The sequence below is a fragment of the Helianthus annuus genome, chromosome 3, assembly GCF_002127325.2.
Source record: "Helianthus annuus cultivar XRQ/B chromosome 3, HanXRQr2.0-SUNRISE, whole genome shotgun sequence".
NCBI classification, from domain to species: domain Eukaryota; kingdom Viridiplantae; phylum Streptophyta; class Magnoliopsida; order Asterales; family Asteraceae; genus Helianthus; species Helianthus annuus.
Genome location: NC_035435.2, coordinates 147,413,933 through 147,486,021, shown reverse-complemented (window position 1 = coordinate 147,486,021; position 72,089 = coordinate 147,413,933). Strand labels below are relative to the sequence as shown.

Here is a 72,089-nt window from a genome sequence, read left to right as displayed (position 1 = left end):
CTTGCGAGTAAATAGAAAAGGAACGATCTCACCGAGGGGTTTTCCCAAGTTAGGGTTCGCCAATATTACTCACAGTTGTAACCTTCACTTAGGGTTACAGACTGTGAGGCAAAGAGGACAATATCTGCACCGTGGACAGCCGAACAATTCAGATCCGACGAACAGTCGATCCACCCAGATCCGATAAAGATCAGAAACCCTAATTCCAGAGCTGAGGGTAAACGACGACAGAGACAGGTTCGACAGTAATGAACAGCAGCGGAAATGACACCAAGAAATCGAAATTCACCCTTTGAGCTCTGATACCATAACAGAGAACTCAATATTATTGAACACAAACGAAGAAACCAAATTATATTATCAGAAATTCTTCACAAATACAAGGGATTCGGTCATCACAGATTGATTTACTGATGAGACTGTAATGACAAAACGGATAAACAAAGGACAGCAGAACTGTCAATGTTCTCGCGCAGAACTTGCGAGAAGGAGATAATGCTATGCTGTTTTAATGCGTGATAATGAAGAACGAGGACAGCAGCCTTTATATAACGATTCCAACGAACACAAAAGGAAAGGATCTTGACAGCTCTTGATATGCTTTCAATATGCCAACCATGAGACAACCAAGCAGGGGCAAAGGAAGCCGTAAACCCTAAGAGAGTCTTCTTAGACACACACCAAAGATAAGTGGACTGGACTTATGCAAGTAAAGAGGCAGCCCAGCTACAAGCGGCCCAACAGGGGAGACCAAAGTGATAGCAGTGACCCTTGCAACAAAAAAGAAAAGAAAAGGTTAAAGACATAACAAGATAACATGATATTAAAACTGAGACATGTTAATGTCTTTAACATAAGCCCTCACAGTTTAGTAAACTAAGATGTAATCCATCATAGCCTTTTTACTGTAACATTTATATGCTATTAATTAGTAATATGTCCAATGAATGTAACCACGACAAAGCTGCAATATATTGCCACTCCATATGAGGTGTGGGTTACCATAAAGCCATAATGACCAACGTTCAGCGCCACAAAAAAAACATGGCAGTAAAATGAAGCAATCCCACGAATAGAAACACAGTAAATACCCAAAGAAGGGACAATGCAACAAAGTCAAGTTACAACCCAATAAAGCACAAACAACCCAATATACAAACCAACCATGCCATCAAGATAGGAAACCGTTTGAAATCAAAGTCAAAACAATATATCAGCCTTAGCCAAAAAAAGACAGCAAAGCCATGTAACACAAGAAGAAAATAACAAGTTACAACCAAATAGGAACCAAACATGTTCGGGTTAACAATATATTCGACAATGCTTGCTCAAAAAATGGCAGCAAACCCACTTAAGTTAGGCAGCCAACAGATTGCTAAGCCTGAACCAAACAGTAGACAAACAAGACAACAATTCCCAAATTCAGTTGAAAGAACAAATGCAAAAACATGTTGCTAATCGATAGCATATAAAAAACCATATAGGTTAGCCAATACAAATGCATCTACTCACAATTTAAACCAAGGACAAATCAAGCTCAGCAACCGAGACCAAGGACAAACCAAGTTCAGCAGCCTCGGTTGGTTGCATCAAAAAGTGCCAACAATTTTTGAAAAAATGTAATTATGTAAGTACGATAACAATTTTTAATTTTAAATTCTGTGATACCGTTGAAAAATCTAATTATCTAAGTATGACAATATTTTTTTAATTTTAAATCTAAAAAGCTTCTTGAAATCGTGAATTATGTATTATAAGATTTAATATTGAATAATTGTTTCTCTTATGAAATTTAAAGGATTTCATTTCAAATTCAAAGTAAGATAAAATTTAATATTAAAGTAGGATAAAATTTAATATTAATTTATTATTTAATTCATATAAGATAATAATGAAATTAAGCCTAATAATTATTCCATATATTAATAAGCAACTACTATGTGCATCATTACTTGTACATTTGGCTTAGGGAGTGCTTCAAAAAAAAACTTGATTTTTTCACTTCTAACCTAAACAATTCATATTTTACATTTTAACCCCTTTTCACTTTTTTTTTACTTTTACCCCAACTTTTTCCATCTTTTCTAATTTAACACAACACTTTATTATCTACAACTTTTGTACCCCATACTTTTTATCTTTCGCGTCGTTCTAAATTTTGTGAGTTAACATGTCGTAGCGTGCATGTGAGTTTCAACGTTTTTGCTCTATTTTTTCATACTTGACTGACCCGTCGCAACGCGTCCATTTTCCCCTTTTGAAAAGTTCGCCGCAACGGACGGGTTGTAGATCGACTAAGTTATTATTTTCTACGTTTTACATTTCTGGTTAATTTCTTCGTATTAAGACACTGTAACGGGTGTTTGTGGTTCAACGATTTTAGTCTGCTTTTCGTTCCGTGTAATTTTTACCATTTATCTATTTTATTTTTACAATGTTGAGAGTCGATGTGGTTGTGGCATTTGTGCTACTTGGCACAGTTTTACGAACGTTTTTAACCTATTAAGTTTTTTACTAATTTTTTTGTTTCGGTTTACCCCTATACTTCCTTTACTTAAAAAACTATTTTTTACGTGCTTATTTTATGTACGCGTATGTGTAAATATGATTTCTTCTACATTCCGACGTAAACTTTTTTTATAGACGAGTCAGGTCAAATATAATACGTTTTCGTTTAAAGAAACCATTTTTACGTGCTTATTTCTATGTACGTTTTCATATAAATTTAAGTTCTACGTTTTGACGTAAACTTTTTTGGGAAATGATTCAGGTGAAATATAATATGTTTTCGTGTTTATTTTATGTATGTTTCGTAAAGTTTGTTTCGAACCGAGTGGAGTCAAATTATGTTTCTTTTTCTCCCCTTTTTTCGAAAGCTCTAATTAATCCCTTTCGATTAGATGTGCATATTTTCCTTCATACCCGTTACGTTTTCTTTGTATAAGTTGGGTCACATATAATACGTTATGATTGTTCGATATTAATTTCATTTATTTTACGTTTGATCCAATCACAACGCTTATACAGGTTACACTGAGTTCAACTGGATACGTCGAAATGTGTGTTTTCATATGGTTAATGCATCATATAACGTTTGAACTAATCCATTCAATGCTTACGATGTACCCGCGCCGCAACGCAGGCGGGTCTTAACCCTAGTTTAAATTAAATAATAATTATTTACAATTAAGTAATATTAGATGGTCTAGAATAATGACAAGTGTACTTTTATTGGTTTCTTTTATTATATATTATTATTATTATTATTATTATTATTATTATTATTATTATATAGTAGGGTAAATTACTTTTTGAGTCCCTGTGTTTTATGGGTTTTAACTAGTTGAGTCCAAAAGCAAAAAGTTTAACGACCTGAGTCCCTATAAGCATTTTCTTTAACCATTTGAGTCCAAATTTCTAACTCAGTTAGATAATCTCAGTTAACTTTTTTTTAAAATGACCAAAACACCCTTTTATATTAAGAAAACTTATTTACTCTTATTATTATAATTACATATACATACAAACACAGAACAATGTGCATCTCTCTTCCTTATCCCTCTCCCTCTTCCTGATCTCTCTCACAACCACCACCACCACCACCACCACCACCATCACCGTGGTTTCAATCGAGCTGAAAATACCAGCATTTTTTCAATCGAGCGTAGCACTACATATTGCAAAGCACCACCGGTCAACCATACACATCAAGAATACACAAAAATATTCAAACCCACAAGTTCCAAAACACCAAATAGTTTCCACTTTCTAGTTTAAGAATCAAATACCTGCTGAAAAGACAGAATATCCGAGCTGAACCGCATCCGTTCACCCTTATCACAATTAATCGATTTCGATACATTCTGAATCAATATCCCACCCGGGATCACAATATCTCTAACCTGTTCATCATCTATCCCAATCAACCTCGACTCGGATGACTTCCCTTTACAATATTTCAATCTCAAATCCTCCGTAAGATCATACCCCAACCCAATCGCCCCGATCGCTTCCTCTGCGACCGCCATCATCTAAAAGGTTGAGACCGGGGCAGCGAGTGAATGGTAAATATCGTATGTATTCCTTGAATTGGTGTATTATAGAAGTTAGGGTTTATAATTTGGGAATAGGGATGAATAAATAAAATTCGAAGCCAAGTTGATTTGGTGATCAGATTTGAATGATGGCGGGTGGGATGGTGAAGGGTGCGGCGGTGGTGATGAGATCTAGTGGATGATGGTGACGGTCTAAGGCAGTTTCAGGTTTAGTGATGGTGGCCAGTTGTTGGAATCTTCATCTGTGCATCTTGTGCTTCCAATCTACTGGTGGTTGTTCGGCCTCCGATGTAATGGTGATGCAGTGAAGTCGGATTGTTGTAGGTGGTGCGGCGGTGGTGATGGTAGTGCGACGGTGGTGCAGTGGAGGTGTGGTGGTGGAGGGTGCTAGGATGTGCAGATAAAGAGAGGTGTTGGTGTTGCGGTGTTGGTGGTAGTGATGCGGTGTTGATGCGACAATGTTGGTGTAGGTGGTTGTGCGGTGGTGGAGGAGGTAATGGTTGTACGGTGGTGGAGGTGGTGATGGTTGTGGTGTGGTGGTGGTTTTCTTGAGAGAGAAAGGTATGTTAGAGAGAGAAAGATCTTAGGTATAGAGAGAGAGAGAGGTGTGTGTGAAATGTGTGTGCAGGTGTTTATAATAATATATATAATATTAAAATATTTATGCATTAAACAGTTGTTCCTTATACTCTTGTGCATATAAGACTTGTACTTTGGATGTAAATGACCAAATTACCCTTGTAGTTAACAAACTTGGTGGATGGAGTTAGAAATTTGGACTCAAATGGTTAAAGAAAATGCTTATAGGGACTCAGGTCGTTAAACTTTTTGATTTAGGACTCAACTAGTTAAAACCCATAAAACACAGGGACTCAAAAAAAGTAATTTACCCTATATAGTAAGATTTTGATAATTTCTTGCATATGAAACCTCCTATTTTTGACTCTAATACAAATTACACAGATTTGAATGAATTTAAAACTCAAAATATGAGTTATCCTATCTGCAGCTTTCTCGCTCAATCCCCTATTTCAATAGCCAATTTGGTATTGACGGACTTAACCCAATCAATTAAACCATTAATTTTGTGGCCCCTTAAGATTAAGCTCAACATTTGTCACCTGATTTGAGACATTGTCTTATCCGCCCATCACCCACCATGGTGGAGTCAGAAAAAATCAGCTATAAGACACTGGTTTTGTTGTTTGACACCAATTTACAAAAAAAAAAAAAAAAAAAAAAAGGAATTTGAGAGAAACCCAGACCAAGAAACAAGATCTAAAGGTGAAATCTTCGTTTGAAATTTGGAAATCTTGAAAACTAATGAAAGGTGTTCACAGGATATCTTGGTGGTGATGGTGACGGTGATTGTAAAGGGTGGAGGGGTTGATGATGGTCTCACAAAGATGGTGGGAAAGGTTGATTGGGTTAGGGTGGAGTGGGGGGGGGGGGTTTCCACCTTATTAATTAAATGATTAATTATATTTATTAATTTTTTTTAATTGTAAGGGCATTTTAGTCATTTCACACCCACTTAACTGAACAAACTAACCCTCATCCACGCTAGGGATTATCCGGGAATGAAATTGCAAAAGTTGGGGACTATAACTATAATTTTAGAAAGTTAGGGACTAAAGATGAAAAATGTGCAAACCACAAGGACTATCCGGACATTTTTCTCAACTCAATAATATAAAACAAAAAGTGTAAACTTTTATGTAAATGATGTGGATATGTAACTATTGGTAAATATGTTTCTAAGGTTGGAGAGAAAATGGGTCTTTTTTGTGCATTTGTAAAAAATTGTTGTGATAGCTGATTGTACGCGTTTGTAAGTGCTTTTAGCTTCCTGCATTGGTGATGGTCTAGGTGTTTACAAGCTTAAAATGTGACATGTAATGTGTTTAAATTAATTTAGCGGTTTTTAAGCAAACATGTCTAAGTCGCGTTGAAAATCAGCGTAAAGAAATCCAAATATATTTCTAGGTGTTAAACATGACCTACATAATGCTATTAGTTGATTTTAGATGATTAGAGCTCCCCTCCTTCGGCTTCGGCGTCTTGTGGCAAGCAAGGGTAAGTTTTGCTTCCCTTGTGGAATGAATGAAGATGCTGGGGTGGTACCCTTTGTTTTCGGTAACCATTCAAAATTAGTTAGATTTATTTTTAATTTGTTATATAATAACTGGCTGTGGCATGAGAGAGATATGTTGTCTTATGATTTGGCATGTAGTGACAAGTAAGAGACAAGTAGCGGTAAAAATTGATATGACTTGACATGAAGGGTAAAGATGTTATGGCAAATGGCAAATGTGCATGGGAGGCAAATACTCTCTCCACCCTCGTAACTTGAGAACTAACTCTAAGAGCATCGCCATCACCACCGATGTGGCAATGTCGAAATACTAGACCAGACTTCAAATGCATCACCACCATTGGAGTGGTGAGTCCGGATTGACTGGGTCCATGGCAACGGACCTCAACAGACCAATATGGTAGGGATGAGCATTTGGTATCGGGTATATTCGGTACCGGTTTTTATTTTCTCCGTTTTTCGGTACTGGTACCACTTTTTTCCGTTTTCAGTAAGTATGATGTAGCATACTTAGATGGAGGTACGAAAACAAACTCGCCTCCTAGCATCGAAGATGCTCAAACCTAGCACTTAAGAACATGCCAAGTGGGATTATTGACCTTTTCTCTCTATATTTTTGATTTGTTTTTCTCTATTGAAATCCTACGAGAGATACACCCCCCTATAGTTGAGAAAATCGGTAGTGTTTTCTATAGAACAAGTCTGAGAATACTTGAGTGTAAATTTATTCATATTTCGATCTCGATACAAATAACATTCGTTATATATATTTCTTTCAAAATCTATTTGTCTCACACATATTTTAATTTTAGTTGCAAAATTATTAAATTTAACAAAATAAATATTATGAATCACAAGAAACTAACAATTAGCTTGATCTTTAAACATTTTATATATTTTTTTTCTAAAATTTAACAAAACTTCAAAAGTTTTGATCAGAAAAAAGGAATATGACCTCTACCTCAAGTGATAGGAGAACTTGAGTTTTTCTTTAAAGACTCAAGTTCAATTTCACATCCAAGGCATCATATTCTCAGTGTGGTGTTTTTAAAATAAAAAAAGTATAAAAAGTGGTTGTGAGTGTAGAAGAGAGAAAATGTTACTGTTCATCTGTATATTTGGGGGGACACTGTTCACCCACTATAATTTTTTAATATATATTGAAAGTGGTTGTGAGTGAAGGAGAGAGAAAAATGTAATGATAAAGGTATAAAAATATTATTTAATTGAAAATGAGAGAGAAAAAAGTATTTGTTTTTAGTGGAAATATATTAATATAGGAGTTGTTTTTTAGTGGAATGTATGTATAATTTTAAGTGGTTGGATGTGAATGCTCTTATTGATGCAAAAAAAGGAGTGATGCACTGGTGGGCAGTGATAGGAGACCCAGAGAAACCTGGGTTCGATCCTTGAGCCAAACGGGTTTTACTGGTAAATTACCGTCGTGCCTGCGGGCGGGTTACCAGGTTTTCGCCGGAATTGGTGGTGGACCACTCGGGTTACTTTTGGAGTACTCCGTTTGTCCAGTGTGTGCTCCGAGAGTGCTCGGGATTGATTTGTTAACCGTTAAAAAAAAAAAAAAAAAAAGAATGCCCACTCAACCGTCGATCTCAGGATGACTTCTGATTGGCCAATCTGTCGGCGGGCACTGACCCTTATCCTCAGTTACCATCTTTTAAACATTTTATATACTAGTTGCCACCATTGTGGGCAATGCATGCATCCATGATCCATATTTAATATTTAATATTTTAAAACATATATTATATAACTACTCATAGGTTTCTGTGTCCAAACATAACATCATATAACTATCCATTCTTTCTAAATCAGGAAAGTTGCTTCATTCATCCCCATCTCCCCCATGGAAGAAGTCACCAAAGATAACGAACGTCTTGATTTTGGGAAGATGGGTTACGGGTACTTAATTTGTTTTCTTATTTCATAGATTTCTTATTATGTATCATAGTATATTGTTATGACTGATGAACTTTTCCTTTTTTGGTGGATTTGTGTTAGATGCAAGCACTATAGAAGAAGGTGTATGATTCGAGCTCCTTGTTGTAACGAGATTTACGATTGTCGTCATTGTCACAACGAGGCTGCGGTACAATAATTTGTTTCAGGGCCGTTTCGTTCTTTTTGAAGGCCCATGAAGAAATGAAATTTTAGGGCCTTTTCTTCTTCTATGATTATTATAAACAACACTCCTTTATTTTTGCATGTTTGAAACCAAACAAAAATATAACACAAGTGTGACAAAGGGTGGTTTGCTTGTACAAGGAATCAAACAAATCGAAAACAATAAATTTGCACTAATATTAATAGTTAGCATACTAATTTTCTTTTAAGCGGGGTCCTATTTTTTTGGAGGTCCACCCAAACCTAAATTACTTATACTATAGGTCCGGCCTTGCTTCCTTTTCATGTGATTTTTGTTGTTCTGTTTGTTTAATGTTGCTGTTAAGTAGATCTTGTTATAATAAATTAGTTAGGATTTATTGTTATACAATTATCGTAGTAAAAAAGTTTAATTTGATCTAGTTTCCTTTGTATTTATTTATGTCGTATAGTTGATCAATAATACATAGGGTCGGATCCGGTATAATGATCTCGTATAGTTGATTAATAATACACAGGGTGGGATCCGGTATAATAGAATTAACCTACTAAACATACAAATAACTAGATTAATTTTCATTCGAACTCGAGTAATACATCAATCAATCGTACCCAGTAAATCCCACAAATAGCAAAGCTAGTGGTAATATAATTACTCTAGTTCAAATGAAAATTACTATGGTTATTCGTACGTTTTGTACGATAAAACCTATATGTATTTGATCTAACACATAACATATAAACAGTTTTCACTATTTATTTTTTAAAAAAAAGGTAACCGATCTGGATTTGAAATTAGTTTTGAATATATCCAGTGATTCCCAGTGTTTGCTGAATAACTGATACTGTGATCTTCTCTGTTATCTCCTCAGAGTATGTTGAAACGTGTGTACGATCGTCATGAGCTAAATCGGTTTGATGTGGAGCAAGTATGTCACAAACCCATAATTTATCTCAATTTTTATGTTATGAAGATGTTAATGGTTATAATTAAGTGGAGATTTATGTTTGTTGCAGGTGATTTGTTCAGTTTGTGACACAGAACAACCGGTATATATATACTTCATGATTCGATCTAGAACGATTTAATTGCTTATGTTTCTGAATTTTTTTTTATTTGGGATTCAGGTTCATCGTACATGCACAAACTGTGGAGTTAATATGGGGGAGTACTTATGTGAAATCTGCAAATTCTATGATGATGATGTATGAAATTAAAACGTGTATGTGGTATATCGAACGAGTATGTATTTGTTTCACTGATTTTGGTTATCGTATTGCAGATTGACAAGGGTCTGTTCCATTGCGACGATTGTGGCATCTGCAGGTTTGTACATGAAGATTATGTTTGCTATTTTTTTTTTCGTATTTTTTATTGTGTTATTTGGTATTTTGATTTACACCATTTTTATTGTGTTCAGAGTTGGTGGCCGTGAGAACTTCTTCCATTGCAATAAATGTGGTACGTATAGAAAGAATTGTATTGTATGTGTGTTAGTGCAGTGTCGGATTCAGATTTTTTTTATAGTCGTGTCATAGTTTTTCGAAAAAAAGATGTTAGGGGAATCTTGTTTTTTACACGAGCGAGAATGATTAAATACATTATAAGTAAATGTGTCTGGAATTGTCACACGCAGGATCTTGCTATTCTATCGGTTTACTTGATAACCATTCATGTGTCGAAAACTCTATGCACAATCATTGTCCGATATGTTATGAGGTTTGCTTCTTTCCTCATCTCTCCTATGCTTTATGTGAAAAGATTGTGAAACTTAATTGCTAGTTTGCTACTGCTATGCTTGTAGTATCTATTCGACTCGATGAAAGACACTGCTGTCATGAAATGTGGGCACACGATGCACCGTGAATGTTACATTGAGATGATAAAACGAGACAAGTAAGCGTTTCTGTGACTCCTGTTGCTATTTTTGCATCATTTTGTTAACTTTTTTTAGGCTTTTTAAATAGATTCTGCTGTCCACTATGCACGAAATCAATAATGGACATGTCCGCAGCATGGAAGATGATAGACGAAGAGGTGCGTATGGGTCTATCGAGTCGATTTTTGCTATCCAACATGTCTAATTCTCACGTTTTCCAATTTAGTCAACGCTCGATCCGAATTCTGCTCCTTCTGTATGGTCATCTTTAATGTTTGTATGTTTGTTTTGCAGATTGAAGCTACTATGATGCCTGATGAATACAGGCGAAAGAAGGTAACCAACACATATCCTTTAAAGTGAACAATTCTGTATGGTGATATTCTCTTTCGGGTGAACTTTCCGTTTTTACCCGTTTGATTGATTAGAGATATATTATATAACATAACATAACAACCCGCGTATGAGTAAGCAAGTCGGAATTTTAACCTTTGTACCGATATTGTAACATTTGCAGATTTGGATATTATGCAACGATTGCAACGACACAACAGAAGTTTACTTCCACATATTAGGACATAAATGCCGCCATTGCAGATCTTATAATACCCGGTCGATTGCCCCTCCCGTTCTACCACAAGAATGACCGAATGCTGGTCTTCATTTCGCATCTTCAATTGGGTTTGATTCATATATCTATTATATATTTGTTACACATATATTATGAACACTGGATTAGCATTTATATTTGCTGTAGACACACGGTTTTGGAGTGCCTCAGAAACATTTAGCTACCCAATTCTTCCTCAACTTGTGTGGATTGAATTGAAGTAGGCTTTACTAAATTACTAGATATCGTTGTAAAACTACTATAGATATCTTATGTTTGTATTTGTGTCGTCTTATATATTGTTATCTAAAAGTGTTTTGGGATTAAAATACAAATTTATTGTTATTATCATTAGCTGTCTAGCTTAGAAACTCGTGAGTTACACGAGTTGAATAAATAAAATATTAAATGGTTAGTAATAAAGATTTAATAATTATAAAATGATATCTTAAGATAAGAAATGAATTAAATTACATGTAGTAGTAAGTACTTTAAGTAATAAAGTTATTTTAATTAACCTTTTTCAAATTAAAAAATAAAACAAAAAGGGTTGAAATAAGAGAAACGAGAAAAGAACTCTTGAGCTTACAAAATTTGACACATCATATAACATATTACTTGTCTGTCGAGTACATGGACCTGTGCCATCACCACCCGTCATTGACACAAGTTTCAAGTATTCCTTGGGGTTGCCAACATATGACATCCCCTCTTACCATCAGTGGTGGACCCAAGAATTATTTGTTGGGGGTGCGGATGAGTAGTTCAAGGGATGTGGTCAGGTTTTCTCCAAGGGGTGCGTCCACCCACCCAGGCAGACACTAGATCCACCCCTACGTACCATATATCGCCACCTCTAAATCGAGAACATAGATTCTTCATTACCATCAACTATGGCTAAAAGTTATGCCGTACACGAATCATCACTCTGCATGTCAAATTTTCACTTTGTATAATCAACGTGCGTATGATCAATTGACAATTGCAATGACATACAATGTGGACGCGTGTAGTATGATTGTGTTTCTTCACATGTCTTGGGGAGGAAAAATTACACAATGCTTGCGTTTGCTATTTAGGGCATGGAGTTTAGACAACTATTACTAAATCAGTGGTTGTTCGTAAGATTAATCACATGAGTAGTCACACAACATTATCAACTTATCAAGCGGCAAGAGCGGCAAGAGCATGACTGATGACACATTGTAGCAACGTGCATTTATGGCGCATAGGATAAAAATGCAGGCCTTTGTCATTTTAGTGCTTATTTACAAAGGGTCGAGTATTCTTGCCCTTTCAATATGAAAAGAGCAGGGTGTGAGGTCTGATGGTCAAACGTTGTCCTTAAATTGCTTGACAACACACTTAACGCAAAAGTGTTGTTGGCGCGTGCTTGAAATGGTAGCTTGTCTACATGAATAATTAAAACAAAACTAGCTTATGAAAAAAACATCCTTCAGGCAAATCAATACACACAGATGCCTTATTTTGTTAAGATAAATTACATCATTTACCATTTTTGGACTTATATACCATTACCAACAATTATGCACACAATGCATTATATACATATATACGTACACATACACACAGACAAATAACCAACTGACCTCAGATAGAAAGAAACCTTTTCTAACCTGATGTTCCTGCAATCTGACTTTGGCATGACCAATGAGAACTAACGGGCTTAGGTGCTGAAATCTGAACGCGTATGACCTCATGAATTGCACCGCGATAAAGAACGTCAAGAACTTCCTGCTCTTTTGTCATTGCAAGATCTCTAAGGGAAGCCCTCCTTGAAATTGACTCGTCACGCAGTCTAAATCCGTACGACCACCGCCCGAGCTTCCACCACTGAACACATATTTTTCTATCGGAAATCTTGCTCCTATATAAGGCTTCCATCACACGCTCAGCCTGCAAAAAATGCCATAAATTTTATAATCCCAATGAACACGTAAATTCTTTAATTTAATAATTAGTTTTAAGCGCCAAGCCGAACCCGAGCTCGACCAGGCTCGAGCTCGAACTCAATTAACTTATTCGAGCTCAAGCTCGGCTCGGCTCGTTTATTATTCATTAGTTAATATATTAAATAAAAATAAAAATAATATAAATAATAATCTCGTTTAGGCTCGCAAGCTCGATAAGTGAAGCTCGGACTCGGGCTCAGGCTCGTTTATCAAACAAGCTTATTTTTAGGTTCGGGCTCGTCTCGTAAAGAAGTTCAAAAAAGCTCGGCTTCGCTCGTTTACTAAAAAAAATGATATATGGGGTAAATGTTATTAAATATTAATAAAACTAATATTACATTACATTAGGCTCAATAAGGCTCGAAGAGCCTGACGAGCTTCACATGCCAGGCTCGAGCTCAAAAAACAATCGAGCTTTGTTATAGGCTCAAGCTCGGCTCGTTTCGAGCTTTTTCTCGAGCTGATCTCGAGCAGCTTGCACCCCTAGTTACAGATCACATCATCACCATGAAGTTAATTGATAGACAAAATAGAAGATTAAACGGCTAAATGGATGGTTGTTGTATGCTTACCGGCACTCCAAGCCATGCTATACAGTAGTGCATACCAGCCAAATTAAGCAGCACATGAAGATTTTCTTTGAAAAAGAACAACACTACATCTCTAAATCCAAACTGCATTGAATGCATATTTTGCATTGCAACCAGATAATGATTAACCTCGATGGACTCTGACGATATGCATTGTTCCAAAAAAGCAATAACAGCATCTGCTTTACTAGCCATCTCATGATGTTTATTCACATAAAATCCCCTCCATCCCTACATTCACATGTAAAAGATAAAACCAAAAGATGAATGTCATCTACATTAATATGGATACAACAGAATGTTGGAAGCTTGGTTTTAAAAGCGCGTGGGGTCCAAGGTGTTTAGGTCTTGAAAGTCGAGGTGCGGGACAAGAGCTTCACTTATACGAGGCGTTGCTCTATGTATACCCATCTTTTACATATCAGCCTTCTTTGTCAAGGAAACCATTCATAATCTATTCATCCTTTTGTTCATTTTTACATATCAGCCTCTTTTAGACCCTAATTCTAGCCCGACCTTATTTTTGACCCACGTGATGGAGCACCACCTCAACAGGGGTGGCTCAACATATTTGAGGGCCTAAAGCGAACTTTATTATCAAGGTCTGTTTTACAGGTTTGAGGCATTTCACAGGCCGCCCCGCGCCGGATGGTATAAAAAAAACAAACTTGGAAGTGAATGATCGCACATAATAATCAATTTTATTGAACGACCAACAAAAGCCCGATCACCCAGGCATGGTGTAAAACAACGGCTGACGCGTGCGCCTCAAAGCGAGGCGCCCAAATAACGAGTCTGAGGCGGCGCCTCAGAGGGTTATTTTGTACGTGTGCCTCAGGGAGCGCTTAAGGGGGGGGGGGGGGGATGTTTTTGACTTTTTTGGTCAATTTCAGACATTTCAAGTCTTTTTTACGTGTGTTTTTGATGAATCAGATGATGAAATTAGTTAGTATTTTATTTTTTACAAGATATATAATTTTTATATTTATTTTTTAATTCCGCCTTGAGGCGAAGGGAAAACGCCTCAAGGCACGATTCCGTAGTTTTAAACCTTGCACCCGGGTAAATCCAATGGCAAAAAGGCCACCCACGTCCACGAACGCAGACGACGATGGTGGCCCACCCGCCACCATTCCAGATGAAACCCACCGCCCGAAGTGTTTGATCACCCAACCATTGAGTATTACTTTTCTAAGTCATATTTAAAAGTTTGCAATATAACCAGAATACCATATTATCATCCTTCAATCAATTTATTAATAATATATATCTCTGCAACCACCATCCTAACAAACAAATATACATAAAAACACAATTATATAAAAAACCCTAAAAAAACAGAAATTGACCTTCAAATTAGAGTCCAAATGCTGCTGCTGGAGATGATGAGGGTTGAATTCAGGAACAACATCATAAGATTGACCTTTGTCAAAACCTAGGGCTGGCCACCTGTCTATGCATAGACCTGACCATATATGATCCGACCCACAAAGCTCCCGCCAAAACCGAGAGCAACTACCCAACGCACACAAATCCAACTCCTTCATCAAAATCCCAAATTTATTTCATCAAAAAATTACAAAAATGAGAAAGATGATTCTTAATCCATAATCTCATAAATATTAACAGATACCTGAAGCAAAGAGGCGATTTTGAAGGCAATATCGGTGGGAACCGAGTTGTGTATGGACCGATTGTTCATCTTTTGTTGGTGATTTTTTGGTAGAGAAAAGGGGATGAATTTAGGAGAAATACTAATAATAATGGATTGGAGAAACGGTGATGATCATGTGCTTTTTTCAGCTAAATTTCTGCTGCGATTGCGTGGATGTGTGCAAAGCAAAACAAACCACGTTGCAACTATAAATTTTATCTGTTTTTCCTTTAACTTGTGCATATGTCAACGGATTTTTCAGATATTGTTTTGACCCAAAAAATAGGGTTTCAGGACAAGTGTGTTGTGGCGAGATTGTTAAATCGAATATAGAATAGATGTAAAAACATTGAATTACATATGCATATTGTGTTGTGTTAATTTATTAAATTTAGAGTAAACTTTTGTTTTGCTTCCTGTGGTTTGTTCGTTTTAACGGTTTTGTCCCAATCATTTAAAAACACTCATTTTCCTCTAATAGTTTACTGTGTTTTTCCTATTTTGTTCCCCGCCTCTAACTCCATCTAAATTGCTTGTTAACTGAAAGGGTATTTTGGTAACTTCAATTATAAAAATCATTTATTCAATTTTGAAATATGTCATTGTTTTTTAATGATATAAAAAATGAAATTATAAAAACCATTTATTCAATTTCATTAAATCCTTAAATTTGTTTTTGTCATTTAGTATATTATATTATATACTATCTTAAAACACAAAGTTGGTGGCCTTTGCCACCGACATTCCACCGTCCAAATTTACTTTTCTGCCCTTCGTTCAACTTTTACTGTTTGTGTTCTATTGGACCATCTGTCGATCATTTGGTACACCACGTTTTCTTTTCTCCATAATTTGTACAACAACAAAGGTTCTCTCACTTTATGTTATCCAAGTACCACCGCCATAGGTTTCGTTATCACACAAACATTTTCCGGTCCTGATCAAACAAACAAGCTCCGCTCTGAAAAGAAAAACGAGTATAAACTAAACGTAAGGTAAAAAATTAGAGAGACAGAGAAAGATCCAGTCCCCAGACGACGCGGCTATACTCCATCACTATCACTGCCGCAAGATCTGTAGGTCGGAAAACCGTCGTTGCCGCGTCAAAAGCGATCAAAAAGGCGGTGTTGGTGGATGACGATGAGGAGATTTCTGGCAACAAATCGGCGACGATTTCATGATAACAGTCGTGACGAGCGACGATGGCAACAGAGAGAAGAGCCAGCATTTTCTCCGACTCAGTTCGATGGTGGCGGTTGGGGAAGTGGTGTGATGGTGACGGGAAGTGCTGTGGTGGTGTGATGGTGACGGGAAGTGGTGGTGGTGGCTGTGACAGCAAGTGGTGTGGCGGTGGGGGAAGTGTTGTGGTGTCTGAGACCAAAAGAAGAAGTTTGATTCTAAATTAAGCTGACAAATATTGTTTGTAAGTTGTTAATACCATGGGGTATGGTGGGGCGGGGGTTTGTGTCACACCCCAACCGATGGCGGAATCATCGGGGCATGGCACTGAGCGAAACAGATTGTTCAGAAGTTTCCATAACAACTATCTATATAATCCAGTTAAAGATACGTCCCATACCGTATCTCGAATAAACAAATACATTATTACAGATAACATCCAAACAAGTAGTTCTGTTCCGACAACTCAGATTTAAGTTAACACAAAACATAAATATTGTTCAAATGTTCCTAAAGACCCATCCTGACAAGATCTACAGACAACTATGCTCTAGTTGCTCTTTCCTGACAGACAACTATTTGTTGGGGGCCTCTAGAGCTTTATTCTAGCCTCGCTTTCCTAGCAAGCAAACATCTTAAACACCTGTCACATACGTTAAAATACAGTCAATACATAAATGTAAAGGTGAGCATACAAGTTTGATAATAGCATATAGAGTTCGAATTGTTTACGCATAACCAGCACGTACACAGAGGAAAACGAAGCATGTTAATTATCGACATGGATCTATCAATACCAACGACTGCGGGTTGACTGTCCGAGACAGTTCGCAATGCATGATTACCACCGAAATCCATGCAAGTAATTGTCCTTAACAACCCCCGTAAGAACGGGTGCTGAGTCCAAACTATAGTACTACGTTGCTAAGGCAGGTAGACAGCATTCCACGTGTAAACATAACAACAAGCATACATTTAGTCACGTAATACATGCAATCGGTTAGCGTTCAAATAATTTGAATAGTGTGTTCGATTGTGGTTTTGATAAGTAACGTATGTAACACCCAAAAGTGCTAAAGCAAAAAGGGATTCGAGTATACTCACAGTGATTGATTCTGGATTGAAGGGAGCGCTGAGAGTAGGGTTAGCCTGAATAGTTCGATAACATAATGATGAGTAACGCGGAAATGCAAACAAGTGTAAATGGATCGAATAGCCTGGTCGATCGAACAGCAGGTTCGATCGAACGGGCTGTTCGTTCGGTTTGAAAGTCCGTTTGAACAGTCTTGTTCGATCGGCCGGTAGGCTCGATCGGCTGGACCATCCGAGTGGATTGTTTCTTCCTCTGATGTGTTTGTGTATGATGGTTTGAACTTTTGAAGTTTTCGTTGTAGTATTTGAGAACACTGAAGTGTTCTTACCTTTCAGGTTGATCGATCGAACGGCCTGTTCGATCGGCCGGCTTAACCGATCGGTTATACACTTCGATAGTGGTTTCTCAGTTGGATGTCGCTCGATCGAGTAGCAGGCTCGATCGGGTGGCACCCCAGACTACGAACAAGTTGTAGAATCGATTAAGTGCTGAAGCATAGTATCTCATGATCCGAAGAGTAATGTTTACCAATCGATTAACATATTCGATCGAACATCACTTCGTCAATAGCATACTTCATGAAGTTTGAAAAGTGTGGGACCATGTGCTAGCCGATCGGCTGGCCCGGTCGTTCGGCTGGTATGTCCGATCGGCTGGGTTGTTCGTTCGAATAGCCTTGCCGTTCGGCCAGCAATTCTGACCTGGTTGGCCTATCTTCTAACGCTTGGCTGTTTTGATTATTTGTTATGATTTCAAAGTATTTTGACAGCAAGTTAAACCATAGAACGTGGGTTCTTACTTGCTTCACTGGTTCGGACAGGAATCACCCAAGTCCGGCCGGTGAGTTGTTTGGAACGACAGTTTAACGTTTAACCCGAAATCGGTGAACCATGAAATGTCTAGATCTATGATAGATTTTAGTTTGTTTATGTGGAAATCGGTTAGATATAAGCTATTCATGGTTGAATGAGGCCAAAGTATGATGTTCTTCAAGAACACCATGATGACATCATCCAAGAACACTTAGATCTTGGTGATTTCACGGTTAGAATCAAGTTTTGAAAGATAGAAAGGTGTAGAATCGTATAATGATAAAAAACGTACAAGAATTAGAGCGAGAACTTACCGGAGTTGAGAGAAATCTGAGAAAAGGTGAAGAATAGGGCTGGTTCGGTCAGAGCTTTCCAAAAGTAGAAAGAGTGACAATGACAGGGCTATTTATAGGCTCCAAATGAGGAAAGTGTCAACCGATCGGCCAGGACCTCCGATCGAATGGGTTGCTCGATCGAACAGCATGTTCGATCGGCTAGCCTGTTCGATCAGTGATTCCTGTTCGACCTGGAACCCCTTTTTGAGTGTTTTACGACGATTTCCGATATTTCGATTTCGATGGACGATGATACGAATACGATAGAGTTCCTAGTCAAATTACTTTCAGTCCCAACTACTATATCTAACATACAATCATCTATAATTTACGTTTCGATGTCGGTTTCGATTGAGTTTGATTGCTTTTCGAGTTTCGATTCGAGTTTCGATTGATCACCACACAAGTCATAAAGTAAGCACGCACAGGTAACACATAAGGCACACACACACGTATAACCACACCAAAATTCGCGTAATTCGAGTTTCGAGTTCGATGATAGTTAGATCGGTTTGATTACTGATTAGCTAACTTTATCGCATTGTTACTTCCTACTATTCACAGTCGTAAATCGGTCGCATTGATTAAACATTCGATCGTTTTATTTAGACAACACTTACTCCACATAATACAAAAGCAAAAAGAAACATTAACAGTCAAGGAAGTCAAAGTTGACTTGGACTTTGACTTTAACTTTGACATTCGAAAACACGGGGTGTTACAGCCTCCCCTTGTTTAGGGAATTTCGTCCCGAAATTAGGCTCAAAGCTGCACATCACCGTGAGTTGTTTACTATTTGGACATTTCAGATCTTTATTCAAACAGTTGCGGGTACTTGGCCTTCATGTCGCTTTCGAATTCCCAAGTGAACTCCGCGCCTCGCTTGCCTTCCCATCGGACCTTTACGATAGGGATGCGTGAGCGCCTGAGTTGCTTGGTTTGGCGATCCATGATTTCGACAGGCTTTTCCACGAAGTCTAAGGTTTCGTTGACCTGAAGATCATCGAGTGGTACGATTAGATCATGATCAGCAAGGCATTTTCGGAGGTTAGACACATGGAAAGTCGGGTGGACGTTACTGAGTTCTTCTGGTAGTTCGAGTCTGTAGGCGACTTTTCCGATTCTTTCCAGAATCTTAAAAGGTCCAACATATCGAGGCGCTAGTTTCCCTTTCTTGCCAAATCTGACTACACCCTTCCAAGGGGATACCTTTAGGAGTACGTAGTCGCCAACGTCAAATTCAAGGGGCTTGCGTCTTCTATCGGCGTAACTTTTCTGTCTACTTCGAGCTTTTACCAAGTTGTCTCGAATATGGAGGATTTTGTCAGTCGTTTCTTGTAGTATCTCGGGACCGGTTAATTGCGAATGACCGATCTCGTGCCACACAATATGCGAACGACATCTCCTTCCATATAAGGCCACGAAGGGTGCCATTTGGATGCTGGCATGATAGCTATTATTATACGAGAATTCGACCAGCGGCAGGTGTTTGTTCCAACTACCACCAAAATCTATGACACACGCCCGGAGCATGTCTTCAAGAGTACGGATCGTTCTTTCAGTCTGTCTGTCGGTTTGTGGATGGAATGCAGTACTTAGATTAAGCGACGTACCAAGAGCCGCTTGAAAAGTTTCCCACAATCGAGAAGTAAACCGAGCATCACGGTCAGATATGATGTCACGAGGCGTACCATGATTACAAATGATCTCGTCGGTGTAGATTTGGGCTAGTCGTTCCACCTTGTAGTCTTCTCGTATTGGCAAGAAGTGGGCTGATTTTGTTAGACGATCAACTATAACCCAAATACTGTCGTGACCTGATGGCGTGGGTGGGAGTTTCGTTATGAAGTCCATAGCTATACTCTCCCACTTCCATATAGGTATCGGCGGTTGTTCGAGTAAGCCAGAAGGTCTTTGATGTTCAGCCTTGACTCTTGCGCAAGTTAAGCAACTTCCAACGTAAAGAGCGATATCACGTTTCGTACCCGGCCACCAGTACTAGTAACGAAGATCCTGGTACATTTTATCGGCACCAGGATGAATGGAATATCGGGACTTGTAGGCTTCATTCATGACAATCTTTCGCAAATCGGTCCGTTTAGGGATCCAAATTCGGTCCAGATAGTAGAAGATCCCATCGGATTTGCTTACAAGCTGAGCTCCATCGTGATAGATCCTTTCTTTCTTCAATGTACGTTCATTAAAACACGCATGCTGGGCTTCGCGGATAAGGGCTTCGAGATTATGCTGGGTTTGAACGTTTCGGATACTGAGCACATAACTCTTTCTGCTGAACGCGTCGGCAACCACATTTGCCTTGCCTGGGTGATAACGAATCTCACAGTCGTAATCGTTGAGGAGTTCTACCCATCGGCGTTGACGCATATTAAGTTCCCTCTGATTGAAGATATGTTGTAAACTCCTGTGATCGGTGAAGATCGTACACTTGGTACCATACAGGTAGTGTCGCCAAATCTTTAATGCAAAGACAACTGCGCCTAGCTCGAGGTCATGGGTTGTATAGTTCTTCTCGTGGATCTTGAGCTGACGAGATGCGTAAGCTATAACCTTGTCTCGTTGCATAAGAACACAACCAAGGCCAAGGTTGGAAGCATCACAATAGACAACGAAGTCGTTGCTTCCGTCGAGCAGTGTAAGAATCGGAGCGTTGCACAGCATGTGCTTGAGGGTTTGAAAGGCAGACTCTTGTGCATTTCCCCACACAAAAGGCTTGTCTTATGAGTAAGAACGGTAAGCGGCACAACGATCTTGGAGAATCCTTCAATAAATCGTCGATAATAGCCCGCTAGTCCGAGAAAAGAACGAATTTCAGACGGGTTCTTGGGCGTAATCCAACTCTTGACGGCTTCAATCTTCGCGGGATCGACGTGTATTCCATGACTATTCACGATGTGACCCAGAAACTGAACCTCCTCTAACCAGAATTCACACTTGGAGAACTTGGCATAGAGTTGGTTCCCCTGGAGTAACTCGAGAACCAAACGTAGATGTTGCGCGTGTTCGATCTTCGATTTGGAATAGATCAAGACATCGTCAATGAACACGATGACGAAACGGTCTAAGAAAGGCTTACACACGCGATTCATCAGATCCATAAAGACCGCGGGTGCGTTAGTTAGACCAAAAGGCATGACTACGAATTCATAGTGGCCATATCGGGTTCGAAAAGCGGTTTTGGGGATGTCTTCCTCTTGAATCCGCAATTGATGGTAGCCTAAACGTAGATTGATCTTCGAGAAACACTGGGCACCTTGCAGCTGATCAAATAGGTCGTCGATTCGAGGCAAAGGGTATCGGTTTTTGATGGTTAGCTTATTCAACTCCCGATAATCGATGCACATCCGGAACGATCCATCCTTCTTTTTGACGAAAAGGACTGGCGCGCCCCAAGGAGAGGTGCTTGGGCGAATAAAGCCTTTTTCAAGTAATTCCTGGAGTTGGTTTGAGAGTTCCCGCATTTCGGATGGAGCGAGTCGATAAGGGGCTTTGGCAACGGGGTTAGCTCCAGGAATAAGGTCAATACGAAAGTCGATATCTCGGCTTGGCGGTAGTCCAGGAAGTTCATCAGGGAACACCTGAGGAAACTCGCGGACCACTGGAACATCTTTGACTTCGGCTTTCTTTTTCTTTTCCTTCTCCGCTACTACAATGTTGGCCAAGAAGGCTCGGTATTCCTTGCGGAGATACTTGCTGGCTTGGATACACGACATAAGCTTGAGACCTTTCGAAGTTGTTTCACCGTACACACATAATAGATCACCATTCGCGAGCGAGAATCGAATCATCTTTTCAAAGCACACAACTTCAGCATGGTTTTCGCGAAGAAAGTTCATGCCTACTATGACGTCGAAACTTCAGAGTTGCATCGGAATAAGGTCGATTGGGAAGATGGGATTGTTGAGCTCCAGAGTACAATCACGAAGAACAGAGTTAACGGCGACAGTTCTTCCAGTAGCGACTTCGACTTCGAATGACGAGGACAGATAAGAGCGCTTACGACTAAGGAGCTTCTCGAATTCACATGACACAAAGCAGTTATCGGCTCCAGTATCAAACAAACACGATGCATAAATACCATTCACAAGGAACGTACCATTAACCACGTTGTTATCCGCCTGAGCCTGACGGGCATTGATATTGAAGGTTCGAGCATGGGCTGCTTGCTGCTGTTGCTGAGGCTGCTGTTGTTGCTGCTGGGGCTGCTGGGGCTCTTGCTTAACCACCCTGTTCGGGCACCTGTTTGCAAAGTGGTTAGGATCACCACATGCAAAGCAAACTCGAGCATTGACTGCAGGTGCTTGAGCTGCTGGTTGGCCTTGAGGGGCGGGGAGTAGAGCTTGATGAGCGGCGGCTTGAACTGGGGCTTGACGGGGACCAAAGCGACAGTTCGCAGTGAAATGACCGTAGAGGTTGCAGTGAGCGCAAAAACGACAGGCTAGACCCACTGGATGATGATACGAGCATGTCGGGCAGAGCGGGTGAGGGCCTGTGTAAGCACGCTTTGCTGGCGGTGCATTGATCAATGGAGCTGAGCGGTGGTGCTGTTGCTGCCGAGCTGGTACAGCTTGTAGGGGAGCAACAGTTGTTGCGGCAGCACAACTATTGTTGCTGGAGCTGTTGTTGTTGTGCTTCTTCTTTCTTCTTGATGACTTGGAGGATTGAGCAGTGGCGGTGTCGGTGGATGCTGTTGCGGTGGCTTGGTGCAGAGACTTGGTTTGCTTATCCCAAAAGCCAGACTTCACTCGCTTGTCATTGACCTCAGCGGCGAGTAGGTAAGTCTCTTCAATCGTTGCTGGCTTGGCGGCATGAACAAAATCGGCCACACAGTCTGGCAGAGCTCGAATGTACTTCTTGATGGCTTGATCTGGGGTTTTGACTTGATCGGGACATATGATGCTAAGCTGCTTGAAACGAGCAGTGAGAGCAGCGTTGTCTCCATCATTCTGCTTAATGGTCCAAAACTCGTCCTCCAGCTTTTGGCGTTCATGAGGAGGGCAGAATTCGTCGATCATAATTGCCTTCAACTCCTCCCATGTTAGCTCGTAAGCTGCGTCATTTTCACGCTTGTTTCGTTCGGCCGTCCACCAGTCTAGAGCACGGGACTGAAAGACGCCTGTTGCGTTGAGAGTGCGGAGATTCTCAGGACATCTGCTTTGGTGCAGAGTGACTTCGACTGAGTCGAACCAGTGAAACATGGCGGTAGGGCCATCTTCTCCGGTGAACTCTTTGGGTCCGCATGCTTTGAGCTGCTTGAAACTGAAAGCAGGCTTGTTTGCATCTTTGGGAGCGTCTGTTCGCGATTCTTCAGACGACTTGCTGGCGTTTTCATAAACTTTGCTCACAACCTTTGCTACACTTTTGGCGATGATGGCGGCGAGACGCTTATCTCTCTTCTCTTGACGAGTCAGGTGGTGTCGGGATCCAGACGGCGACATGGTCTGCAACAGACATCGTCACAGGACTCAACACAGCGAAATCGAATCTCACCTCACACGTCTAGACTACTAAAGCTTAGGAACACGTCGAAACACATATCACATAAACAAGTAGGCACATAACCACAGATACACGTAATCATAGAGCACAGAAGCACATAGAGCACATAGATCACGGAAACACACAAGCATGTAGAGCACAGAAACATATAAACACAAAACACATTCCTATTTAATCGCAGAGGTAGTCAGAATACAGAAACCTATCATTCAAGGCTCGCGTGTCGTTCGTATATATTGGTCGCGTATAGTATATCGAGTAGCATCGTATAGTCGCATAGCGTGTCGAATAGTATAGTATATTTGTATTTTGTAGCACAGTATTGTCTAGAACTATAGCGACTTGTTACCGTTTTGAGATAGGATAGCAATACGAGTCGTGTGTGTTAATCGAAGTGATAGCAAAAATCGAGCGAACACCAAAATTAAACATTTAAACAGGCAAACGCACTTAAAACACATAAAATCGTCGAACCATCCGAGTTGGCAGTTGCGGGCTCAAAATCGAAACACACAAAATCGAGAAATAGAGTATCTGCGGCTAGTAGACGTCGGCTACCCAAAGCGATTCGACTATTCGCAGTAGACTTGTCGTCACTTTTCGACCTTCGGGATCGCGTTTCTGCCTCGATTTTTGGGCATTCAGCACGTATTCCCAAGGTCCTACTTGTGAGTTCAGGTCGTCGGAGTCCGTCGAAGCTTTGGTGAGAGTTTTGTAAAACCAAATAGGTCAGAAATGGCTATCAAGGTTCGGGTTTCACCCTTGACTTAACAACCTTTGTTCCTGAGCTTTTAATAAAATAGAGGAGATTATTCATCAAAATATGGATTTCACTCCTGATTTGGTATAATTCTCCTCGTTTGTCATTGAAAGAAATGAGAAAATCATTGATAAGTTGATAAAATCAGCATTGACCAAACAATTCAGTCGAGAGTTTGCGGCTTTCACACCTAATCTCGACTAAATCGCTCGACTCTACTTGAAAAGTCGAGTGCAGTGATAGTGTATAATTGCAGAATGGAGCATATAAACTTGGTCTGTTGGTTCCTAACTATAGTCTAGGTCTCTAAGACAGTGACCCGGACTAGGTCGTGTCTAGCCTAATTCCCTATAGTTACGGCTCTGATACCAATCTGTCACACCCCAACTGATTGAAGGGAGCACCGAGAGTAGGGTTAGCCTGAATAGTTCGATAGCATAATGATGAGTAACGCGGAAATGCAAACAAGTGTAAATGGATCGAATAGCCTGGTCGATCGAACAGCAGGTTCGATCGAACGGGCTGTTCGTTCGGTTTGAAAGTCCGTTTGAACAGTCTTGTTCGATCGGCCGGTAGGCTCGATCGGCTGGACCATCCGAGTGGATTGTTTCTTCCTCTGATGTGTTTGTGTATGATGGTTTGAACTTTTGAAGTTTTCATTGTAGTATTTGAGAACACTGAAGTGTTCTTACCTTTCAGGTTGATCGATCGAACGGCCTGTTCGATCGGCCGGCTTAACCGATCGGTTATACACTTCGATAGTGGTTTCTCAGTTGGATGTCGCTCGATCGAGTAGCAGGCTCGATCAGGTGGCACCCCATACTACGAACAAGTTGTAGAATCGATTAAGTGTTGAAGCATAGTATCTCATGATCCGAAGAGTAATGTTTACCAATCGATTAGCATATTCGATCGAACATCACTTTGTTAATAGCATACTTCATGAAGTTTGAAAAGTGTGGGACCATGTGGTAGCCGATCGGCTGGCCCGGTCGTTCGGCTGGTATGTCCGATCGGCTGGGCTGTTCGTTCGAATAGCCTAGCCGTTCGGCCAGCAATTCTGACCTGGTCAGCCTATCTTCTAACGCTTGGCTGTTTCGATTATTTGTTATGATTTCAAAGTATTTTGACAGCGAGTTAAACCATAGAACGTGGGTTCTTACTTGCTTCACTGGTTCGGACAGGAATCACCCAAGTCCGACCGGTGAGTTGTTTAGAACGGCAGTTTAACGTTTAACCCGAAATCGGTGAACCATGAAATGTCTAGATCTATGATAGATTTTAGTTTGTTTATGTGGAAATCGGTTAGATATAAGCTATTCATGGTTGAATGAGGCCAAAGTATGATGTTCTTCAAGAACACCATGATGACATCATCCAAGAACACTTAGATCTTGGTGATTTCACGGTTAGAAATCAAGTTTTGAAAGATAGAAAGGTGTAGAATCATATAATGATAAAAAACGTACAAGAATTAGAGCGAGAACTTACCGGAGTTGAGAGAAATCTGAGAAAAGGTGAAGAATAGGGCTGGTTCGGTCAGAGCTTTCCAAAAGTAGAAAGAGTGACAATGACAGGGCTATTTATAGGCTCCAAATGAGGAAAGTGTCAACCGATCGGCCAGGACCTCCGATCGAATGGGCTGCTCGATCGAACAGCGTGTTCGATCGGCTAGCCTGTTCGATCAGTGATTCCTGTTCGATCAGGAACCCCTTTTTGAGTGTTTTACGACGATTTTCGATATTTCGATTTCGATGGACGATGATACGAATACGATAGAGTTCCTAGTCAAATTACTTTCAGTCCCAACTACTATATCTAACATACAATCATCTATAATTTACGTTTCGATGTCGGTTTCGATTGAGTTTGCTTGCTTTTCGAGTTTCGATTGATCACCACACAAGTCATAAAGTAAGCACGCACAGGTAACACATAAGGCACACACACACACGTATAACCACACCAAAATTCGCGTAATTCGAGTTTCGAGTTCGATGATAGTTAGATCGGTTTGATTACTGATTAGTTAACTTTATCGCATTGTTACTTCCTACTATTCACAGTCGTAAATCGGTCGCATTGATTAAACATTCGATCATTTTATTTAGACAACACTTACTCCACATAATACAAAAGCAAAAAGAAACATTAACAATCAAGGAAGTCAAAGTTGACTTGGACTTTGACTTTGACATTCGAAAACACGGGGTGTTACAGTTTGGGGCATGGGTTGACACGTGGAGTTCGAGCCCCTCCGCTGGTGAGTGACGTGTCCGTGGGGTATGGCGGGCGTGGCTAGCTCGGCGTGGCTTGGCCAACTTTATTAAAATAAAAAAAATTTAAACATGGCTCGCTATGCCCTAGCCAATAAGCCAATAAGAGTCGGCCACATAGGATCGCTAGCATGCCCCACGCCCGGCCTTAAACTCCCGCCCAATGGGCCACGCCTAAACCCAAGCCCACCCAAGATGGTGACTTGGGCGTTTCTCTCCAACCCACGCCCCAACCCCCGCCCCATACCCCCATAGTCTAAAACATACCAAATCTTACTGGACCAGACTTTTCTCTCAAACAAAATACGGTTGGGAAACAAAATTAAATTAATAAGAACAAAAAAAAAAGAGATGACAAATAAGAAATTGAATTGCTTACCTTTGATTATGTGGATAGTTCTTGATGATATGCAAGAATCGTTCTTGAGCATTTGCAACAATGATTGGGATGAGAGAAGTGGAGAAGATTCGGCTATCATAAAATAATATGATTTAAGTTTAACCTAATCGATGAAACACACTGATTGTTTCGAATCAAAATTTTACAAAGAAGATCTAAAGTAAAACATCAAGAATAAGATTTTGATACCTTTGATTTGGATGGTCTTTGAATATGCTCTGGAAATCTGATATCGATCTTCAAATAACATTAATCAACACATAACAAAACCGATTAGGGCAAACCATTCAAACTCAAACATAAAAAAAGATCAACGATTCGGACATTACCGTCGATTGTTGACTGAGATCCGGAAGAGACAGATTGAGATCCTGGAGGTAGATTAGGGTTTTGTTTGAGGAGAGGAACGATGATTGAGAAATATATATATATAGAGAGAGAGTATAATGAAGCGTACAATAGAAGCCTTCTCTAATCCTGGTTGAAACGGTAGTGCGAATGATTGATGAGAGAGAGAGAGAGATTAAGAAACTTACCAAAGAAGCTACATTCAATCCTCAACTATGAGGTGTGCCACATGGATGATGACATGGCTTCTTATTTGGCATCAACTATTGGGTGACATGTGTCCCCCTATGGTTTGTTTTATTAGATATATAGATTTTAAATTCGATGAATTAATAACAAATAAATAAACCTTATATATAAATTACCAAAATACCCTTACTATTAACTGGGATTTTTAATTAAGTTAGAGTCGTGGAGCAAACTGGCAATAAATTGGAAATATCAAGGAGGAAAATGACACTTTTTAAACGATTGAGGCAAAACCGTTAAAATGACCAAACCACATGGAGCATAACAAAAGTTAACTCAAAAAAATAACTAAGTCACACACATCGGTTCCGAGAACACCGGTAATGGTTTCTCTAACACCGTTACTAGTACCGTTTTTGTTACAAAAGTTGTATGACATATAAAGTTATGTTTTACATCGATAGGAAATCTTAAAAAACAAACACCTATTACGATTCTGATAACACCTATACAGGTTCTGAAAACACCGATACCGGTAACGAGGTTGTTCGGTTAATATATTGTTATTTCGTATACAACTCCTTTTTCAATAAAGTTTATAAGAAACAAACAAATAAATAGATTTTTGTGCTCAAAGTGAAAAAGGAAAACCTTGGTGACTAAATTTGAAAAACCAAAACACAATGAAACCTTGGTGGCCAAATTAAGAAAATCAAAACTTTATTATTTTCAAAGTGGATATTAGATAAACTAAAATTTTATAAAATTCTTGGTGGCCGAATTAGAAAAAACAAAACCTTATTAATATTCTTAGAGTGAAAAGAAAAACCTTGATGCCAAATTATAGAAACAAAAATACTATGTATGTGAAAGCTTGATAGACAAATTAGGGGGAAAAACATTACTACAGAAACAAAAATATTATGTATGTAAATAGACAAATTAGGGGGAAAAAATTTACTAAAAAAAAGTTGATTGCCAAATAAATGAAAAAAACTTTACTATTAAATTAAATAATAGTTGAATTATATTAAACTAAATTAAATAGTTAAGTAAACTGTATGGTTAATGAATGTTTTTGTGTTGTAACCGGGTTGTGATTTGGAAATGGAGATGGAAGTACTCACCTGAAGGGGTATGGTCCCAGATCTCGCGCCAGCATCGACCGCGAGTGACCATTACCCTTATCAAAACCCCCACTAGCTAACAACCTACTTGTGCCCATGCGAGAACGCGTCGGCACAAGGGTTGAATCCAATCTATCTAGTAACGAAGGAGGACTTACTTGGAACATGAGAACGGTAGAGTGATGCGACATAGCATCACATCTGGTGTATGAAAACGGAAGTATTCACAGCGATGCGGCACCGCACCGCATCCAGTGAACACTTCTATCAATACAGGAAAGCCTTACCTTAGGCATAGAAGAAGATGAACGTAGCGGTGCGGCTGACACCGCACCATACGGGCATTTTCGTCACGACAAGGGATGCTGGCAAGACGACGATGCGGCTAGCACCGCATCTCGCGTATTCCTTGATCACAAGTAGGAGACGCGGCAACTTCAGATGTTACCGCATGTAGCGATGCGGCTTGCACCGCATCCTATGCACTCAAGCAAGTGGTACTGACACCACAGTGCAAGTGGCACCAATGGCAGTTACCTGTCAGAGCTACGTAAGCAATGGACTGACGTGGCGTAACCTCCATAACCGACGAGCCTGACACACCTGAAAAGGTGCAGCACGTCGTCAGTCCATCCGTCATCATCCTCCTTCACTCCTCGGCTATAAATACCAACCCCAAACCAGGTTTGAGGTATCTCTTCACAACTCTCTCACTACTACTACTATCTTACTTTGCTTCCCAAGCAAACTACCGATTCTCACGCCGGAGAGTGGTAACAAGGAGCACCCCCCACCCCATCCTCCTTGTTACGAGTCACGGCTTGTTTCCTTGTGCAGGAGATCAACCACCGGTGATCCAGCCAGCGATCCTCGAGAGGAAGGGATTAACCCTTCTTGACGAGACCAGTGTGTTAACCCTGCCCGGTTAACCATTGTTTCATCATTGGCGCCCACCGCTACTCTTAGCACTTTCTAAACCATCCTTTTTTCCTCTCTCACGATCATGACTGATCACCAAAACAACACTGCGGATAACCAAAATCCTCCAATCCCGAACCCGGTAGGGGTCAATGCCTCGACCTCCCAACCCGGACACATCGGCACGTCCACACAAAGGAGCCCCTCCTTTATGTTCGGACATGACTTATCACAGTTCCCATCTGTGATCCCACCAGGCATGACCATTCATGCCTGGTACGAGCAGCAAGCAGCCACGCTGACCGCAGCGTACAACCGCGCTTGTACTGAAGCGAATATACGAGCTGGGCTTCCCCCAGCACCGCACACCCCTGTTGAGCGTATTTTACAATACGACGGCAGGATACATTCACGCCCGGCTTCAAGAAGCCGACGTGAAGAACGGGGATCGTCTTACTGTTCGGTCCACACCCTCAACGAGGACGATTCCTCATATGGGTCCCATACCAGAGGACCGGTGCATACCCGCCTTGGCCCCCAAGGCGAGGACAGGAGGCGATCAACCTCCCGACGCGGCCCAGGCATTCAGAGCCGATTGGGCCCACAACCATACACCGAAGGGTACGGTCATACCGACCCTGACGACCATAGCTACCGCGGTAATTCGCACGACACCAGTAGCAGACCGGGAGGACGCAACTATGTTCCTCCCAGTCACCCCCGCAACACATACCTTAGGGCGGCAAAGCGCCCTGCGAACGAGCCATACAGGCCAAAGGCAGCGGCCGAAAATTCCAAGTTCGGTACGCGGATTGCCAACGCCCATGTCACCACGACAAAGTTCCCATTCAACGTTGGGAAATACAGTGGTTCGACCGACCCGGACGACCACATGAACATCTTTATGGGCGCGGGCATCAACGGCCAATGGGATGAACCCACTTGGTGTAATTTTTTCCCCCAGACCCTTACGGGCCTGGCCAGGGCATGGTTCGATTCTTTGCCAGTGGGATCACTGGATTCATTCGAGGACTTGCGTACCAAGTTCCTCGCCCATTTTTGCCAGCAGCGACGCCACGAACGAGATTCGTTGGACGTCATGAACATCTGGCGAAGGGACGACGAATCGCTCGAAGCATTCGTCGTCCGATATAATAAAGAGTGCCTAGAGATAGGTGACGTGGCAGACCAGATGGCACGAAACCACTTCATCCGGGCCGTCAAAGACAGAGAGATGATCATGACCATCTCTGGCAAGGAGGGCTTGCCCAAAAAATGGGAAGATGTCATGACCGCGGTCAAGACATACGCCCAGACACAGCGGTCACTTGAACCGCATGTGACAAAGGCAAAGCCCCAAACCGAAACATCCCACCAAGGGTCCAAGCGTAACAATAAACGCAACCGGGACGTTGGAAATCGCGATATTTCCAAACCATACTTCCCGCGAACCAACACGTTCGACCCAAAGAACTACAACCCCGCCCGAGACAGTCGGGCGTCAAAAAAAGAATCTCGGGACCGCAACTGGACCGAGATCACCATGTCGCCAAGTGAGGTCCTCCTTGCGGACCCATGTTTCTTGCGACCGGCCCAACCAATGAAGTCCAAGAAAAATCAGGACCTCACACTCTACTGTGAGTACCACAAGGACTCGGGCCACACCACCAACAACTGCATCAGTCTCCGACTGGAGATTGAGCGCGCCTTAAAGGAGGGGAAACTGCAACATCTTTTGCCAGGTGGGCAAAAACCCACCAAGCGCATTACCCCTCATGGCGAAGGTACCTCCTCCGGGAAGAGAACCATGCACGTGGCTTCCACCCACATGATCCACGGAGGCAAGGGCAGGCCGCGAAAAGCGGCAAGAAGGCCGGAATGTGACTGGAAAGACGAGCAAGTCGTCTTTCCAAAAGTCCGAGGCGGACCGCGCGATAGGCGCGCCGTCGTCATTTCAGGCCAACTGGCACACTACTGCACCGAGCGTCTATTCATCGACCCGGGCAGTACATCTGATATAATCTACGAACAATGCTTCAACCAGTTCGACCAGAAGGACAAAGATCGGTTGCAAGCAGTAGATTACCCGTTAACCGGGTTCGCAGGGGAAACTGTCTTTCCCCTAGGCCAGATTACTTTCCCTGTGCGTCTTTCCAGCGGAAACCGCACAAGGACAGAAGAGGTAAACTTCATGGTTTTACCTCACACCTCCAGATATGACGTACTCCTCGGGAGAGAATCCCAAGGAGATTTCAATATGATTACGTCGGTCCCCCACTCTGCGGTTGGTTTCCCAACCGAATCGGGGGTCGCGATAATCTATGCCCGCAGGGACGTCATGATGTCGGACGAAGTACGTCCGACCAAGGTCGCAAGGCCCACTCCCAACGACCAACCAGAAAAATGGGTTCTCAACGCGAGATACCCAGAACAAAAGGTCACATTGGGGCACGCCTTATCCCCGACCACCAAAGCGCAACTGAAGCAGCTTCTCTTCAGGAACCAAATCATCTTCGCGTGGACACCCGCAGACATGACCGGGGTCCCACGTGATATTGCGCAACATCACTTGAATACCATGCCAGGTATTAAGCCAGTGATCCAAGGCCAACGCCACCTTGGGTCAGCTAAAAATCAGGCGATGCAAGAGCAGATTGAAGAACTGCTCTCCGCAGGCATTCTGCGGGAAGTCCAATACCAATGTGGTTATCCAATCCAGTCATGGTAGAAAAACCGTCCGGGGGCTGGCGCATGTGCGTCGATTACAAAGACCTTAACAAAGCCTGCCCCAAGGACTGTTACGCGCTTCCAGAAATCGACGAAAAAGTCGATAATCTCGCACCATTCAGGTGGAAGTGTTTCCTCGATTTCTACAAAGGGTGCCATCAAGTACAAATGGCAATCGAGGATGAAGACAAAACGGCATTCCGGACTCCCACCGGAAATTACTGCTACACAAAAATGCCGTTTGGGTTGCGCAACGCGGGCTCAACCTACCAAAAGTTGATGAACGACACTTTCCGCGGTCAAATAAGCAAAAGTGTCGAAATCTACATGAACGACCTGGTCGTCATGAGCATGGAAGAAGATACCATGCTCACAGATATTGAAAGAACATTCCAAACTCTGCGCAGCGTTAACATAAAGCTCAATCCAGGAAAATGCTCGTTTGGAATGGAAGAAGGCAAATTCCTTGGGTTCATCGTCACTAAAGATGGATTCAAGGTAAACCCGGAGAAAGTCCAGGCGATCGAGCGCATGCCATCGCCTTCATCGATGAAGGATATGCAGCGGCTAGCCGGCAAGCTAGCGGCACTTAACAGATTCTTAGCTAACCACGCAGCTAAGTCTTATCCGTTCATCAAGACCCTGCGGAGCTGTTCAAAGAAAGAACAATTCCAGTGGACCGCAGAGGCTGAACAGGCCTTCCGGGAAATGAAGGAGTGTTTGATACAACTCCCAACTTTAACCGCACCACGCAAAGATGAGCCACTCATCTTATACCTATCCGCCGCGGACAACGCGGTGGGTGCGGTATTAATAGTGGAGCGAAAGGGAGTTCAAACACCCATCTATTACATCAGCAAGATGCTCAACGACCCAGAGACGAGATACTCAATAATGGAGAAATTGGTGCTAGCATTGGTGCACGCTTCAAGACGGTTGCGACGCTACTTCGTAAACCACGTCATCACAGTGCTAACCAATTACAGGATCGGCCCGATCCTCTCCAAACCCGACATCTCTGGGAGATTAGCAAAATGGGCAATCGAGCTGGGCGCGCACACGATACACTATAAACCGCGCCCCGCGATTAAAGGCCAGATCTTAGCTGATTTCGCCGCCGAAGTACCGGTGAATCGCATCCAAGAATGCAAAGAAGCACAAACTCCTGCACCAACGCCACCCTCCTCAGAGACATGGGCACTCTTCACAGATGGTGCCTCCAACGACGAAGGTGCGGGTGCAGGTCTGCGACTCGTCAGCCCTGACGGCCAAGAGCTTACATACGCAATCCGCCTCGAATTCAAAAGCACAAACAACGAGGCAGAATATGAGGCTCTGTTAGCGGGGCTACGTTTAGCAGTCAAAATCGGCGTGCAACATTTGGAAGCACACGTCGACTCTTTGTTAGTTGCAGGCCAAGTACGCGGCGACTATGCCGCAAAGGGGGATATCATGATCCTCTACCTCGAGCAAGTCCTGCAACTAAAATCCAAATTCGCTTCGTTCAATATTCGCCATATTAATCGAAGCGAAAACAAGTCCGCAGATGCACTATCGAAACTCGCATCTACCAGCTTCCAACACTTGGCAAAGGAGATACGCATCGAAATCCTGCAAAATCCTTCGGTACCCCTGCGCCAAGTCAATGTCATTCAATACGGGTCAACATCATGGATGACACCTATTATCGCATATCTACAATCAGGTGTGACTCCCGAAAGCAAATCAGAAGCACGCAAACTACAATACAAAGCGTGCCACTATCAAATGGGAGACGGTATCTTATACCGCAAATCATACCTCGGGCCACTACTACGATGCGTCAACCCCCAGGATGCCACATACCTCATTCGAGAGATACACGAGGGCATATGTGGCATACATGCTGGACCACGCATGGTAGTGGCCAAAATCATGAATGCCGGGTATTACTGGCCCGGCATGCACCTGGACGCCGTCAAAGAGTTGCGCAAGTGCATCGACTGTCAACGTCATGCTCCAAAAACCTTGCGGCCAAAAAACAACTTAGTCCCCGTCACAACCGCATGGCCCTTTCAGAAATGGGCAATTGACGTTGTGGGACCTTTCCCTGACGCTCCAGGTGCGGTTAAATTTATCATAGTAGCGGTTGATTACTTTACAAAATGGGTGGAAGCAAAACCGCTCGCCTCAACCACTGCTATGATAACAAGGAAGTTCATTTGGGAACACATCATCTGCCGTTACGGTTTACCAATGTGCATTGTCACCGACAACGGTACCAACTTCGCTGCCGACGAATTCCAAAAATGGCTAAAAGAACTACATATTGAGCACATATTCTCATCAGTCGCACACCCGCAAGGGAACGGCCAAGTCGAGAGTATCAATAAAAGCTTAGTCGAAGGGATCAAGGCACGGTTGGGAACGGCCAGGCGTGGCTGGGTCGATGAACTCCCAAGTATCTTATGGGCTCACCATACAAGCCCAAAAACAAGCAATGGGGAAACACCCTTCAGCCTAGTCTACGGTTCAGAAGCGGTGATCCCCGCAGAAGTAGGTCTCCCCTCTCCTAGAATGTTGGCTATTGAAAAACTAGACAACAACATGGAGCGCAGGATCGATTTGGACCTCTTGGAAGAAAGGCGTGAAAACGCTGCCATCAACGAGGCCAAATACAAATCCAAACTTGAAAAGTATTACAACGCGCGCGTCCGCGTTTGTACTTTCAACCCAGGAGACTACGTCCTACGCGACAATGAGGCATCTAATGTCGAGCGCCCAGGCAAACTCGCCCCCAAGTGGGAAGGACCCTACCTCATCAAAGAGGTCTTAGGGAAAGGCGCGTACAAATTAGAAACACTAGAAGGCGAACCTATCGCACGCACATGGAATGCACAACAGCTTCGACGCTGTTATATGTAAGCCATGTTCTTACATTTCTCTATGTAACCTATCGGGCCGCAGGCCATTTGCAAATAAATAAATAAGCAATTTTATACATTATTGTTTGTTATTACTATTACAAATGCGTGTTCCACTTTGCGGTATTCCAAAAACAGATTGGCAAAATCTTCATTCGCGATACCCATACAAAGTGGTAACCACACACAAATATTGTAATAGGCCAGCAAAAGGCAAAAAGACTTGCATGTTTATCCGGCCGGATAAACAAGTTTTTGTTAAACACTTAACACAATTCCTGAGCCCAAAAAGGCAAACAATGGAATTGACGCGGACTCATACGACAAAGGTATGGAGTACACTTGACCCCATTCACAAATGGGTAGAGTTCCGGATATATAAGCTTTTACAAAGCTTAAGCAATTCTAAAACCCTCACACGGTAATAACAGAATTGATGCGTACTCATACAACAAAAGTATGGAGTATACTTGACCCCGTTCATAAATGGGTAAAGTTACGCATACATACGTTCAGACATGCAAGAATTAAAAACACTTGTACAAACTGAACAAAGAAACTTTGTATTCAAAAAATTCAAGCACCTACATGATGCCTAAATGAATTTACATAAAGTTCCTATTCTATACAAGAGGAATACAAAAAGGAGGCACAATAGCCAACCTAAACCCTATTTTGTACCGCTGGTTCCCGCATCTCCTCCGGCGCCACCAGCGGGTTCTTCCTCTTCCACATCCGGATAAAGCATCCGCAAGCGGTCAACATAGTCCGCAACCTCCAAACAATCGTCCAGTTCCCCTACACAGGCAAGGGGCGTATCATAAAAGGAGGCTACGACCGCTTTCAGGCGACCTTCGGTATCCACATCACGGAACCCGGATGCCTTATCAGTATAACCACCTGCGGATAATACATTGATATGCCCAATGCAGCGGTTATAACCAGCCTTAAAGCCAGCATCGTGCGCACGTTCCTTAACCAGGTCCAAACCAGATGCGGTCTCAAGGGCATTCATGATAGCCTCAACAATCTGCAATAAAAGGATCATAAGTCTTGAATACTAATCCAAGCAAATGTAAAGGCAACGGATACTTACACGCGCGATGCCGTGAGTCCGCAACCACTCACGATCAGCCTCTAGCTGGTTAAAAGAGGACACCAAGGCATCCTTGGCCTCAGCAGCGGCGTCAGCCCGCTTCTCCGCAACAGACACGCGGGCAGTAAGGTCTGTAACCGCGACCTCCCGGGCCTGAACCTCAGCCTGTCAAAAAATAGTAAACAGTTTACACGATAAACATTTACGAAACACGGAAGAAAGTCACACAATCAAAGAAACATACCTGCAGGCTAGCAACAACTTTGTCCAAACGAAGGCGCTCCGCATTCGCCTCTTCAAGAGCCTTAGAAGCACGGCTCTCCCTCTCTTCAGCCTCCTCAAGGGCTTTCGCGGCACGAGCCCCGGCTTCTTTGGCCTCTCCAAGCGCCTTCAGGGCGTCGGCCTTCGCCTACAGCGCTTTAACAGAAATGGCCTCAGCCGCAGCCTTCTCCTGACTCAAGGTAGCGTTCGCTGCCTTGGCATTTGTCAACTCCTGCCGAGCATTAAACAGAATGTCATTCTGCTTAGCCCACGATGCATTCCACTTCTTGCGCTCATTGGACATTTTTTCATTCCAACTCTTGCGCTCATCAGCAAGAAGTTTAGCAAGGGTACGCACCTGTTTCAGCCAGCTGGGCATCGGCAGCCCATTCAGAAGTCTGCCTTTGCTTCTCAAAAGCAGCCTTGTCCTTCTCGAGCTGCTCCGCACCCGCACGAGCAGCCTCGACCAACTTCTCCGCCTCGGCCCGCATGCGAGCAGCCACTTCCTCGCGGCGGCCCAGCACCTTATAATCTTCCAAAATGGCATTTGCCACAATGGAAGTCCCTACCAGCATTGATGAAAGCTGGTTAATACGCAGCTCTCGGGGTGCGGCACGGGCACGCTCGACTTCAAAAGGGGTGCCCAGACCACCCAGAATCTCCTTGCATGCCGCAGGGTCATTAGAAATATCGTCCCCCTGCATAACAGTCCAGGGGGGTCGGTGATACACCATGCTGCGACCCTGGGAGTATGTGCGGTAGTAATACTCCAATTCAGACTCCCCAGGCTGAATTGGAGGCCCGTCATAACCTGCACCACCAGCAGACGAGCCGCTACCCTTCTCCCCAGCAGGAGACTTCTGCGGCTCAGCATCCTGCTGCCGCACCTCAGCATCAGACTTCTGCTTACCGGGATCTGAAAACCTCAAGTCCAATCCATCACCCTCATTAGGAGAGATCAGATTGTCCGAGGAATCCACAGTGTCAAAAATCCGGTCAGCAGTCGTTTCCACCGTCTTCTCCAAGGGGGGATCGCGAACCGGCCCAACAAAAGGGGCCGTAGGCTCTTTGGGCGCGACAGTCTCCTTCGATACACCCGCACCCGCAGCAGCGGTATGCGGAGGAGACGCAGGGAAGTCGAAGAACGAATACCCCGCATCTCGGGATTCTGCAATACAAAGAGCATTAATGAGTATTCCCACCTATTGTACATACAAAACAAGGAAAAGGGATATACTTACCAGCAGCAACTGCAGGTTTCTTCTGCGCCGGAGCAACTCTCCTGGTCTGCAGTCTCCGCCGTTTCGGTTCACCACCACCAGGCCTAGTCACCCACCACCAGCAGCCTTCTGCTCTGGTCCCCTTTTCTCTCCAACAACGGGGGGAACCACAGCAGTTCCACCCGCAGCCGCACCACTACCTATAACACCCAAACCCTCAAGGGTGTCAGATACTACCACGTAATCGGTATATCCCCGAGAACAAGATCGATAGGTACCTGCGGCTTCAAAAACTGAAGAAGGGGCAGCTGAGCCTTCAGCACTCCCCTTGCCACGACCCCGCACGGTCTTATTCACCGTTTTCTTCTCCACAGTCTTTTTGGGGATGCGTTTCTCAAACTTCCCCAAATCCGCAAGGATACCTGGATCAATCAACAAAACCAGTCAAAAAGGTAAACTGAAAAAACTAAGGCCACGTAAGACATACCTCTTGCGTCTCCCGGAACCGGGGCATCCAGCACCGCACGCGACGGCACGCGGAAGTTCTTAAGAATTTCAAGGTTGAAACCTTTCTTCAGCTCAACCGCAATCAGCTCAACCTGGCCCTTGAAATCGGGCTCAAACATTCTCCACAAGCCAACCGCATCCGCTGATACATGCATGCAGGTTACTACAAAGGCTTAGGAAATAAGGAAAATAACAAAGTGTAAAGAGCTTACCACCACCCTGTTCCCGCAAAACGGGCCTTTCCTTCCTATCTGGCCTCGAGAGCATCATCCGCAATATCCACAGTTGATCATTATCCAACTTCTTGAGTTCAATAGGCCGCAGCCTAGAGAACCAGTCCACGGTCTTTGCGGTAGCAACAGGAATATCTTCATCAGAAACTCCAACGTTGACATTCCTGAAAGACATGGTAGCATAGACCGCACAGGCTTTCACATAGAAGAACCTCTTCTTCCAGCCTGTCACACCCTTAGGGGGCGTCATCAACTTCAGACTCCCATGCCGTTGAGTAAACGAGAAAAAACCGGTGTTCACCGTCAACTGGTAGAACCGCCGGAAATTTTCCACTGTAATGGGCAAGCCATGGGCACGGAATGTGTATTCAAAATTCCTAATTCGGAACATTCCGAAAGGACTAAGTTGGGAGATATGGAGATGATAATACTCCAATACCTCCGCCACAAACACCATCACCGGCAACCTAAGGTTGCCGTCGTTGAAAAAATCAGCCCACAAGGTTATATAACCGGCCGGAGCATCGACACCGGTGTCCCCCACTTGTGGGTAGGTAGCATCCCAATCTTTGGCCATCTACACAGTGGCCATCAGGGTTTTAAAACCACCCTTTGACCACTTCAACACCGGTAACCCACCACCGGGAACGTCAACGTCATCATCTTCGTCTTCATCAGCCGATACTACCGGCTGTTCAGGGTTTTCACCCTCCACATTGTGTGGATTTGATGGTTCAGCCATCAGAAAATATCAGAGATATGAAGGAACGTGAGTAGAAAAACCAAAACCCTCACTGGAACTTCAAGGAATTTCGTCGGAGAAGACAAAGAACAAGTTTTCTCTCACCGGCAAATTTTTGAAATTTCAAACAAGTGAGGGGAAACCACGAACGGTTTCCCCTTATATACCCATCGCAATTAATGCGGAGGGAGAAAACAAATGATCACGTTCAAAAAGGGCGAATCGTATGACACCACGTGTCGAGCGCCGTTTCCGCTGACGGTTATCACGCGCGCGTGGCCGCCCACGCGCCTGACACAAGAGACGTTTACACTCTTCGCTACAGTGCATTTAATGCCTCGGGCAGTGCAAACGTCCTTTCATTTCAGCACATGCCAGGAAGATCTCACCAACTTCCACCAACTCACACGTGCGTTCAGCCACGTATGCAACAAAAAGCGACTACATTATCCAATTATAAGCGGCATGCGGTTTCTCTGGTATATCGCACCATAACCCATACCGCATGTCGTTTTTTAACATACCCCTAAAAATAGGTAAAAATATATATCTCTACACTATAAGGGGGTATAATACCTATCCGCACTACCCACGAGCACACGTGGAATATGCGGACATGACACACACGAGCCCGTTCAGGTGTGTCAGATGCTCAGAACCAGCGTTAGAACCAGCGTTGTCCGTTGGACTGAACCACATCTCAGACACAGGGGAACCGCATTGCCTTCATTCTCTTCAAGCTTCAAATCCCTCCTGTCCGGTTCACAACCGCAGAGGGTACATGAACACCTTCTTTAACAAAAGGAAGGAAGGGAATGCACGCGAACGCACATCAGCAACCCTGTCTCCTGAACCATCAAGAGCTACATCCGAGCCACACCCGCTTCGAGCAAATGTGGTAATGCAAAACCACAGACACTCACGAGGAGCTACGGACATAACCATAGCTTCCGCAGAGTGGTTGCTACGGAAGAGCCAAGCTCACTCCACATCACCGAGCAATGCTACCGCAAGGCAAACTCGGTATTGGAGCGGGAAGGTAAGTGGCTCCAAAACGAACGCAGAACAAAACTCTAAACGAGCCCTCGTCGAACAACAAGCGTCCGAACAGCGGTAACAAGTCTGCTTATGACTTTGTTTCCCCGCCTATGGGCCGCATAGAATAAACAAGGGTGGGCATACCCTTGCCTATGACCATGTTTATTTACCCATAGTACGAATATACATTGTTCGACCAAACATGGCCAACAATGACGCAACGAGGTAACCGCAAAGAACGTGCGGTTACTAGAGAGCTATGACGACAAACACGAAAACCCCACAAAAAGGGATCGTCGTCTCATAACTAGATGCTGAACATAGAGCTTGAGCAAAGCACTTGCAAGCATCAACAACTTTTGATCCTAGTCTCAAAGATTGGTCCAAAAGTTTCTTTTCTTCTTCATGCACCAATTCAACAATTGGTATGAAGAAAAGACCACCTTTAAAGGATGGGAAACCTCCACATACCTTCAAACCACCATCTCAGAGGTTGGTTTGAAGTTTGTGCAGCATTACTAACAAGGTCTCCAAGAGACCTTCGGCACAACAACAGGTGGCAGGCCACCTGGTGACATAAATCGGCTGAGAATCTCGCATCAGACGAAGATTCCTTCACCGATACGGAAGAGGCGTCAGATGACCCTTCCAGACCTCCAGCTTGATTTACATACATAAAAGACCACACATGGTCTAGGATCTTCTCCAGACTCCAAACTACCTTCCAAACACCATAGTCCAGTACTCCTCCCACATACAACTTGTATGTGGCAGCAACACTAGACTGGGGGGACTTGAAGGGGTATGGTCCCAGATCTCGCGCCAGCATCGACCGCGAGTGACCATTACCCTTATCAAAACCCCCACTAGCTAACAACCTACTTGTGCCCATGCGAGAACGCGTCGGCACAAGGGTTGAATCCAATCTATCTAGTAACGAAGGAGGACTTACTTGGAACATGAGAACGGTAGAGTGATGCGACATAGCATCACATCTGGTGTATGAAAACGGAAGTATTCACAGCGATGCGGCACCGCACCGCATCCAGTGAACACTTCTATCAATACAGGAAAGCCTTACCTTAGGCATAGAAGAAGATGAACGTAGCGGTGCGGCTGACACCGCACCATACGGGCATTTTCGTCACGACAAGGGATGCTGGCAAGACGACGATGCGGCTAGCACCGCATCTCGCGTATTCCTTGATCACAAGTAGGAGACGCGGCAACTTCAGATGTTACCGCATGTAGCGATGCGGCTTGCACCGCATCCTATGCACTCAAGCAAGTGGTACTGACACCACAGTGCAAGTGGCACCAATGGCAGTTACCTGTCAGAGCTACGTAAGCAATGGACTGACGTGGCGTAACCTCCATAACCGACGAGCCTGACACACCTGAAAAGGTGCAGCACGTCGTCAGTCCATCCGTCATCATCCTCCTTCACTCCTCGGCTATAAATACCAACCCCAAACCAGGTTTGAGGTATCTCTTCACAACTCTCTCACTACTACTACTATCTTACTTTGCTTCCCAAGCAAACTACTGATTCTCACGCCGGAGAGTGGTAACAAGGAGCACCCCCCACCCCATCCTCCTTGTTACGAGTCACGGCTTGTTTCCTTGTGCAGGAGATCAACCACCGGTGATCCAGCCAGCGATCCTCGAGAGGAAGGGATTAACCCTTCTTGACGAGACCAGTGTGTTAACCCTGCCCGGTTAACCATTGTTTCATCATCACCGGAGACACCTCCAGAAGTGAAATGAAACAGGTTATGAATCTTTTAACACGGTAAAAGTTTTGAGAGACAAAAGGTTCATGGATGGGAGACAAGTCGAGTCAATTCTTGGTAAAATCTGTTAAACGTCTTATTACTTTGAAGATTAATGCAAGCAACCTTTAAATAATGGAATGGTGCAAATGGATCTCATTAAAATGCAATAATTTTGGTTGGAGAGTTGATACGGACTATCTCTCCACCTTATCGACTTTGAGTAAAAGGACTGTACATTTTGATTCGCAAATATGTGTGATGTGTGACAACGATTTGGAGACAACTGAACATCAATTCACTTCTTGTTACATCGCTTCGACTTTTTGGCATCATAATCTAGTGGTGTAATATCCCCCAAATCTTTGCTTTCTTGGTCAAATATTTGCTGGAATTACATAAAACATCAAGATCGTGGACACAAATAAGAAGGTGGTTCATGGCATAACTATACCCGGAACCGGTCATTCCTTATACCCAACCTGGTTATACCCTATATTTTTTAATACACGGTAGAATAGCCGAACTTTTAAAGTATATTTTTATGTTTAGTTAACAACTTTTATATTCAATTTTTAACAAGTACATATTATAAAACATATAATTTGTACTTGGGTGAATTTATGTTAGTGTAATATATTTTAATTATTTTTACAAATTACAAACCAAATTTAATATTTAAACAAATCTATTTTTGTGTAACATAATAAAAAAAAGCTATTTTTTTTAAGACAGGGTAATAATACCCGGTTATATCCGAACCCGATTATACCCTACCCGGATACATAGGGTATAGTTTTTCTCCTCAATACTCGTACCTGAACCGGTTTCTCTTAATATCCGATCATACCCAGAACCGGGTGCGTTGTACACCACTTAATCAATAGGTGGTTGGGCCTGGGCCCTGGAGATATGTTTGTATGATATTACAAAATTTGGGTCTTTAATAGTTCAGCCCAAATGAAGTTTCCAATAAACACCCAAATCAAATGAAGCCTGCTGGTTCTTGATCGACTCGCAAAGGACGGAGGGTGACCAAGGGGTTGTTGATTCTCGATCGAATTCAGGTTTGCTCACCATCCAATCCAAACTTTGATTTGTTCCGGTTTCGTTTGGATCTTGAAATTTTGATAGACTATTATTTCTAATTGTGTTCGCCCACATTGAATTCAGAAGTTGATTTTGACTTGATAATCATAAACACGACTTTGAATCTCAAGCATAATTATAAAATTCATTCCAACCATCACTATTTGAGTGGTGTTGTGGCTCAGCGAACCCCCCACCAGCTTGTGATAAATGGGTAATAAATAATACTAGTTGTATTTACACTCAAAAGTAAAATTGTTTTGCATATCTCACAGGAAGGAATCAATCGAAAGTGCAGATCGGGAAGATGATCGTCTGCATCGCAGTCGTTGGGCATCAGGTTTCTTCTTCTTCTGTCTGCCTGCTTGTTTGGTGTTTAATTAATTTCATGAATCTTGTGTGATTATTATTATTATTTAATTGGGGAGGACAGAATAATCCGCTGTACATTCAGAGCTTCACTGAAGCAGACGATGCGCTCAAGCTTCACCATATAGTTCATTGCTCTCTTGATGTTGTTGATGAAAGAGGTATCATCATCATCATCTAATGATTCTAATTACATGAAACAATTAGATTAAAAGATACATGAAACAATGGTATTCACTTACTTTTTTAAGAATTGTGTTTGTAGATCCTGTTGTCTTTATTATATCTTCAATCTAAAATACGATAACATTTTGGAAATGTATGTTGGGAGTTGTTCCTTCCTTCCTTCCTAGTTGACATATGTTTGTAGGAATCGGTGCAGGTGTCAAATGGTGTCTTCATCAATAATGTTAACCGTCTATTGCAGATGATTTATGTTGAGAGTAGTAAGTTATTACAGTAGTATTGAGTTCAAGCTATGGGTTTAAACAAACTTTCGTGATTCCAAATTTGGACAGCTATAAGTCAAACCGTGAGTTTTGATGTAATCATCATCATCATCATCGTACTCAGTAAATCCCACCAATAGCAAAGCAAAGGTAGGGTCTGAGGAGGGTAAGATGTAGACAGCCTTACCTCTACCCCGTAGGAATAGAGAGACTGCTTCCAGTGAGACCCCCGGCATAGTGAGTTTTGATGTAATGAAGTATGATAATTGATTTAGCTGGTTAAAACCATATCTTTCATGTTGAATAAAAAAGTAAAGCAAAAAACTTGACTCCGAGTAAAAGTCAAAACTTTTTTTTGTCTAAAACATCCAAATTTATAAAAGCATAGTCATAGCATAAAACCTGATAGTAGCTTTGTTTCAAGTATATGGAAGTGTTGTTATCATTCAAACAATCAAATCCTAATTGTTTTCAAATGTTTACAAAAATATGGATTTTTTTTTTGTTCGGTTTGATCAAAAATGAGTTTGTATAAGGGGTGGCAAAACTGACCCAAAGACACACTATTTGGGTAAGATATAAATCTTAGTGGGTCATAGTGGGTAAAACTGAAAATAGGAAAAAAATAGGAATGGGTCAAGAAGAGAATACCGACGGGTCAGGATGGGCACATGGTTTTCTCGCCTCTTATGAAATTTATCACCTGTTTAGTGTGTTCGACCTTTTTTGGCGGTGTTCTGAATCTAGATGATCGATTTGATGAACATATTTTAGCATAATATGTTTCTTATTGGCACTGGATAATCAAATTAGATGTCGTTTTACAATAGTGGCTCTTAATTGTATGTATCAGAGCTGTTTAATTTCACATTAGTATCGCTTTTCCCCAATCATGTTCTTGCTATCTGTGTCGTTTCGCTACTTGACGTTCTATTAAGGTTCTTGAGTTCAATTAAAGTTTGTTTGCTGTTTATTTATGTTCTTGAAGAATGCAAGCGGCTGATAGATACTCTTTGTGTTTTCTGCATCCGCTATGATCATTTTGATCCGAGTTAGGATTCTAACACAAATTTTAGTTTCTTTTAGGCTCTTCTGTAAACTAAGGTGTTCCTTTTGGGCAATAAATATTTTCTTTTTCCTGATATGTTACTGACAATTGAGATGTTTCTAGCAATTTATGTCATGTTTGATGCTGTTTTATGATACACGTGACTTAAATTATGCAATTGAAGGATTGCTCAACTGTGAACTTTTGTTAATCAGGTTGTCCTTTCAGTTCAAATTTTATGCAATTTTACATTATAATGCTTAGTGAAATTCAAGATTTTGAATAACGAGTGATAATTCATGTAGGACTCAAGTTTTAGCTTTGTTTTTAGAGTGTTCATTTGTACTTTAAAGTTGTTGGGTTGAGCTCAATTTCATGGAATTAGTTTAAGGATATGGTCATGTATAATTTTTAACCATGTAGGTTCGACACGTTTAGAAATGAGTAAAATGCACGGATAGTCCCTGTGGTTTTGCAAAATAACACCTATAGTCCCCAACTTTTTGAAATTACACCGGTGCTCCCTTTGGTTTGATAGTTTGTTACTCGGATAGTCCCTGGAGTGGATGTCCGTTAGTTTTCTCCGTTAAGTAGATGTAAAATGACAAAATTACCCTTCATCTTCTCCACTCTATAAAAACAAAACAACCCCACCCTAACCCCACCCACCCCCACCTTTCTCTCTGTTCCCCCCACCATTAACCACCAACCACCACCCACCTCCCACCTACAGCCCCTTGGTATCAAAAACTAGATACAAACAGAATATACGTATATACACACACAAAAAGAGAAATAAAAACTAATAACCTAATTAGACCAGCAAGGTTAATTTTTTCCTTTTTAAACAGAGAGGTTTCAAAATCAAGAAGCGTAGGTTTGGTTATTGCTGGAGCTGAAACTATACGAGCTCCGAGAGCAGATCCTTATCCGCCATTAGAGCGAGCTCGGAGGGTTTTCGAAGCACTTTTAGAGGAGAAAAGTCCGACGTTAAACCCTAGGGTTTTGGGAGCAGCCTTGAGAGAAGCGGTGGTGGTTGCGGAGGAGGTGGTAAGAGCTAAGGTGGAGAAGGTGGTTGTGGTTGTTGCTGCCGCCATTATGGTGGTGAAATGTGGTGGAAGAAGGGAAACAACGGAGCAGAGGTAGGTGGAGATATGTGTGTGTAGCCCTGGCTACTTATATACGACAGGGTGTAGTGATGTGTTGTTTGCACGGTTTGAATTTCAATCGGGTTCAGTGGAGTGGTAACCGGTTTTGTATTTATTTGTCCACCTACTAAGGTGGGTGGTGGTTGGTGGTTAATGGTGGGGGGAAACGGAGAGAAAGGTGGGTGGGTGGGTGGGGTTGGGTTGTTTTTATAGAGTGGAGAAGATCAAGGGTAATTTTGTTATTTCATATTCACTTAACGGAGAACAGTAGAACACTAACGGACATCCACTCCAGGGACTATCCGAGTAACAAACTGTCAAACCACAGAGAGCAGCGGTGTAATTTCCAAAAGTTGGGGACTATAGGTGTTATTTTGCAAAACCATAGGGACTATCCGTGCATTTTGCTCTTTAGAAATACCATTTTTAGGGGTTTTAGACATGTTTAGGCTTTTTTTTCATATATTTATATACTTAATGTTAATGAGATTCTCATGACTGTTTTGCAGTAAACAACCCAAAAAAATCCGGACCAATGCTGAATGAGACATTTCTTGGTCTTCTATATCCAACCGAAAATTACAAAGTGTGAGCGTATTTCACGTTTATATTAACATTATACATGTTTTTCTTTGTAGTCATTGGTCTCATTAACAAAATACAAACAGTGACACTATTTGTGAGCCATATCCACATGTATTGTTATTTAATTTAACTATGGTTAAATATTGGCAGGTATGGTTATTTAACTAACACAAAGGTGAAGTTTATCCTTGTCACAACAGACCTTGATGTCCGTGATGCTGATGTAAGAAATGTAAGTGCATAATGAATTCGCGAAGCTTCTTTGTTTCTGTTGTTTTATGCGCATGCTGACTAGAAGTAGCAAAATGGGCTGGGTAATGGGTCAAAATGAGATCTTTTTTGGTACCAGTCGAAACGGACACAGATGTATTTTTATAAATAATTTTTTACACATTTTTATGAATTTTTTTTGTGGTACTAGAAGAAGTCTTCAACTTCTTTCATTAAGGCAACCTAAATATTAAAACTACTTTATATGCTACCAAATGTGACCAATATAAATTATACCAAGTTCATACAAAAGTGTTGGAATATCATAAATGACAAAAAACACACTAGTTTTTTTTTTACATTTATGGTTGCGTTTTGGTAAATCAATACAAGGGTATTTTTGTCTTTGTTAATATTTATATGGCATTTTCTTCACTAAGCATGTTTTTGGCCTATGAAGTAGTTTCAATACATGAGTTGCCTTAATGAAAGAAGTTAAAGAGTATTTGGTGGTCACATACATTATCCCATTATATAATTATATGATTTTTTCGAATAAAATGACTTAGCGTTATATGCATTAAGTGTACACGTTGAGTTTTGACCCGTTTCCTTTATTGGTTACTCACTAGGTTGACCCATTAGGGACAAAACACAACCTGAATTGACCAGTATCGAATCGAGACCTAAGTTTACAACTTAAGTTTCACTTGAATAAGGAAATTTTGGTGTAGTTTTTCAGGAGGTTTCACTCTGCATATCTAGATGCTGTATCGAACCCATTTCATGTTCCTGGTAAAAAGATAACTTCCAAAACGTTTGCTGAACGGGTGACTAATATCGTCAAGTCAGTTAGCTTCCATACAACTGGATGAATTCACATTGTCAGATCTTTCTTTATTACCTTCCAGTCTGGGTAATACTTGTTTTATCAAGAACTTGTTCTGCGTTGTAATATGTTTTTTCCGTTCCTTATTTTATATTTAGGTGAGATCCAACTTTATTTTAGTCACCAACTTATTTTTGTTTGTAATCATAAAAAGCATATGTTGTTTTTTCTCTACATTTAATTAAACGGACAAACTTTTTTATTCGTGTTCGTTCGTTTATTAAATAAACAAACATAAACGAACTTCCAGCCGAACAAGTTCATGAACAGTTAATGAACGTTCGGTTCGTTTACAGGTCTACTTAACTTTGAAGCATACAAGTAGACTTGAAAAGCATTTTGTTATAAGAGTTTTACAACATTTAACTACCTATGTACTTCCAAAAAGTGGAGTTTAGCTTTTCTTCAAGTTCAGTCAACCACATCATCACTAAACAGTTTGAATTTACTAGCATCAAGAACCAACTGTCTTATAGAAGAAAACGAACCCAACAAGCAAACGCCGGTAAAAACCACCATAATAAACATATTTATCCAGTAAGTGAATGAAGATCTCGCTGGCTTGTAAGTCATGTTGTATAAAAGCATCGGAAGGATGAAGTCCAATGGAATGAAACCCAGGGCTCCAACTACACCACTAATGTCCCCGAAAAATGGCAGCATCGCCGCGAAAAACCCACAAAATATCATGTAGAGTGACCGCAAAACTATTCTCGGGATTAGGTTTCGTTTTGAGAACATCCCTTGATTCACATCTGCGGATTTCGTTTCCATAATCTCATAAGCTACTTGAGAATAAACCTGTTCCAATGCTGATTTTGGTTATACATCAAATATTAATAAAAATCATATCATAGCTTTTAAAACATACACCGACCTATCAATCCTAAACATAGGAGTATCACCAATGGATAAATCCGTTGGTAATTACTGACGGACACCAGAGAACAAGAAAAAAATTAATAAGGTAAATTAAATAACACGGTCAGTAATCCATCAGTAATTATTGAAAAATTACTGATATAACCTTTGTCCATGGTCAAACCGACACTTACGAATGGTGACTCAGTGTAGATGAGTATGGATTTCTGTCATTTTTGGAGGGATAAGTTTACCGAGGAGTGGTATGTCGATCATTCGTGTCACACCCCCAAAATCCACCTGCGGATAACACCCGCTTCGGGGGCGTGACTGACCAGGATCCAGCCACCAATTATACCGAATACTTAAGTTGATAACAAAAGTAATACTTACTATTCATGAGCTTAGCAAATATTAAGTTCAGAGTTTAAAGTTTTGGTTCAAAACAGTACTAAGTAGCGGAAGCATAAGTAAGGTAGTTTAAAACAAACACCCAACACAAGGGTGAACAGACACTACACGTTCCCAAGCTGCAAGCTCCATCGTCACTGGTTACCTGCAAAGCATGCAGTAAGGGGTCAACAATAATGCCGAGTGAGTTCACTAGTTGTCCAGTTTTAATTACCAAAAACTTTGTTTCACCGGTTAATTTATCCGTTTATACATGCCCTGGGGAGCTACCCCAAAAGTTAGCGACTAAACTGGTTTTCCAATACCGAACACTAGGTAACCGTTGCGTATCCGCAGGATGCCCCGATGTCAATGTTCTATCATCATTGACGGATTTCTGAGTACATTAGTTCACGACCGTCCCAAACCAGGGCACGGTGTGAGGCTGGTAAACACCTAAATAGCGCTATCAACTAATAACCCGTTCGCCTAACCCGGCGACTAATCGGTATTTGTAGTAGGGACTTGAGTGATAGAGTTTCGTTTAGTGCCGTTAGTTGCAATCCGTATAAACAGTAATTAACCAAAAAGGTTTCCCAATACCAGGGAAGGAAAAGTAAGTTGTGTTCCCAGTAACTAGGGAAGGTATGAAAATGGTATCCCCTTTTACCAGGGGATAGGGTTGTTTAAGTCTCGTGTCCCAAACCACCGGGACGCATGCTTTTAAGTTGTGAACTCACTTTGGGTTGCTCGGTAGGTTTAGGTTACTTGTCAATCACGTTGGTCACCACGTCCTAACATGGTTACCGGCATGGGTCAGGTTCGGTGTACAAGCATTCACGTAAAAGCACATATAGGCACGTAACATACATACAGGTAAACAGTCATTGGGTTATTGGGCCGGCCTAAACAATTAAACAGTCAACAGCAACACATAGTCCATTTAACAGATAGTCCAAGTTAACACAGAATGGCCCAATAACCAAAATGGACAGCCCACTCGCAACCAGCTGGTCTCGAGTCGCAACCAGGTGGTCTCGGCTTGTCATGCTGTGGTTGCGAGTCGCAACCGTGGTCTCGAGTTGTCACGTTTTGGTTGCGAGTCGCAACGGCGTTCTCGAGTCGCAATCTCGTGGTTTCGACTTGTCATGTTATGGTTGCGAGTCGCAACTGCGTGGTCTCGAGTCGGAAAGCCGTGGTTGCGAGTCGGAAACTGTCATTTTCATGTACACGTGATGATGCAGATGCATCAGTCCATTTTGTACCAAGAATTCAGGCCCAAATCCGGAAATAACCAATAAGATTTCTACAAACACTTTTCCTCATTTGACCATTAAACCATATAGATCAAACTTTGCCATTTTAAATCTTCAAACCCTCTTCAACTAGTTCATCAAGTGTTCATAGTTTCTAGGGTTTTTATGTCTAACATAACCATACATTAATGAACCGAAATCACATGTTTACAACAAGATTATCATGGCAAGAACAAAGAACATACAATATATATAGCCAAAATCTTATGTTTAGTATCATCATCCTTGCAAGAAATAAAGAAGCATAGTTTGAACACTTTTTAACTATCATTTTCTAGCCATTATAACATGTCACAAGTATTCTCACATAAATGGTTTTCACACATAGTTTACTTCACAAATCACCCTAGAATCATGCATAATGTTTCTAACCAAGCATTTTCTACTTCATATACACAACATAAGTCCTATGCACATAATGATGACTAACCGGTTGAGAAAGGAGAAGAATGAGCCGAAAATAAAGGAAGAAGCCGAGGAGATGAAGTGTCCGAGTTTCTTGTCCGGGATCCAAGCTTGAACCGAGAAGAGAAGGAGAGATGGTTTGTTGTTTGAGGGTTTTTCTTAGTTGAGAGAAAATAGGAGGAGTGTGTGTTGGTGTGTTGTGTAAAATGAAAGGAGTGAAGGAAAGTGGGGGATTATATACCAAGTGTCAACAAGACTAAGGGGGTTTCGGGTTGGGCTTGGGGTTTCGGCCCAAACCGGTTTCGGCTCAACGGCCCACTCGAGACCGAGTGGCCCACTCGCAACCGCCCGGTTGCGAGTCATGGTCTCGGGTCGTGGTTTCGGCTCTTATATAAATATATATATAATACACATACACAACACATATCAAGTAAAAATCACGTTTCCAATTAATAATAATCATATATGCACAACATATTACAAGGTGTTCGTACGGAAAAACCTAGAGTGTCACATTATCCCCAAGTTTTAAGAACTTTCGTCCCGAAAGTTGAAGCAGCCACTGCCAAGCTAGCGTGTTTCAACGGGGTGTCACATCATCCCCCCGTTAGTTTGGAATTTCGTCCCGAAATTCGGTTGTAGCTTCAGTGCTGGGGTTTTCGTTTGGGAACAACTGGGGATACTTGGACTTCATCTGGTCCTCCCGCTCCCAGGTAAACTCTGGGCCGCGCCGTGAGTTCCAACGAACTCGCACAAGGGGTATCTGGCTACGTTTGAGGGTTTTGATTTCTCGATCCGTGATCTCAATCGGTTCCTCAGTAAAGTGTAGCTGTTCATCAATCGTTAGTTCCTTAAAAGGAATTACAAGTGTTTCATCCGACAAACACTTCTTCAGGTTAGATACGTGAAAAACGTTGTGCACAGCACTCAGCTCTGCAGGCAGGTTTAATCTATAAGCAACCTTACCGATCTTCTCGGTAATTTCGAATGGTCCAACATACCGTGGATTCAGCTTGCCCCGTTTACCGAAACGGACCACACCCTTCCAGGGTGAGACTTTAAGTAGAACCCGGTCCCCGACCTGGAATTCTAACGGTTTTCTACGCTTGTCAGCATAGCTTTTCTGACGGTCACGAGCTGCCGCCATGCGTTGTCTGATCTGGGAAATCTTTTCTGTTGTGCCTACCACTAGTTCTGGGCCTGTGAGCTGACTGTCACCTATTTCCGCCCAGCAAAGAGGTGATCGGCATTTACGACCGTACAATGCCTCAAAAGGTGCCGCCTGAATGCTAGTGTGGTAGCTGTTGTTGTAGGAGAATTCCACCAACGGTAGATGCTTCTCCCAGTTCTTGCCAAAATCGATCACACATGCTCTAAGCATGTCTTCCAGGGTTTGGATGGTGCGTTCAGACTGCCCATCCGTTTGCGGGTGATAAGCGGTGCTCATGTCCAAACGTGAGCCAAAGGATTTGTGCATAGCTTGCCACAACTCGGAAGTAAAACGAGCGTCTCGGTCGGAAATAATAGAAGTTGGCACCCCGTGCCTGGAGACTACTTCCTTTAAATAGATTTCTGCCAAGGTAGAAAACTTGTCTGTTTCCTTAATGGCCAGAAAGTGTGCAGACTTAGTCAAACGATCTACTATCACCCAGATAGTATCATTCCCGCGTTGAGATCTAGGTAACCCTGTAACAAAATCCATGGAAATTTGCTCCCATTTCCATTTTGGGATTTCCGGCTGCTGGAGTAGGCCTGCTGGTTTCTGATACTCGATCTTGACTCTTGCGCAGGTCAAACATTTGCCAACATAGGCTGCTATGTGGGCTTTCATGCCAGGCCACCAGTAAGTGGTTCTTAAGTCGTGGTACATCTTATCTGCACCAGGATGTACTGAATAACGGGACTTATGAGCTTCGTCCATCACAAGCTCTCGTAGATCTCCGTAAAGTGGGACCCAAATGCGCCCTGCCACATAGTAGGCGCCGTCCTCTTTCTGTTTTAGTTGCTGTCTCGATCCTCGCAGGGACTCAGCCCTGATGTTTTCCGGTTTCAAAGCTTCAACCTGAGCGTTTCTGATCTGGGTAGGGAGACTAGACTGGATGGTAAGTTGTAATGCTCGCACGCGCTTTGGTATAGTGTCCTTTCGGCTGAGGGCGTCTGCCACGACATTGGCCTTGCCCGGATGATACTTGATGGCGCATTCATAATCATTCAGAAGTTCGACCCATCGGCGTTGTCGCATGTTTAATTCCTTCTGCTTGAAGATATGCTCGAGACTCCTGTGATCGGTGTAAATGGTGCACTTGGTACCGTACAGGTAATGTCTCCATATCTTAAGTGCAAATATCACTGCTCCCAGTTCCAAGTCGTGTGTTGTGTAGTTCCTTTCATGTGTCTTAAGTTGTCGAGAGGCGTAAGCAATAACTTTCTCGCGTTGCATCAACACACAACCGAGCCCATGAATAGACGCATCGCAGAAAACCACAAAGTCGTCCGTTCCTTCAGGTAACGATAGAATAGGAGCGCTGCAGAGGTTATCCTTTAGTTTCTGAAACGCGGTTTCCTGGGCTTCACCCCACTTATAAACCATACCCTTCTGGGTAAGAGCCGTGAGAGGCCGAGCGATCTTGGAGAATCCCATGATAAATCTTCGATAGTATCCCGCCAGTCCCAAGAATTGGCGGACTTCAGTCGGAGTCTTAGGGGTAGGCCAATTCTTTATAGAGTCGATCTTTGCAGGGTCGACGTGGATTCCATCCTTGTTAACCACGTGCCCAAGGAAATGGACTTCTCGAAGCCAGAAGTCGCATTTCGAGAACTTGGCATACAGTTGCTCATTGCGAAGGAGTTCGAGGATAAGGCGTAGGTGCTGTTCATGCTCTTCCTGACTTTTCGAGTAGATCAGGATGTCGTCTATAAACACGATCACGAACTTGTCGAGGTAGGGTTTGCACACTCTGTTCATGAGATCCATGAACACTGCAGGGGCGTTGGTCATTCCGAAGGGCATAACGAGGAATTCATAATGACCATAACGAGTTCTGAATGCAGTCTTGGAAATATCTTCGTTACGGACCCTTAACTGATGGTAGCCTGATCGCAGGTCAATCTTAGAGTAGTAGCTCGATCCTTGCAGTTGGTCAAACAAATCGTCGATTCGCGGGAGAGGGTAACGATTCTTGATGGTAACCTTGTTCAACTCACGATAGTCAATACACATTCGGAACGTGCCATCCTTCTTCTTAACAAAGAGTACCGGTGCTCCCCAGGGTGATGAACTAGGGCGGATAAATCCTTTATCCAAAAGTTCCTGTAGTTGAGTAGAGAGTTCCTTCAATTCTGCGGGAGCTAGACGGTAAGGCGCACGAGCTATAGGCGCTGCTCCGGGAGCTAGCTCGATTTGGAATTCGACCTGACGATGAGGAGGGAGTCCAGGTAATTCCTCAGGAAATACCTCGGGGTAGTCACGCACTACTGGAAAGTCTTCAATCCTCTTTTCCTTTTCCTGCGTGTTGGTGACGAGTGCTAAGATAGCGGTGTGCCCTTTTCGTAGACACTTCTGGGCTTTCAAGAACGAGATAACGCCGGAGATTTCTCCACTTTTGCCACCTTGTACAATGAGGGGTTTGCCAGAACGGCGAGGAATACGAACTGCTTTCTCTTGACAGAGGATCTCAGCGCGATGCTTGGATAACCAATCCATACCAATAACGACGTCGAAGCTTCCAAGAGTAACAGGGAAAAGATCGATAGTAAATGTCTGACCAGACAACTCTAGTTTGCAGCCTTTGACAACATGTGAGGCTTCGATGTTTCTTCCATTGGCTAACTCGACGGTATGAGGAGAACTTAGTAACGAAAGCGGACGCTTAAGCTTCTTACTAATACGTAGGGATACATAACTAGCATCGGCACCGGAATCAAATAACACAGAAACATAACGATCAACGAGTAGGAACTTACCCGCCACGACATTGGGGTCATTCCTTGCTTCACCAGCTCCAATCACGAAAGCCCTTCCTCTAGCACCATTCCCAGCATTGTTGTTCTGGTTGTTGTTCCCAGCTCCCTGATTATTGTTGCGATTCTGATTCAGTTCAGGGCAATCCTTCTTAAAGTGCCCCTCAGCTCCACACTTAAAACATGCCCGGTTGTTTCCCTGCTGCTGTTGATGTTGGGGTTGCTGCTGGTTCTGTCTAGCTGGGAACTGACTTCTACAATCCTTGGCCTCATGCCCCATTTTGTTACATCGCTGACACTGGCCCTTCACACACTGCCCGCTGTGATGTCGATTGCACTTGTTGCACTTGGGGTGGTTTCCACGATAGCCACCCTGTTGTTGAGCGCCCTTGTTGTTTTCGGTTTTCCTTTGCTGTGCTGGGGCCTGAGTGGAGTTAGCATCCTTGCTTTGACTTCCTTCCCACTTACGCTTGCTGTCACTAGAAGTTCCAACCGTAGCACCGATCCTTTTGGGCAACCTGCCCTCCTCTACGGCCTGATCAGTGAGTTTGTGAGCAAGTCGAACAATCGGCTGAATGGTAGTGTGGTTGGCTGAAGTTACATGGCTTCTAATCTCTGGAGCCAAACCTTTGATATACAGTTCGATCCTTCGGTACATTGGTCGTGACATGTTTGGGCAAAGAGCAGCATAGTCGTTAGACAGCTTGGTGTAGGTTTCAATCTCTGACCCAACCATTTTGAGCTCATAGTACTCATTCTCAAGCTTGTGGATGTCATCCCGGTGACAGTATTCATCCTTAATCATATCCTTGAAATCCTCCCATGCAGTTGCATTAGCAGTTTCCAAACCAAACATCTGAATCTGCGCCTTCCACCAAGAAAGCGCGCTTCCTTCAAGCGTAGCAGTTGCAAATTTCACCCAATTCGCAGGGGGACACTCGCAAACAGCAAAAACAGCTTCGATTTTCTCAATCCAGTGCAGAAGTCCTATGGCACCTTCTGTGCCGTTGAAAGGGAGAGGCTTGCAATCCATGAAAGTTTTGAAAGTACACACTGGTGGTTGCGCAGGTGCATGCTGACCTGTTCGTGAGAAGCGAAGCGTATAGGTTTAGAGGCGAAAAGTCGATGTGGCGGTAGGATCTAAACATCCTAGAACAACGAGCTTACCTATAGGGTGAGCTGCAAAAGCCGCAGCCACTGTGTTGAGCAGGTTAGTGAACTGAGCCTGCGTCATGTTAATGTTTCCTCTTCCGCGTCCACTCATTGTCTTCATAACCAGAAAACACAGTATGAGTGTGATGTCGTAGTGTAGCGAGAATGAGATAGAAGAGAGAGGTGTATCTATCTAGTTTAGGCACACTAGTACGTATATCATAACAGGAAACATAAAGCAAACAACAAGTAAACACTGGTCCGAGCTATGAGGTCAAAAGTGTCGAGCCTTGCACTTGGAGTGTAGTGTCGTCGCGAGTCACGGGTTATAGTCTGGTTTTCTCCAAAAAGATTTTCCCCTTTTTAAAACCAAGTTCACTATAACCAATGGCTCTGATACCAATCTGTCACACCCCCAAAATCCACCTGCGGATAACACCCGCTTCGGGGGCGTGACTGACCAGGATCCAGCCACCAATTATACCGAATACTTAAGTTGATAACAAAAGTAATACTTACTATTCATGAGCTTAGCAAATATTAAGTTCAGAGTTTAAAGTTTTGGTTCAAAACAGTACTAAGTAGCGGAAGCATAAGTAAGGTAGTTTAAAACAAAGTTCATGATTCAAAATAAGGTAACACCCAACACAAGGGTGAACAGACACTACACGTTCCCAAGCTGCAAGCTCCATCGTCACTGGTTACCTGCAAAGCATGCAGTAAGGGGTCAACAATAATGCCGAGTGAGTTCACTAGTTGTCCAGTTTTAATTACCAAAAACTTTGTTTCACCGGTTAATTTATCCGTTTATACATGCCCTGGGGAGCTACCCCAAAAGTTAGCGACTAAACTGGTTTTCCAATACCGAACACTAGGTAACCGTTGCGTATCCGCAGGATGCCCCGATGTCAATGTTCTATCATCATTGACGGATTTCTGAGTACATTAGTTCACGACCGTCCCAAACCAGGGCACGGTGTGAGGCTGGTAAACACCTAAATAGCGCTATCAACTAATAACCCGTTCGCCTAACCCGGCGACTAATCGGTATTTGTAGTAGGGACTTGAGTGATAGAGTTTCGTTTAGTGCCGTTAGTTGCAATCCGTATAAACAGTAATTAACCAAAAAGGTTTCCCAATACCAGGGAAGGAAAAGTAAGTTGTGTTCCCAGTAACTAGGGAAGGTATGAAAATGGTATCCCCTTTTACCAGGGGATAGGGTTGTTTAAGTCTCGTGTCCCAAACCACCGGGACGCATGCTTTTAAGTTGTGAACTCACCTTGGGTTGCTCGGTAGGTTTAGGTTACTTGTCAATCACGTTGGTCACCACGTCCTAACATGGTTACCGGCATGGGTCAGGTTCGGTGTACAAGCATTCACGTAAAAGCACATATAGGCACGTAACATACATACAGGTAAACAGTCATTGGGTTATTGGGCCGGCCTAAACAATTAAACAGTCAACAGCAACACATAGTCCATTTAACAGATAGTCCAAGTTAACACAGAATGGCCCAATAACCAAAATGGACAGCCCACTCGCAACCAGCTGGTCTCGAGTCGCAACCAGGTGGTCTCGGCTTGTCATGCTGTGGTTGCGAGTCGCAACCGTGGTCTCGAGTTGTCACGTTTTGGTTGCGAGTCGCAACGGCGTTCTCGAGTCGCAATCTCGTGGTTTCGACTTTTCATGTTATGGTTGCGAGTCGCAACTGCGTGGTCTCGAGTCGGAAAGCCGTGGTTGCGAGTCGGAAACTGTCATTTTCATGTACACGTGATGATGCAGATGCATCAGTCCATTTTGTACCAAGAATTCAGGCCCAAATCCGGAAATAACCAATAAGATTTCTACAAACACTTTTCCTCATTTGACCATTAAACCATATAGATCAAACTTTGCCATTTTAAATCTTCAAACCCTCTTCAACTAGTTCATCAAGTGTTCATAGTTTCTAGGGTTTTTATGTCTAACATAACCATACATTAATGAACCGAAATCACATGTTTACAACAAGATTATCATGGCAAGAACAAAGAACATACAATATATATAGCCAAAATCTTATGTTTAGTATCATCATCCTTGCAAGAAATAAAGAAGCATAGTTTGAACACTTTTTAACTATCATTTTCTAGCCATTATAACATGTCACAAGTATTCTCACATAAATGGTTTTCACACATAGTTTACTTCACAAATCACCCTAGAATCATGCATAATGTTTCTAACCAAGCATTTTCTACTTCATATACACAACATAAGTCCTATGCACATAATGATGACTAACCGGTTGAGAAAGGAGAAGAATGAGCCGAAAATAAAGGAAGAAGCCGAGGAGATGAAGTGTCCGAGTTTCTTGTCCGGGATCCAAGCTTGAACCGAGAAGAGAAGGAGAGATGGTTTGTTGTTTGAGGGTTTTTCTTAGTTGAGAGAAAATAGGAGGAGTGTGTGTTGGTGTGTTGTGTAAAATGAAAGGAGTGAAGGAAAGTGGGGGATTATATACCAAGTGTCAACAAGACTAAGGGGGTTTCGGGTTGGGCTTGGGGTTTCGGCCCAAACCGGTTTCGGCTCAACGGCCCACTCGAGACCGAGTGGCCCACTCGCAACCGCCCGGTTGCGAGTCATGGTCTCGGGTCGTGGTTTCGGCTCTTATATAAATATATATATAATACACATACACAACACATATCAAGTAAAAATCACGTTTCCAATTAATAATAATCATATATGCACAACATATTACAAGGTGTTCGTACGGAAAAACCTAGAGTGTCACAATTCGTCGGTCAGAAATTTTGAGAATAAAATTTTTGATTGGATCCTTGATGGGCTTTTCAGTCTTTTGTCGGTGTGGTTCCACTATCGGCGGTGGGCCCCGTTAAGGCCCAACAGTGTAAAAGAATCAAAGACCCAATATTTGCATACATGAATCAAGGCCCAATATTAGAATAATTATCTTTTTTATTTTTATTTTGGAAAAATTGTATGTTGTCAAAATGGTAAGAAAAGGGAAGTAATCATACAAGTCCAATAGCAAAGAGTTGAAGAAGAATGAACACAACACCAAGTCCAAGAAGCCATGTGGGGGCTAAGGCAGGTCCCTCATCAGGCATGAGGTCTGTAAGAATGTTTGAGGAAGCTTTATTGCCAAACACATAGTAACCAGAAATAGCAGCAGAGTAGAATGTAACGAAAATCACAGCGTAACACATCATAAGTCCTTTAAACATCTTCCCTGTTACCGGTGGAGCCAACGTAGCCTGTATAATTTCTTGTGTAAAATAAAACTACATATAATGTTGAAATTGTAGAGTTCAATGAAGTTCATTACTTGTATCTCAGGCACAATCCCGTTTCCAAATATGGCAGCGATTATAGAGATCGAGGTGAAGGCACTCATAACCACTGAAAACTTGGAAGATTGTAATGAATAATCTCTTGAAGGTGCATTTTTCGATATCCCTACAAATCAGCTCAACATAATTAGAGGTGCCAGTATACTCATAAACAAGTTGACAACTTATGTTTTATATGTAACGAGTTGATAACTTCTATTTTATATGTAACAAGTGAGTGTAACAAGTGAATCACTTGTTACATATAAAACAGAAGCTGTCAACTTATGAGTATACTGGCACACAGGTACCCTTAGAGATTTGATGTTGGAAAATACTAGCATGAAGTCCTTAAAGTACACTTTTCATGCATATTAAAATAATAAAAAAGAAACATTGATATCATAGCTCGCACACAAAATATTTAAAAAATTGATAAGTGTTTTGTGTCAACTCAATCTAATCAGTTACAATCATAAGGTATCCATTTTGACCGTTACACAACTTGCTCATTTAAACACGCGATAAATAGTACCTGCATGGAGGCAAGCGACAACCATAACGAATGTATAGGCTAAGCTCAACAATAGTGAAGCTAAGTTGACATGTCTAAGAGAGTGAAAACTCGGCAACTGAGAAAGAACCATCATCACCACTGTCACCATTGCTATGAATTCCCAGAGATGAAGGGGTCCGTCGGGGAAAATACTCCAATACATTATCTAAATAACAAAGAAAGTATTAAAGAAACAACAAAAATATGTTGTTGAGTAAAATATTAAATGCTTATATGGTGTATATACCTGTTGTAATAAATTCTCACGCTTCCAAGATGCAATAGACATCGCACGCTTCCAAGATGCAAATCCAGATCCATCAAAAATTTTTGAGACTAACATCATACCTGGATGATCCGAAGGATGAAGGTATAAAGGATTCGAAGCATCAATTGTGTTATTACTTAGATTCGATTGAGATGACATGATTATTGAACAAATTTGTGAAATGAAATGAAGAACAGAAGAAAGAAACAAGCAGATGAGATTCAATTGATTGAAGAATGAATTTCAGAGATGATCGAGAGCATTGTGCTCTGATACCATGTTGTAATTTGGGGAAAATTCATTCAATTGAAAGTGTACTGTACAAGTTTTGACCTAGCTATATATATATACATGATAAAGTTAATCTAACAAACTTAACAAACAATTAACAACTAAACAAAGAGCTGAGCTGGAATGCCACACAAGCACAACTGCCACATTTACGTATATAAAGTCAACAATACCTGAAGGCATTCCCCAGCAAGCAAAATAGATCCTATGCTTATGCCAGTGTTAATGGCAGTTTGAATAAAAATTACAAAGTAGTATATCCAGCCAGCCCCTACAAAAACAAGTCAACAATGTATATAAAATCCCTTGGTCCAGAATAAGCACTAAATAGGGATATATGATATTTATAATTAGCTTTTGGTATATAAGATACTAGGGGGTGTTTGTTTTTTCAAAAAAACCTCTTCTGACCTCTTATGTCTGCGCCGCGCAGACCACGCGCAGACGTTTAGCTCTGCAGAGCGTTTGTTTTTTAGAAGACATTTCATTAAAAAATGTCTTCAAACCTCTGTGCGTCCTTTTGCAGATGTTTGCAGATGTGGTCCGCAGACTGCAGACCTTTTGCATCTGAAAAAACAAACACCACCTAGGTTTGAATCCCGTGTATTATACTATACGGCTTGAATTAGTAAAACTTGGTTTTATTTTGTAATTTAAATATGTGGAATCATAAAAGGCAAAAGAGGAAAATAAGAGTCACAACTCGGAAAAATAGAAATAAAATAATGGTGAATTAGAATTTTCTTATGAAATTGTAAAATTTAAATAATGAAAACGTGTGGATTTGATGAAAACGAAATAAAGAATGTCTTAAATAAATGTAAATATTGAAAAAGAAATCGGGTAAATTTTAAATGGGTAAGGATCCACATGTAAATTAAATGGGTATACGATTTAGACTGAAAAATAAAAATTAAGGTTGCTTAAAATTGTGTCATGTACCCCTTATGATTTTTTATTTATTAGGTATAGAGTATGAGATGGATAGGGAGATAAGGATATGGATAGAGATAGAGATAAGGATTATATCTATACATATAATAAATAAAAGAAACTCTAATGAGGACACATGTCAGCTTCTTAACACTCTCTAATTGTATCTCACTTAAATCATAATTAGTTTTTGTTATTCTATTTCTCAAAATATGTTACATATATCTCATTCCTCAAAATATGCCAAATATTTCTCATTATTTACCTCTCTTTCATAAACTCTATCCTTCACGTTTTAGTATTTTTTCACCAAATCTATTATGTTTTTTTTCGAATATAAAATATTAAATTTAAACCTATATACCTTTTTTTCCAACAAACATCTTACGTTTCATGTTTTGAATATGAAATATTAAATTTGATTAATTTTAAAAGATTGCACTGGGCATAATTAATTTTAGATTTTTCATTTATTATTTGTTAGTTTAAAGTTTAATTTAAGAAATTGTATATATATGTTAGGTTCTTAATATTTTTGGGTCATTTTCTTAAATAATAGGTGTTGTGTATTATATGGATGGATTTAGTAATAAGAAAACTGTTTATTTACATTTTTTATAAACAATGAATAACCATGTTTATGGATGGATTTAGTAATAAGAAAACTGTTTATTTACATTTTTTATAAACAACGAATAACCATGTTTAAATTGGTAAAGTAATTTAAAGATATAATCATCATTATAAATCTAATATAAAAACAGTTTCGTAAAATCTATTTTTGGTAAGGTTTAAATAAAAAATATAATTATAAGTTATAAATCGTAAAAGTTGATTTTGTACGAAGGTTTAGCAGACCTAATCTAACAAAAAAATATCGGTTAGTGTAACATATATATTTAGAGGTCGAAAATTAAGGTAAATATTTTAAAATAAGAAATATCGATAGTATTCCCTTATTCTATTTTATTTCGGATAGCTAAGACTTGAAGTTTAGTTATCGGAAGAAGTTATGTCTCAAGTAAAGTCATCTGATACCAATCCTCAACTCATAACGAGTAATGTCGGCAGTATCGATAGGAGGATATGGATGTTCCAAAAGCAGTCTTTAGGAAAGTTAGCCTGTTTATGCCAAGGCAGGGCAAGAACCGGTTGGTAATGAGTAAGAGAATGAATTCCGCCGAGTCAGTTGACGAGAAAGTTTCTTAACTATTTATTATTGTTCTTTAGAATATTTACTTAAAGAATATTTTTTTCATCAGTATTTCATTTTCATTGTTTCTATTCTTTTTTTTTTTTGCTTATTTAATAATTTAATATTTTATTGACTTAACCCCGTGTAACACACGGGGTTCTAACCTAGTAATATATAAAGACATGTATCTATACTATATAATAAAAGAAACCAATATTGGGACACTTGTTATTATTCTAGACCATCCTTAATTGTAGATAATTATTATTTAATTTAAATTATTAATTATTATTTAATTTAAATTATTAAATATTAATTAAATTGACATAAATCTTATCGACTCATTATCTTTTTTCTATTAAAATTAATTCTGTAAAGTAAATTTCCGTGAACATAAATCAATGTTGTATATTAATATTGAATAGTTTATACAATAATAATCAATGTTGTTTAGTATTATCACGTTTGGAAAAAAATCATAAAGTAAATTTAATATGATGTTTATACAAAATAATCAATGTTGTTTAGTATTATCACGTTTGGAAAAAAATCGTTTTGTATATTAATATTGAAAATTATTAAATTTGGGAACTCTAAATTATTGGCATAGACTTAACTTCAAATCGTAAAGTACTATCTAAACTAAAAAACATTGTTTCACTCAAAATATGAATATTCGAATGTTGTTTAGTATTATCACGTTTGGAAAAAAATCGCTTTGTATATTAATATTGAAAATTATTAATTTTGGAAACTCTAAATTTTGGCATAAACTTAACTTCAAATCGTAAAGTATTATGTAAACTAAAAATCATTGTTTGACTCAAAACATAAATATTATTTATTGTTAATGTTAATATTATTATTGTTAACTATGAGAAAATATATTAAACAACTTATTAATCAAACCAAAAATTTAAAACAGTATTACCCTAATTTAAAAAATAATAAATTTATTTTGATTTAGAAAGATTTTTTTTTAACAATAGATAAACCCGTGTAATACACAGGGTTTTTAAAGATATAATAATTTTTTTATTATTTGCTATATAAAATTAGGTTTATTCAACACGTACAATACACAGAGTTTTTTTTTTTTTTTTTTTAAAATATAGCTTTTATATTATTTAGTATATAAAATTACATTTCTTCCACCCGTGAATACACAAGGTTTTTTTTTTTTTAAATATAACTTTTTTATTGTTTGGTATATACAATTAAATTTATTCAAGCCGCACAATAAACGAGGTTTTTAAAGATATAATTTTAAAGATTTTTTTAACAATAGATAAACCCATGTAATAAACATGGTTTTTAAAAATATAACATTTATTATTATTTGCTATAAAAAATTAGATTTATTCAACCCGGTACAATACACAAAGTTTTTTTAAAATATAACTTTTTTTTATTATTTAGTATATAAATTTATATTTCTTCCATCCGTGAATACATAGGGTTTTTTTAAAATATAACTTTTTTATTGTTTGATATTTAAATTATATTTATTCAACCCGCACAATAAACGAGGTTCTTAAAGATATTCTTTTTTATTATTTAATATATTAATTATATTTATTCAACACGTGTAATAATGAGGTTTTTAAAAATATATTGTTTTTTATTTTGTATATAAAATTATATTTATTCAATCCCGTGTAATACACGGGATTCTAACCTAGTATTCTTATATTGTAGGAATTAAAAACTAATATTTAAATTAAAATTAGTGTAAAAGATAAACGTGTAAGAGTGATTATGATATCATTTATTAATAAGAATTCATTCAGAAAGTAATAAATGAATATATACCGTGTTTAAAATATATGTATCTTTATCCGCATTTTATTTCGTTATTTCATAAAAATAAAATTCATTTAACCGGGAATTTCTTTTATTTCTTAAAAATAAAATTCATTTAAATTGGAATTTTCTGTATCCAATCTCCATGGGTGATTCATTGTTGAATATCTCTGTCAGTGATTCTGACTTGGTAACAACCAACTTCATTCAACAATTGTCACTAAAGAAACCGTTGGTGATCCCTTGGGAAATTATGTCAGTAATATGTTGTTAAATTCTTTACCCACGTAACCATAATCATCTTCACTGACGGAATACTGATGGATTTGTCGGTTGATGAAAGTTGTATGTTTTGTACTTTTGTAGTGTTTTTACCCAACCATATTTTGCTCCGTTACGAAAACTCCTCAATCCGCAAGTACGTTAATGCATAACCATAAACGATAAAACATACCTAAAACATCCGAGGCGAGTTCCCTAAAACGAATATGACGTCTACCAGCTTTCTCACAATGCTCAAGAACAAGTGACATGAGATAATAAGAGTAAAAAGTGACCACCCCCATGACCGTTAGGGTAAACAATCCAAGAGCCCATCCAAGCCCTCTAAATGCATAAGGTAGGGTCAGTATAGTGGGTCCCACTATGGCGGTAGTCACGTGAAACCCAGCATGATACCATTCACCTACCATACAATGAGCAAACAAAAAAAGTTCAAACACATTGATAGTTTTTAACTTTTAAGGTTAATAAATTTATTGGACTTGTAATCAAATAAGTGAAGTTAGCAAAAAGATGATCACCTTTAGATTCAAGCACAAAAGTTGCACCTGCATCTCCTTTCCGGATGATTTTGTTTTCCAGTGGTGGAGGAGCCTCAGTCATCAAGAATGATTAGTGTTGATGAAGATTAGCAATTATACAGTATTTATTTCTTAATTTGTAAACAAGGGGTTGTCATAAAAAAATGATTAGGATGACAAATGATGACAGCTACAGAGAGAGACGTGATTATCTTCATTGTTCAACATACACAACTTGGGCATCGAAGGATCCGGTACGAAGCTAGCAGCTATACGGCTATAGAATAATCTTTATCATCATTTATAAAACGGATATTGGATTAAACAATCTCAATTTTCACCATTTCGTCGATAACATTCCCAACTTACGAATTGTATCATGTTACTCCCAACTTTCAACTTATTTTCATCCGACACTCGCAAACTAACTGAACCCTAATCCAGTTAGCTGACATCAGATGGCACGTCACTAAACAAATGTCACATCAGATGCCAAGTCATCAAAAAAGCAACGTCAACTACCATGTCAGATGCCATGTCATCAAAAAGTGCCATGTGAGATGCCACGTCAACAAAAAAGTTCATGTAAAAGCGCCATATTAGATGCCACGTCAGCCAAAAATGTTACGTCATATGCCATATAAGCAAAAAACTAATTGTGTTAGAGTTCAGTTAGTTTGGGGGTGTTAGAGGAAAATAAGTTGAAAGTTGAGAGTGGTGTGGTACAATTCGTAAGTTGAGAGCATTATCAGCCAAATAGTAAACGTTAAGGTTATTTAAATCCAATATTTTCCTTTATAAAATATAGAGTAAATTACTTTTTAAGTACCTATGTTTTAGTGGTTTTAATAACTTGAGTCTAAAATCAAAAAGTTTAACGTCCTGAGTCCCTAATAGCTCATTTTATAACGTTTTGAGTCCCTGTGTTTTAGTGGTTTTAGACACTTGAGTCCAAAATCAATAGTGTACACGTGTTAAAAATTGGACTCAAAACGTTATAAAATGAGTGGTTAGAGACTCAGGGTATTAAACTTTTTGATTTTGGACTCAAGTAGTTAAAATCACTAAAACACAGGGACTCAAAAAATAATTTACTCTAAAATATATTTCTTCCCTCGTAAAATCAGATATTTATAACATGGGAAAACATCTATACTATATAATAAATGAAACCTGTTTTGGGACACTTGTCATTCTCTCATTTAATTGATTAAAATTATTAATTATCAGCCATCATATATTCTAATATTTATCTCCATTTTTAATAAATTAACTAATATGAATTGGATGGGAAAAAAACAAAATAATCTATATTTATACTATATAATAAATGAAACCTGTTTTGGGACACTTATCATTCTCTCATTTAATTGATTAAAATTATTAATAATACTAAAAATAATAATATTTACTAAAAGCAATTTAATATTTGCTTTTTAAATGTTCAGATAAATAATTTTATAATAATAAGCGTAGATATAATACATATCTAGGGTGGAGATACAATAGGAAGTTTATTTGGCTAGGAAGGATAGGAAGTGATCTTGACCATCCATTAAGTTAATCAAGGGCTAAGATTAAATCAGGGAAATTGAAATGAAGAAAAGAGGTGCGTGAGTTTGTTCAAGGGCATTCTAGTCAATCCAAGCCAATAGTTTCTCTCTCCTCCAATTCCCCCCATTTTTTAAACGTTAATAACTCTTTCATACGACATTATTTTTTTATAAAAATTGCACCAAAAAAACGAGCGTTTTTTTATCTTTAAAACGAGTATACTATTGCTATATTTAAAAAAAAAATTTAAAACCCAGTTGCGTAAAACGCAATAGAAAAACCACCAGTTACGTAAAACGCAATGAAAAAAAAAACCTAAAAAATGACATTTTTCTAAAACGCAATGCATCAAAAACACAAAGAAATGTCTTATATGTAAAACGCAATGGTCAGAAAACACTTAAAAATGACTCATTTCTAAAACGCAATGGACACATAAAACTGTCTGTCACTGTGAACTGTCTGAATTGTCTACGAATTACTGTCTTCGAAATGAGCCAATTTCTGGAAAATTAATTTTTCTGATGCGTTTTTAGTACAGGGGCTGCCGCCCCTGGGACCCCGCTACCGGGGACTGCCGCCCCCGAACCCCCGCAAAGATCGTAAAACGCAATGACTAAATCAAAAACCCAGATCGTGAAAATGAAATTAAAGAATTTCTTACATAGATCGAAGCCGATTTCTTCATCAATTGACGAAATTTGAATGATAGAAACACTTATCAACGCTTGAATCAAACGAATCGAGTGATTATCTCCAAAATCACCGGAAAAAACGAGATTTTTTATGAAATTAAACTGGGTTTTCTTCAAAAAAAGCTGAAGAACACGTTGATCGGGTTCTGAATCATTGATTAGTGATGAAAATCGCACTATAATGTAGTGATTATTGAGATAGAAAGTGAAGAAATAGTTGAAGATGGTGGGTTTTGAAAATGGTGGGTTTTTGAATTTACTGGGTTTTGAAAAAGGAAGAAGAAGAAGTTAGATTGACTAAAATACCCTTTCTCTTTATTTTAAAATTTGCCACATGTCATAATCCTATGGCTTCCTATCCTTCCTAGCGAAAATTAACTTTCTATTTGATCTTTTCCCTACATATCTATGCAAGTATATACATGTATTTATTGAATACACGTAAATTTAGATTGCTTGTTGTTTTATTTGATTTTAATCAAAACATCCATATCCATACTCTATATAATAAATAATAAACTATATAATAAAAAAAACCATTTTGAGGATACTTGTAATCATATTAGACCATGTTTTATAGATAAGTATTATTTTAGTTTAATCTTTTCTAATTAATTATATAGATAATTTTCCTACTAAATATTATTTAGTTTAATTTTTTATGGATAATTATTATTTAGTTTAATCTCCTTCTTATTTATAATAACTAATAGTGTAAATTACGATTTTGGCCCCTGTGGTTATAGCACTTTTACTCTTTTAGCCCAAAAAGAATTTTTAACATCTGAGCCCCCAACGTCTTTTTTTCTAATCTTTTTGGCCCCTAACGTCTTTTTTCTAACCCTTTTAGCCCCGAACATTTAATGGATGGGGTTAGTGTTAGGGGCTAAAATGGTTAGAAAAAAAGACGTTGGGGGCTCAGATGTTAAGAAATTACGGATAAAGTTCCATAAATTTTCTTATTATTTATTTATATTAATTACTAGGTTAGAAATTATATCTTAATAATTAAAACAAATATCGAGCATTTTCATAACGAGGATGGAGGGAACGATTTTTTTCTTTATACTATTAATTACTAGATTAGAAATTATATCTTAATAATTGAAACAATCAACAATATTTTTAGAACTAATAAATTAAGACCACTGTTATTTAAATAAAACTTGGGTTCACGTCGTGAGAAAGTCGATGATACCGTTTGTCTTCTAATCGATGTTAAAATGTTTTTATATTTATAAACTTGACAAACATCACAAGTTTTGATCATACATAAAACAAATTTTTGTTCGAATATCAGAAAAGTGTCTTAAAATATCGTTTTATAATTGTTAAATCTTCGTTATTAACTATTTGATATTTTATTTTCTCAACCCGTGTAATACACGGGGTTATAACCTAGTATAACATATGACAAATCAGAGATAAAGAGTTAGATTCTTAACAAACTTTCTTTTGCTTTTTGCTCATAACTTCTACACAAATGCCTGGTCATGCAAGTTTTCCATTTAGGGAGCGAGTCAAAAAGGATATATTTGTTATAAGTATACTATAGCATTGTGGTTATTAACTCATAAAATAGATTGATTTGTTGTAGAAGACTTCAATTATCATATATTATATATATATCTATGTATTTCATTATAAACAACATATCTATTAAACACAATACAATTATGGATAGTTAGAGATGTCATTATGTAAATATGTTAAGAGGTGATATTCTATAAATGTGGTTAGTGTATAACCACCTCCCTTGTAGAACCCTAATTACACAATCAGCATACAAAATTTACTACACACACAATAAGCTGTTTATCTTGGTATTAGACAAGACACTAAGGTGTTTATCTTGGTATGAAACTCCGATTTAGCTTTTAGAGGATGTACAAAGTAAACCCCGAGAAGTCGTCCACAAAAATAACATAATATCTATACGTCTCAATCGATAAAACTGGAGACGACCCATAAATCACAATGAACCAAGTCTAAAGGATAAGATGCACGACTTTCATTTATTAGAAAAGGTAAACGTTGTCCTTTAGACATTTCACAAGACGGGCATATTATTGGTTTAGGTAAAAAGATGTGAGTTGTAAGGACCCACTTTATTCAAACATAAAATAGTGTCAAAAGAGACGTGTCTCAGACGAGAGTGTCGTACCTCAAAGGATGCTTTAGGTGATTTAGATGAAATTGAGGAGAATGCTTGAGGAACCGTATGAAACACATAAAGTCCGTCTTCACATTGTCCTTTGGCACCACCTGTTTCGTTGTACGGTCCTGAATATAAAAATATGGCTCGGAGAACAAAACATCCAAATGATTGTCAGTGGTAAGTTTGCTAATAGACATAAGATTTTTCATAAGATTAGGAACCACCAAATATCTTTTAACTTTATGTCCTTAGAGATATTAATATTGCCAATACAAGTAATGGGAAAGGAAATTCCATTACCAAAATTCATTTTATGATTACTTGTATAAGGGGTTGAATTGTTAAGATTCATAGTGGGTGGAACCATATGATCAGTGGCACCTGTATCACCAATCCAATCTGGACTGGCAGTGTTAACATGACATTGAGCATGGAAGGCTTTTGCAAAGTCTGATGGGGAGGGGTTGGAACGTTGGGCAATCTAGAGTAAGTTAGGGCAAGCATTTGCGTAGTGACCATTTGTGCGACACAATTGGCAGTGAGGGGAGTGGTGACCCCTACCGTGACCGCGACGTCCACCACCTGTGTTGTACCGGCCCCCAGGGCCCCGAAAGGAACTGGTGTTGCGAGTGCTTTGAGATGAAATTACGATAGGTGGTGTGGTGGGACCATGAAGAGACTTCAGAAACAACTCATGTGATTCAGCCTGAACTAGGAGATCACGAAACATTGGGGGTGGTTTTGATGCACGAATAGCAGTGGAGAAAGTTTCAAAAGAGGCACCAAGACCACAAGGGAACCAATGAATCTTGTCAGGTTCATCAACTGGCTGACCCATGACAATTAATTGGTCACAAAGGTGTTCAAATTTTCTTCCGTACTCAGAAACAGTGGAAGATCCTTTGGAAATATGGTGGAGCTGGTCACACAGATTTTGAATTCGTTCAATAGAAGTATTACTATATGCTGATTCAAGAGCAATCCACTTGGCGCTGGCAGTGGTGAGACCAAGGGTCTCGGCATTCACTTCTTCAGACATGGAGGCGTTCAGAACCATGATGGTTTTTTGATCAGTGGCTAACCATGCCACATATTGTGGATTAGCGACCGACTTGTTGCCTTGAGAGATGAGTGGTTCAGGAGTTGAAGAGGAACCATCGATGTGGGGCAGGAGATCTTGGTAGGAGAGGACATGAAAATTTGACTGCGCCAAACAAGGTAATTCAAGGAGGACAATTTGATTGTTAGCATGCGTATTAAGGTGTTCATGGTTAACGCATATTCTGAAGATGAGGAAGCGAGGAAGCCATGGAAATCAGAATAGAGGAGGGAGGAGAGGGAGGGTCGACAATTGAAGAAGGAGAGGAGGGCAGGGGTGGGAAGGGGGAAAAAGAGGCTCTATATCATGTAAGGATTATGAAATGGTTGTGCTCCTAATGAAGGGAGCAACCATACTTATACACAAAAATAATGCACATATATAACAACCCACCTAAAATATTTCCGACCCTCCTAATATATTTAGAATGTCCCTATACGCCTTAAAATACACCCCTTATACGAGAAATAGCCCAAAATACGTTTATATACTTAAATATAAAATAAAAACAATAAAAACAAGTCTGTCGCGGGCCGCGACAGACTACCCTTGGTTCTACGCGGGCCGCGAGCGAGGAAACAAACGGCGTGACCCGGTGCCGCCACGTGTCGGACTCGTGTCGAGTCTAGCATCCGAGTCAGCCAAGCTAGGGCCTTGTGATAACCCGTAACTTAGAGGTAAAAACTGCTCGTTTCGTTTTTACAAAATAATTTCATACTTATCTTATTCGACGAATTAAATTCATACTTATTTAATTTATAGTGTGCAAATGTGTAGTCAAAACCAAATCTTTATCGTATTATACCGACCCGAACCGTTTGAACCGAAACACTTGTCTGGCGTGTCGATCCAACCCACTCGCGTAACCCAAAACTCATGGGGTCTGAACCACCTAACGCATTAACCTTCTTGACCTATATTGTTAGGAATATAATAAAATAAAATAAAATAAAATAAAATAAAAAATCGTTAAGCTGCTACCTCAATTGATTAAACCCAACACCCCTATCCCCATGATTTGTGGCCCACTCTACATTCTAAACCACCCCAACCCTTATTTTCATATTATATGTATGTAGGCATGTGTTGATCAGGAGAC

General features: G+C 40.5%; 4 protein-coding genes across 4 annotated transcripts; 2 read left to right on the top strand and 2 right to left on the bottom strand.

The window, feature by feature from the left end:
• Window positions 1-7,944: 7,944 nt before the first annotated feature.
• Window positions 7,945-11,058, top strand: LOC110929909 (E3 ubiquitin-protein ligase MIEL1). Its single transcript, XM_022173092.2, has 12 exons — window positions 7,945-8,070; window positions 8,170-8,257; window positions 9,144-9,200; window positions 9,289-9,321; window positions 9,400-9,477; window positions 9,555-9,598; window positions 9,693-9,733; window positions 9,909-9,991; window positions 10,077-10,168; window positions 10,240-10,309; window positions 10,446-10,487; window positions 10,669-11,058. Exons 1-12 carry the CDS (start codon window positions 8,015-8,017, stop codon window positions 10,795-10,797), a joined length of 813 nt encoding a protein of 270 aa, XP_022028784.1. The 5' UTR covers window positions 7,945-8,014; the 3' UTR covers window positions 10,798-11,058.
• Window positions 11,059-12,183: 1,125 nt separating this feature from the next.
• LOC110929910 lies at window positions 12,184-15,217 on the bottom strand. Its single transcript, XM_022173093.2, has 4 exons — window positions 14,958-15,217; window positions 14,674-14,865; window positions 13,307-13,555; window positions 12,184-12,678 (listed from the first exon to the last, which is right to left on the bottom strand). Exons 1-4 carry the CDS (start codon window positions 15,024-15,026, stop codon window positions 12,394-12,396), a joined length of 795 nt encoding a protein of 264 aa, XP_022028785.1. The 5' UTR covers window positions 15,027-15,217; the 3' UTR covers window positions 12,184-12,393.
• Window positions 15,218-43,380: 28,163 nt separating this feature from the next.
• LOC110929966 (trafficking protein particle complex subunit 2-like protein) lies at window positions 43,381-48,420 on the top strand. Its single transcript, XM_022173164.2, has 6 exons — window positions 43,381-43,498; window positions 43,796-43,860; window positions 43,954-44,050; window positions 47,044-47,122; window positions 47,270-47,351; window positions 48,064-48,420. The coding sequence occupies exons 2-6, from the start codon at window positions 43,828-43,830 to the stop codon at window positions 48,202-48,204; spliced, it is 432 nt and encodes a 143-aa protein (XP_022028856.1). The 5' UTR covers window positions 43,381-43,498; window positions 43,796-43,827; the 3' UTR covers window positions 48,205-48,420.
• A 121-nt stretch (window positions 48,421-48,541) lies between these two features.
• On the bottom strand, window positions 48,542-61,107 carry LOC110932206 (probable GABA transporter 2). The gene is made up of 5 exons (XM_035987549.1): window positions 60,439-61,107; window positions 60,171-60,357; window positions 59,632-59,762; window positions 59,324-59,560; window positions 48,542-49,019 (listed from the first exon to the last, which is right to left on the bottom strand). Exons 1-5 carry the CDS (start codon window positions 60,616-60,618, stop codon window positions 48,630-48,632), a joined length of 1,125 nt encoding a protein of 374 aa, XP_035843442.1. The 5' UTR covers window positions 60,619-61,107; the 3' UTR covers window positions 48,542-48,629.
• Between the last annotated feature and the right edge of the window lie 10,982 nt (window positions 61,108-72,089).

What these genes read in the sequence shown, in the direction of transcription:
- LOC110929909 (XM_022173092.2), top strand. Translation starts at nt 8,015, where the DNA reads ATGGAAGAAGTCACCAAAGATAACGAACGTCTTGATTTTGGGAAGATG. An exon ending in TTTGGGAAGATGGGTTACGG is followed by an intron (nt 8,071 to 8,169) that starts GTACTTAATTTG and finishes GATTTGTGTTAG; the next exon opens with ATGCAAGCACTATAGAAGAA. An exon ending in ATCGGTTTGATGTGGAGCAA is followed by an intron (nt 9,201 to 9,288) that starts GTATGTCACAAA and finishes TGTTTGTTGCAG; the next exon opens with GTGATTTGTTCAGTTTGTGA.
- LOC110929910 (XM_022173093.2), bottom strand. Translation starts at nt 15,026, where the DNA reads ATGAACAATCGGTCCATACACAACTCGGTTCCCACCGATATTGCCTTC. An exon ending in AAATCGCCTCTTTGCTTCAG is followed by an intron (nt 14,866 to 14,957) that starts GTATCTGTTAAT and finishes ATTTTGATGAAG; the next exon opens with GAGTTGGATTTGTGTGCGTT. An exon ending in ATTTGGACTCTAATTTGAAG is followed by an intron (nt 13,556 to 14,673) that starts GTCAATTTCTGT and finishes ATGTGAATGTAG; the next exon opens with GGATGGAGGGGATTTTATGT.
- LOC110929966 (XM_022173164.2), top strand. Translation starts at nt 43,828, where the DNA reads ATGATCGTCTGCATCGCAGTCGTTGGGCATCAG. An exon ending in TGATGTTGTTGATGAAAGAG is followed by an intron (nt 44,051 to 47,043) that starts GTATCATCATCA and finishes ACTGTTTTGCAG; the next exon opens with TAAACAACCCAAAAAAATCC. An exon ending in GTGATGCTGATGTAAGAAAT is followed by an intron (nt 47,352 to 48,063) that starts GTAAGTGCATAA and finishes ATTTTGGTGTAG; the next exon opens with TTTTTCAGGAGGTTTCACTC.
- LOC110932206 (XM_035987549.1), bottom strand. Translation starts at nt 60,618, where the DNA reads ATGTCATCTCAATCGAATCTAAGTAATAACACAATTGATGCTTCGAAT. An exon ending in GTGAGAATTTATTACAACAG is followed by an intron (nt 60,358 to 60,438) that starts GTATATACACCA and finishes TTTGTTATTTAG; the next exon opens with ATAATGTATTGGAGTATTTT. An exon ending in AACTCTTTGCTATTGGACTT is followed by an intron (nt 49,020 to 59,323) that starts GTATGATTACTT and finishes GCATTGGAACAG; the next exon opens with GTTTATTCTCAAGTAGCTTA.